We start from the raw sequence: 60,948 nt of genomic DNA, 5'->3' as shown, positions 1-60,948 counted from the left end.
TAGGTTGCTCACAAACGGGATAGGCAGAAGTTCCAGTACGTTCTTTTAGTTCCCTACCGAGCAAGTTTCTTTTGAGGGGGTAAAGAAGGTATAAAGCAAAAGAAACTTGGAGCTGAAACTTTGGAACTGAATTTCTTTTGATGCTGCACTCGGAAGGATATCCGTCAGAGAAGGCGGTACGGGACACCTGGATTCTAATCCCAGGTCTGCCACTGGCTTGCTGTGGGACCCAAGAGAAGTCACTTAACCTCTCTGGGCTTACTTTGCCTGTAAAATGGGGACAACCTACCTGCTCTCCCCACCTCTTAGACTGAGAGCTCCATGTAGGTCGGGAACTGCATCCAAATCTGATCCACCCCATTGCTTAGTGCAATGCCTGGCGTACAGTAAGCATTTAATACCGTGATTACGGGTCCATCTTGGGAGGGTAGGAGAAGAAACTGCTTGCCAAGAGGCGGGTCCCAAGAACCCTAACATATAAACAGGATGGCATGAGTTCGTCAAGACGTACCTTAGAACGAGAGCAGCCCTCCTCCGTGGAAGAGTTTGCATTTTTAAAATCCTTACTATTTCCTTGTTGCCTTTGCTGAGGATAGAAAGTTTAAGAGGGAAGACCTCATCTGGTAAACACTGACTTTTAGACATGGCCCATGTTGGGAATTTTCCACACCCCTCCCTGTTCAAACAAACGCTTGAAGGGAAGGGGAACCCTCAGCCGACGGCTTTAAGACACTTCGCTACCAAGCGCCTGTGTAATTCAACGGAACGGAAAGCTCTAGCTACAAAAAAATCTCTATTTTGGCCCGCAGGAGGCCAGATCTGCATCCATCCAAATTCTTTCCCGGTCCTCTCGGACCGCCGCCCGTTTCACAGGACGGCCACGCCTCCCTCACAGCGGCTGGTGATCATGTTGCCGATCTCAGTCCACGTGTCGGAATGAGGGTTGTAAACTTCCACCGAGTCCAGGGTCACCGGAGCCAGGAAATCGTGGCTGGAAGCTCGCCCTCCGGAAACGTAGAGCAGTCCATTGACGGCCACGACGCACACGCCTGCTCTTGGTACTTTCATCGAAGCCACTTCGACCCATTTTTCCTACGGAGACCAGCCGAGAAGCATCGTCACATTGAAATATTTGAAATATTCATTCGGTCGTGCTTATTTTGTGCAGAGCACCGTATTAAGTTCTTGGGAGAGTACACTACAACAGTAAAAAGACACATCCCTGCCCACAATAAGCTCACCATCTAGAGAGGGGATCAGGGCAGCCTAAGAGATGCCACTTCTGGGTAATAATGATTACAGTTGTATTCATTAAGGGCTTATTATGTGCCGTGCACTGTAGTAAACGCCGGGATAGATACAAACTAATCAGGTTGGACAAAGTCTTCGTCCCATATGGGGCTCACAATATTAATCCCCATTTTACAGATGAGGGAACTGAGGCACAGAGGGAGTGAAGTGACTTGTCACAAGGCAGACAAGTACAGGAGCCAGGATTAGAACCCAGCTCCTTCTGACTTCCAGACTCATGCTCTACTAGGCCACACTGTTTCTCCGCTCAAGCTCGAGTGCCCAGCTATTTGGTTTTGTCAGCTACCTGGCTGCTCACTCTCCAGGTACTGGAGATTTTTATTCCAGCTGAAGTCATGTTGAAGAGGAGAAAGATGCAAGGTGCTGGCACTAAATCTCTCCCCCTTTAAACAAAGACCCGGCCGGGATCGCTTCCAATCCAGAAGAGGCTTGGCTGGGAATCAGCAGGGATTTGGGAGGCAGGGGTGAAGCCAGCATTCTTAAAATGGGGCAAGGGCAAAGAAAAGAAATGTTTAGGGAAAACCGCTTCTTCCCTTCTCAGCTTGAAAATAAATAGCATTTGTTAAACGTGAACTTTGTACCAGGCACTCTACTAAGCTCTGGGGTAGATACAGCTAGGCAGATTGGATGCAGTCCATGTCCCACATGGGGTTCCTGGTCTTAATCCTCATTTTACACACGAGGGAACTGGAGCTCAGAAAAGTAAAGTGACTTGCCCGCAGTCGCACAACACGCAGGAGGCAGAGCCGGGATGAGAACCCGGGTCCTGACACTCAGGCTTGGGTTCTACCCACTGGGCCACGCTGCTTTGTCTATTTGAGTCAACACTACATGAAGCCAGCTGAGGGACTCGCAGCAGATCCAAGTGTGTGTGACAAGCAGCAAAACAGGGCTATGTATTTATTAGTGCCGTCTTTTACCTCCTCAAAGGAGTATTTTTCCACTGTGCGGAGCGTATCTTGGGTCTCGTTCCATCCTCCAATCGAATAGATGCAGTCATTGAGGGCGACCACGCCGAGGTAGGCCCGCCTGGTCCCCATCGGGGGAAGGGTAGACCAGCGTTTGGAGAGGGGGTCATAAACTTCGGCTGATCGCAGCTCTACTCCTTCATTGCTGATGCCCCCGATCACGTAAATTAAACCTGGAGAGACAGAAGATTTTTTTGTGTTCCTCCCTCAGGCACTGGGGGAATTAAGGTACAAAGCCTTTCTCCTCTGGACTGTAAGCTCGTTGTGGGCAGGGAATGTGACTGTTTATTGGTGTAGTGTACTCTCCCAAGCGCTTGGTACAGAGCTCTGCACACAGTAAGCACACAATACGGTTGAATGAATACATTCTGGGTTGGGGAAAAGTGTTTGGGAAAGTACAGTGCAACAATAAATAGTTCCCACTCTATATCCCAGTCCTTGGTACCTCTTAGGGATGTAGAGTGGGAACTGTTCTGGGGAGGGAATGTCACTATTGTCATATTGTACTTTCCCAAACAGGACAGTGCTCTGCACACAGTAAGTGCTCAATAAGTGCGATTAAACGAATATTAAAATATAGTATAGCCTGTAAAGCATGGAGAGTCAACATCCTTTTTCAAAACCTCTGCCACAGAGTAATTGCGTTCTGTGTTAACTCATAAAGGAACAGTATCAAGCAGGGAAAAATCATATCCATCACCAGAAACAAAGGCTGGGGGGAGTACTGTTTTGATGCACATCTTATTTACTAGCAGCAAGAAGAAAATTAGCACAGGGTCATGAGACTGTATGGTGGAGGGAAAGACAATCTTGGTTGTTACTTCAAGTGCCTTTTCTTTTTAGCCAACCTCACTGCTCCTTTTAAATTCCTCACTTCAGATGTAATTCTTTAGGCGATAGGCACACTGGTTGAAACCACCTCCATTCATTGATTCACTCATTCGTCATTTATTGAGCACTTTCCGTGTGCAAAGCACTGTAGTAAGCAATTGGGAGAGTGTAATATAACAGACACATTCCCTGCCCACAATGAAGTTGTAATAATTACTAAAAAAGAGAAAAATCAAGAGGAAAAAAAACAAGGAATCCTAAAAAGCTTTTGAAAAAAGATGGATAAAAAAAATTAAAATAAGCTTCAGCAGAGAGAATCCATTTGGGGATCACGTTTGTTGGTTAAAAATGCATTAGAAAGTAATAATGAATGAATTTATGAAGCACTTCTGTGTCAACCACTGGGCTAAGTGCTGGGGTGTGTGTAAATATGATAACCAGACCAGACCAGACCCAGTCCCTGATCCACCCAGGGCTCACAGCCTGGTGAGAAGGTGGGGAGAGGAGATACTTACCTTGCATCTCACAACACCCAAAATAGTAACGAGGCACAACCATGTTGCCTACAACTTCCCAGGTGTTTTCTTCGGGATCAAATCGCTCGATAGTGGTCCCTATCTCCGCTCCGACCCAGCCACCTGCCGCCGGAAGGAAACGTACGGTATTTGTAACTTCCAGAGGGAAGAGGAATTTTGCTTTCATTTGTTAAGTGGGGAATAAATGCTTTCCAACACTGACTTTTAGCTCAGCTCAGTGGTAGTCTGAGAGGGCATTCACTTGGGCCTCAGTAAACGATGTGCTAAGTTACAAGTGACTATGGCTAGAAAAAGGATAAGTGATGTGATCATGGTCATTTAAATCAGCTTTGGCGTCACCATCAAAACTCTATGTCTCTAGAAATGCAGGACTCATAATAATGATGATGATGGTGTTTGTTAAGCACATATGTGTTAAGCGTGGGGGTAGATAGAAGCTAATCGGGTTGGACACAGTCCCTGTCCCACGTGGGGCTCACAGGCTTAATCCCCATTTTACAGATAAGTTAAGCGACCTGCCCAAGGACCCAGCAGACAGGTGGCAGAGCCGAGAGTAGAACCCAGGTCCTTCTGATTCCCAGGCCCTTGCTCTATCCACTAGGCTCCACCTGACTATCTGACATGACCAAGGATTTTCGGAGGCCAGTAAACAGAATCGAATCAGAATGCAATCTGAGATGATCTGGAAGACACGATCGTAATTAAAGCTCTTTTTAACTTGATGGCTTAGGCTGGCGGAACATCTGACGGGAAAGGTAACATTTTTATTTTCTAAAGAGCTCTAATTTCCGGGAACTTCTAATTCAAGTCCTTGGCTGCATGATGAAATAAGAATCCAAACTGTGACGCGCTCGCAACACGTATGAAGCCAGCCCTGCGATAGCCCAGTGGCTTAGACTTCTTAAACTAGTTTCCGCAAGTCATCAGTAGTGCATTGGTCATCGGCAGTTCATTCATTCATTCATCCAACTGTATTTATTGAGTGCTCACTGTGTGCAGAGCACTGTACTAAGCACTTGTGTTCCTGGCCCAGAGTTCTCCAGAAAACAACTTGAAACAAACAGGGCTGCTTTATAAAGGGCCAACGCGAAGACCCCAAATTTCTCTTTGTCTAACTCTAATCCTAGATGGTACTGAGATTTTGTGGAAATGTTAACAGTAATCTTACAAACTGTTCTGGACTTGTCAAAGCATTGGCTTGTAATGTAAGTCAGGGAGTGCCACTTCTTTAATATGCAGACACTGAAACTGCCATTTAATGTTGAGTGGGGGAGAGATCCCAACATCTGACTTCTCTTTCTGTGCTTTTTTAAAAAGGAAAACTTTAGAATAATTACAACGTAATTCAAGGAGAGCAGTTTTTTCCCTAAAACACTTTGAAATCTATGTAAGTGTCTCGAGGCTCCTGGGTCACTCGAAACACTCCGTCGGCCTGAACTCATGTCCCCGGGTGAGTTCCCTAGAGCTGATAAAACTTTAATATTGTAGCTTGACAAAAAAGCTGCAATTTCCGGGTCAGAAAAATTTTGAAAAAGGCAAGTTTCCATGAGCACAGTTACCCAGAGCGTAGATAGCACTGTAACACACACACACGCCTAATCCGCATCTAGGATGGTTCATCGAAGCCACCGTGGTCCACTGCTTAGTTACGGGATCGTAGCACTCCGTGCAGTCAAAGATCATCGAATCCTTCTCCCCTGGGTTCAATAAGAGAAATAATCCATCGGAATTTACATTCATTAAGCACTTTCAATGCCTGAAGTGCTGAGCCTATCATCAGGTAGGCTACCTGTGTAGGGGGTTTGCGGTTAAATCAGTGGTATTTATCGAGAATTTATGGAGTGCAGAGCACTGTACTAAACACTTGGGAGAGTACAGTGTAAAAGACTTGGTAGACACGTTCCCTACCCGCAAAGAGCTCAGTCTAGACGGGGTAGACAGACGTTAGTATAAGTTCCAGATATGTACATAAGTGCTGTGGGGCTGAAGGTAGGGTGAATAATCTAAATTACAGTAGGTCACGCACACTGGGAAGAGCCACACGGAGCTGACTGTTGCCCTGTTCGCTCGATAAATTCCATAAAGATGCCGTGGAAATGTGATTTGGGATTTCCCAACTTCACTGGACCACTAGGCCTCGCGGCTGCTGATTACTAACAGGGCGAATGTCAGCGTGGGGGCGTGAAGGGACAACCCGGCGGGGAGGGAAGGAGGGAACAAGGGGGAAGATCCCTTCCCGCCCCTGTCGCGGTTGGCCTGCCACGAAATGGGTCTGGGTTTGGCCATCTTGCCAGGTGAAATGTCCCGCTCCCCGGAGCGGAGAACTGAAGGCAAAGTGTGTTCTCGGCGTCGCCCCGACTTCTCCGGAGGCCTGGTTTGGCCCTCCCCAGTCTAAGGTGTCTAACATTTCCCGGGTCTTTACCTCCGATGGCGTAGACCATCCCTCCCACTACCGCCACGCCCAGCCCGCTGCGAGCCTGGTGCAGGGAAGACACGGTGGTCCAGTACTGACTGAAAGTGTCGAAGCGCTCTACGCAGCTCAGGGCTCTGCTGTCACTCCAGCGGCCGCCTTGCAACCGCGTGTATCCACCTGGCCAGAGGGAAGGAAGCAGAAACACACCATTAGTCAATTCCTCATCTCCTCATAACACAGTAGCAGCGCCGGGCAATAATCTGGCCCTTTGGGTTTGCGTTCCGTCTGACACGGACATGTACTGGATGCCAAGAGCCCACCTTTTGGGGTCCTGAGCCGACGTTTCCTGGAAAACTGCTCCGTATAAACACTGGCTTCCCAAAATGATGATAATTGTGGTATTTATTAAGCGTTTACTATGGGCCAGGCACTGTACTAAGCGCTGGGGTAGATACAAGCAAGTTGGGTTGGACACAGTCCCTTCCCAGGTGGGGCTCACAGTCTCCAACCCCATTTTACAGATGAGGCGACTGAGGCCCAGAGAAGCAAAGTGACTTGCCCAAGGAAACACTGCAGGTAAGTGCAAAGCGGGATTAGAACCCATGACCTTATGACCCCCAGGCCCGTGCTCTATCTGCTATGCCATGCAGCCTCTCAAAACAAGTGATGCCTGTGCTTTATTGAGTCAGTCATTTTTACTGAGCACTTACTATGTGCAGAGGACTGTACTAAGCGATTGGGAGAGTACAAGGGAATTAACAGACGTGTTCCCTGTCCATAACAAGTTTACAGTCTAGAAGAACTACAGTGGAAGATGTTATGGCTCCACCATTTGTCTGCCATATGACCTTGGGCCAGTCACTTCACTTCTCTGGGCCTCGGTTCCCTCATCTGGAAATTGGGGATCGAGACCGTGAGCCCCACGTGGGACAGAGACTGCGTCCAACCCGATTTGCTTGCATCCACCCCAGCGCTTAGTACAGTGCCTGGTACAGGGTAACGGCTTAACAAATACCTCAATTACTATTATTTTTATGGGAGCTCAAGGGTTGGCCCATGACTAAGTTCTTAGTTCAGGCCCTCGATACTTCAGATAAAGATTCCTTAGTAACCACAGAGGCAGTTGAGATCACCCAGGCCACTGCCGGTTTCTAGCCCTGACTTCCGTACTTATCTATCAATCAATCAATTGTATTTTATTGAGCGCTTAAAGTTTTCAAGGCAGGGCACTGTTTGTCTAAGGAACAAACCTGTCCAAACCAAAGAGAAGGTGGGGGGGATCCCGAAGTCCAACTTTTCTGGCTCTTAAGGCACAGGATTTTCAGGCTTTCAATTAAGTAATCATATTGGGATGACTCAGAAATTCAGATCGCGAAAAGTTTAATTTTTTGGTATACGGGAAAAAAATAGACATATTAAATTGCAATCAAGTTGTGAAGTTCAGCATGCCCACTCAACTGCTAGCCTTATTATATACCAATCAGTCACGTATTTATTGAGCACTTAGTGTGTGCAGAGCTTGGGAGAGTACAACAGAGTGGGTAGACACATTCCCTGCCCTTGAGTTGACAATCCTTACACATCACACCTTCATAATGGCCGAGCAAAACTACATTTTTTGACAGCTTTCCCACAGTAAGAGGTAGAGAAGTGTTGACATTAAATTCAGTTCATCCTTTTTTAACGCAAATATTCAGATGCACAAATTCTCACCTACGGCATACAGGTACTTTCTTGCTTTCTTGCGGGGTCGAACCTTAGACGTCTGAAGAAAATTGCAGAATTTGTTCTCCTTGGGAAATTTGCAGACTTCACAGTATTCTTTTAACAGGGTTTGCAATGCCACCCGAAGATTGAAATCAGAAACGCCTTAGGGAAAAAAAGATAAGAGAAATAGTAAAACTACCTAGGAGGGAAAGAATTTGATATAGCCCAATTATGCTTTGACTTCCAATAACTATAATTATCTTCACTATTTTCTTGGGTTAATGCAGAATTTTGCATGGTTTGTGTAGCCACCAAATATCATTACTTCATATGGCTTAATTTTAAAATATGCCTATTAAAACATTCTAACAGTTTAAACCTCCAGGCAATTTGTAACTTTCAACAAGGTAATCCGAAACTTAATATCAACCAGTGGAATTTATTGAGCCCTTACTGTGTACTGAACCCTGTACTAGGCACTTGGGAGAGTACGATATAGTTCGGACGACACACATCTCTTGGCCACAAGGAACTCATCAGTATTTATTGCATGCCTCTTATGTGCAGAACACTGTACAAACTGCTTGGGAATTTTAAATAGAAATAAAATATATTGGCTCTACTCTGGAGCAAGAACAGCACTCCTTTCATTCAATCTTATTTTTTGAACACTTCAGTGTGCAGAACATTCTTTCCCTGAAGAGATAAGCCCCACTGACCCCTGGTCTGAGTTACCCAAGCAAATTTCTTACGGAACAGAAAGAAGTGAAATGCCCCAGGGGAAAAAAAAATCCATATTCTACTTATATCATGTTTTCATGTTAGCCATTTAACTTCTGGTGCCTCAATTTATGCACTTAGACCATGCAGTTATAATATCCACTGTATGGAATTGCTCCGAGAGCTGATTAATGCTGTCAGAAGATGATTCCTAAAATTGGCACCTGGCACTCTCTAATTAGATATAAATTAGATACCAACTTAGAAGTTAAGATATTAAATTCCACATAAATCCCATACTCGGGGATGAGAAGGGGAGTAATGTTTCTGGGGTAACTTTCACTTTGGAATTTTTATATATTTTTATTACCCTATTTTGTTAATGAGGTGTACATCCCCTTGATTCTATTTATTGCTATTGTTTTTGTCTGTCTCCCGGATTAGACTGTAAGCCCGTCAATGGGCAGGGATTGTCTCTATCTGTTGCCGAACTGTACATTCCAAGCGCTTAGTACAGTGCTCAGTATATAGTAAGCACTCAATAAATATTGAATGAATGAATGAACTGTTCAGTTGACTAATATTTTGATTTCTTCTCCTTGAAACCGTAGGTACTGATCAGTATTAAAGGCCAATGCCATGCACAAACAATCTCACCTGATAAACAAGATCTCATTTAATTGGCTAAGCCACCATCCGAGCAGCACAATTGAAAATAGCGGTCTTGCACTTGACGGTGGTGCTGAAAATTTATCTTGAAATGTACTACTGAGCTCCGATGTGTAAGTGAAAATAATGATTGCTTTTCTAGTAGGTTGATTATGTGTGCTGCAGGCATTATTTATTACACTATTTCCAAAAAGAAAACTGTGCTTCCCTGCTATTCTTGGTTGCCAAGTCAGCTGATGTGACACTATGCACCCGTCGGTTAATGTTAAGTAGACATTCTCTTTCTCAACGAAAGAGTCTGCCCAGAGCAAGTATACATTCTGAAGAAGGTTGCTCAAGAGAAAAAAAAAAATGCATCAACTCTAAGTAGACGTTCTCCAAGATCCAGCTGAAGACATTTTCCAAGATCCTGGCTCTGCCACTTGTCTGCTGTGTGACCTTGGGCAAGTCACTTAACTTTTCTGTGCCTCAGCTCCCTCACTGTAAAATGGGGATTAAGACTGTGAGCCCCAGGTGGGACAGGGACTGTGTCCAACCTGATTAGCTTGTATCTACCCCAGTGCTTAGAACAGCGCCGGCAAACAGCGCTTGCAAATACCAAATTATTATATGTCAAGAGTTTACTGAGCAGTAAGCACTCAATAAATCCCACTGATGGATTGGTTTGAGCGCTTATCGTGTGCAGAGCACTGTATTGAGGGCCTGGGAGGTACCATGTAACCGAGGTGGTGGACGTGTTCCCTGCCCACAGTGAGCTTATAGTCTAGAGTCAAACAAATCACCTATTGATCGACCCCTTGCAGCATGGCTTAGTGGAAAGAGCACGGGCTTGGAAGTAAGAGGACGTGGGTTCTAACCCCAGGCTCTGCCACTTGTCTGCTCTGTGACCTTGGGCAAGCCACTTCACTTCTCTGTGCCTCAGTTACCTCATCTGTAAAATGGGGATTAAGACTGTGAGCCTCACCTGAGACAACCTGATTACCCTGTATCTACCCCAGCACTTTGAGCAGTGCTTGGCACATAGTAAGCACTTAACAAATATCCCAACTGTTATGATGATGATGATTATTATGAGATATCTAAAAGGACACAATCTGTGGGCTAAATCAGCATGCTGTTACCATTTCATATCATCTTTCAGCCTAGCAGCCTGAATTGGAAAAGAATGAACCTCTGGCAGTTCCACTATGATTCACAGTACATCAAGTTTACACCAAGACAGGCTGACGCCGAGAAATGTTTCAAACCCGCCACTGCGTCTGCCTCGTACAGACGACCCCGACGCCTTTCTTCCAGTTACCTTCTAGATACTTTAAAAGCCTCTGCGGCGGTAACAGAGGGAAGCGAACTGGATCTAGCACTTCCACCACATGCTTTCTTCTTTGTCCCAGGTCCTTCAGGATCCATTGCATCGCCGCCAAGAAAACCTGGTACTCATCCTCAATGCTGAGCTCCTCGCTCCGTAAGATTTTAATCAGCTGGTCCTTCGTGAGCCCCAAGAACTCCTCCCCGCGGTGGACCTCCAGGAAATGGACATGGATGTAGTTCTCGGTGAATTCCAGGAGATCGTGGCAGGCAATCTGCTCGCAGAACTGAAAGATCCCGATGCAGTTCGAGGGGTCGACTTGCCCTTTCAGAAACTCGCAGCAGAGGTCCACCACTTCGGACAGCTGGAGCATGTCGGCTGCAACTATCAGCTCCTGAACGTTGTTCACCCCTATGTCCACCACACCTGGTGGGTTAGGAAAAAAAAATCCAGCAATCAGTGGTATTTACTGAGCACTAGGTGCAGAATGCTGTTCTAGTTGCTTGGGAGAGTGCAATACAACAGAATTGGCAGGCACTGCCCCCTCCCCATAATGAGCTTAGAGTCTAGAGGAAAAGAATCCATATACTTGGCTTTAGGATCGGTGAGAAAAAGGTTTTTTTCTATCATCTGTAATTCTCTCCCACCTAGGTTTTTGGAAAACTACTTAATTTTTCCAGTGGTCCCATGGACTAGTATTATTTTAGAGGGAAGCTGGAAAGTACGCTGGTGAAGCGGTTTTTCCCATGGGACTCCCAAATTGCTCATTCCTAATTCTAAGCTGATGCCACTAAGCAGTGCTGCACCCCTAACTGTAGCAAAAAGACCATCCCGGCTTTCAAATAACTTTTGGGTCCCACATTCAAAACAGAGCAAAGTCTTGGCAGTATTATAATGGCCAATTCACTGCCTGCCTGTAACTCCTTAAGGGGTTAGGTGAATTGGCCTGGAAAGCAAAACACCTTACTTTGTCCCTGGCTTCATTCGAGCACCGTACAAATATTCAAACTTCCACCTCCCTCCCTGACAAGTGCAAACCGGGATATATTTTAGAAAACCAGCTCTGTCGTACACACTCTTTGGAAGCAAATGATGAAACCTTCCAGTTTGTTGGAAAGTCCGCACATTTCCTTACAGGAGAAAAGGTATCAGAATGCTTTCTGACAAGACCACTGTTCTGGCCATTGTGAGGCATTCCATTCCCCGCTCTCGAGGACCCAGATGCATATGGAAATAAAAGCGTGTAACCTGTGTAAATGAAATCCAGAAGCATCTGGAAAATGCCTGCTTCAATTCCCAGAATCTGCACGACATCCTTGGAAGATTCTTTCATTCCCCCAGTGAACAGAGCTGAAAAGTAGGGGCTGCTAGCAGCCAGAACCAGTCTATGAACTCTGAATGTTTCTTCTCCCACTTGGAGTCGCACGTCACAGAAATCCTGAACATTTCTCATCTGGTTGATTTGGGCCAGGATGAGCTGAGCATGCTTGTCTGATGAGAAGGGAGTGTCACGGGCTTTTGGACCAGCCTCACAGGCCATGGTAGCAACAGATCAGACAGAGGAAGCCAAGGCCATAATATGCTCCTTACCTAGAAAAGAGAAGGAACAGCAGTGAGCACAGAAGAATCAGATATTTGCCAGCTATAGATTTACTGATTAAATCCAATTATCATAACTAGCATATAGCCTGGCTGACTGAGGCTAACCAGATGCTGCAGAACAATGGAACTCGTTACCAAACTGCATAAAACCAAGGATTAATGAGGCTCTATAAAATGGCTAACTATAGTTGCTTTGACCTAGAAATATACTTTAAGAAGTCCTGGCTGACGGCTATTTTCCGCATCAGATTTCCCTGGTCTTGAATGTGACTCTTGACTTCTTTCACCCGACACCCCATGTTGAAGCTGGGGGCTGATGGAGATGGGATAAAAGTATGTCTTGCTTCTGTGGGAGAACCCTTTGGAGCTGCAGACACAAAACAGAGAAAAGCTGGAAGCAGTGTGGCCTAGTGGAAAGAGCACGGGTCTGGTAGAGGACCCGATCCCAGCTCCACCACTTGCCTGCTGTGTGACCTTGGGCAAGCCACTTAACTTCTTTCTGCCTCGGTTACCTCATCAGTAAAGTAGGGATTAATGTTGCTATTTGTTAAGCGCTTACTATGTGCCGAGCACTGTTCTAAGCGCTGGGGTAGACACAGGGGAATCAGTTTGTCCCACGTGGGGCTCCCAGTCTTAATCCCCATTTTCCAGATGAGGTAACTGAGGCACCAAGAAGTGAAGTGACTTGCCCAAAGGCACACAGCTGACAAGTGGCCGAGCTGGGATTCGAACCCACGACCTCTGACTCCAAAGCCCAGGCTCTTGCCACTGAGCCACGCTGCTTCTCTAATTAATTAATTAATAATAATAATAATGTTGGTATTTGTTAAGCGTTTACTATGTGCAGAGCACTGTTCTAAGCGCTGGGGTAGACACAGGGGAATCAGGTTGTCCCATGTGGGGCTCACAGTTTTAATCCCCATTTTCCAGATGAGGGAACTGAGGCACAGCGAAGTTAAGTGACTTGCCCACAGTCACCCAGCTGACAAGTGGCAGAGCCGGGATTCGAACTCATTACCTCTGACTCCCAAGCCCAGGCTCTTTCCACTGAGCCACGCTGCTTCTCTGAGAGTCCCATGTGGGACTTGGACTGTGTCCAACCTGATTGCCTTGTATTTACCCCGGCGCTTAATACGGTGCCTGGCATATAGTAAGCACTTAACAAATACCAAAAAAAATTTTTCTGGGCCTCAGTTTCCTCAACTGTAAATTGGGGTGAAATACCTGTTCTTCATATTTAGACTTGTGATCCCCTTGTAGGATAGACACTATATCCCCACTCTAAACTGTCAGCCCATTGTGGGCAGGGGATGTTCATTTATTCAATCGTATTTGAGTGCTTACTGTGTGCAAAGCACTGTACTAAGCACTTGGGCCAGTACAATATAATAACAAACACATTCCTGCCCACAACAAGCTCACAGTCTAGAGGGAGAGACAGAATTGATATAAACAAATAAATTACAGATATATACATATGTGTTGCGGGGATAGGAGGGAGGATGAATGAAGGAGCAAGCAAACAAGCGAGAAGCTGCATGGCTTAGTGGAAAGAGCCTGGGTTTGGGATTCTGAGGTCATGGGTTCTAATCACTGCTCTGCCCCTTGTCAGCTGTGTGACCTTGGGCAAGTCACTTAACTTTTTGGTGCCTCAGTAACCTCCTCTGTAAAATGGGGATGAAAAGTATGAACCCCATGTGGGACAATGTGATTACCTTTTATCTCCCCCAGCGCTTAGAACAGTGCTTGGCACCGAGTAAGCGCTTAAATACCATTATTATTATTATTTAGAGTGGCCACAGAAGGAAGGGGGAGGGAGGAGAGGAGGACTTAGTCAGGGCATCTTGGAATGTGACTGTTTATTCCTGGATTGTACTCTCTGCCCCTTGTCAGCTGTGTGACTGTGGGCAAGTCACTTCACTTCTCTGGGCCTCAGTTCCCTCATCTGTAAAATGGGGATCAACTGTGAGCCTCACGTGGGACAACCTCATTCCCCTGTATCTCCCCCAGCACTTAGAACAGTGCTCTGCATGTAGTAAGCGCTTAACAAATACCAACATTATTATTACTGGAGTGCTCTGCACACAGTAAGCACTCAATGAATATGATAGGATGAATGAATGCAACCCAGGTCCTTCTGACACTAAGCTACCCTTAGCCTACAGGAGGATCCCACCCACTAGGGATGGTCGGATGACTTCCGGCCACCTAAGAGGACCGGACAATGGAGGCAAGGGAAAGCAGGCAGGGGCACTGGGCAGGAGGAGATGGACCCTGCAGGAAGGGGAAGGTCAGGGATGGAGGTTCCTTCGTGCCAGGTTACTTCTAGCCATGTTAATGGAGGGCCTGCGAGGGCCCCGGGGGTCAGAGGGCACGTCTGAGGGAAGATGGCAGCTCTGTCAGAGAGGCCAACCTTACGTCAACGTCACCCCCCCCCCCCCCCTTCGTCCCGCTCCCTCTTACCGGCCACTTCCGCCAGCTGCCCCGCTCCACACCTGCGCGCGCACACATCGCGCGCCAAAGAAGGGCGGGGAAGAGTCACCGGCGCGTGCGCGCTGTCGGGGGCCCGCCGGGTGGCCCCTGAGCATGCGCAGAACGCCCCTCCTCCGGCCTCCCCGCCGCGGGAATGAGCCCCGCGCATGCGCCGCGCTTCAAGGCCGGGGTGGCGCTCGTCCCCTCAGACGGGAGGCCTGGGCCTATGGCGTCGGATTGGGATAATGATGTTGGGGTTTGTTAAGCGCTTACGACGCGCAGAGCACTGTTCTAAGCGCTGGGGGAGATGGAGGGTCATCAGGTGGGCCCACGTGAGGCTCCCAGTCTTCATCCCCATTTTCCAGATGAGGGAACTGAGGCACAGAGAAGTGAAGTGACTTGCCCAGGGTCACCCAGCTGGCAAGGGGCAGAGCCAGGGGAAGCAGCGTGGCTCAGTGGAAAGAGCCCGGGCTGGGGAGTCTGAGGTCATGGGTTCGAATCCTGGCTCTGCCCCTTGTCAGCTGGGTGACTGTGGGCAAGTCACTTCACTTCTCTGTGACTCAGGGACCTCATCTGGAAAATGGGGATGAAGACTGGGAGCCTCACATGGGACAACCTGATGACCCTGTATCTCCCCCAGCGCTTAGAACAGTGCTCTTCACATGGTAAGAGCTTAACAAATACCAACATTATTATGTTTGAGATTTTCCTCGGGGTTAATCCCGATATCCCCTTTTTCCTTTTAATGCCGTGATGTTTCAGTGGAGCACAGTTTTTTGGGGGGGAAGGAAATGGGTGGAAGTTGAGGCTAAATCGTTTTTACTGTAGTTTTTTTTTTCATTCATTCAATAGTATTTATTGAGCACTTACTGTGTGCAGAGTACTCTATTAATAATAATAATGTTGGTATTTGTTAAGCGCTTACTATGTGCCAAGCACTGTTCTAAGCGCTGGGGTAGACATAGGGGAATCAGGTTGTCCCACGTGGGGCTCACAGTCTTAATCCCCATTTTACAGATGAGGGAACTAAGGCACGGAGAAGTTAAGTGACTTGCCCACAGTCACACAGCCGACAAGTGGCAGAGCTGGGATTCGAACTCATGAGCCCTGACTCCAAAGCCCGTGCTCTTTCCACTGAGCCACGCTGCTTCACGCTGCTGTATTAAGCACTTGGAAGGTACAGTTTGGCCACAGGTAGAGATAATCCCTGCCCAACAATGGGCTCACAGTCTAAATGGGGGAGACAGACAGCAAAACAAGTAGACAGGCATCAATGCCATCAAAATAGATAAATAGAATCATAGGTCTATGCACATCATTAATAAAATAGAGTAATTAATATATACAAATATTCACAAGTGCTGTGGGGAGGGCAGGAGGGGCAGAGGGAAAGGGAGGGCTAAATTGGGGAGCTCTCAGAAGGGCTTTTTCTCAGTTTTCATGCTCTACCCCCTTCCTCTCTCCACAGAACTTGTATATATTTGTACATATTTTTAGCTTTATTTTATTAATGATAATAATGATGGTTTTTAAGTGCTTACTATGTGCCAAGCACTGTTCTAAGTGCTAGGGCGATGCAAGGTGATCAGGTTGTCCCATGTGGGGCTCACAGTCTTAATTCCCCTTTTACAGAAGAGGGAACTGTGGCACAGAGAAGTGAAGTGACTTGCCCAAAGTCACACGGCTGACAAGTGCCGGAGCGGGGATTAGAACCCATGACCTCTGACTCCCAAGTCCGGGCTCTTTCCACTGAGCCACGCTGCTTATTTATGGTTCTGTTTATTTTGGTGGTATTGATGCCTGTGTACTCGTTTTGTTGTCTGTCTCCCCCATTCTAGACTGTGAGCCTGTTGTTGGTTACGGATTGCCTCTATCTGTTGCTGAATTGTACTTTCCAAGCGCTTAGTACAGTGCTGTGCACACAGTAAGTGCTCAATAAATGCGATTGAATTCATTTGTATTTATTGAGTGCTTACTCTGTGCACAGCACTGTGGCTCCTTAGGATGGAAAGGGAGGGATTGAGTCAGTCGGTTTTGAGCCCTTATTGTAGTAAGCATTTGGGAGAGTACAATATAACAATAAACAGACATATTCCCTGCACACAGGGAAATGTATAAGGTGACTGAGATTTAATATAGGGAGACCTGTATCCCAAAATGTTCTAGAAAGATTAAATGATAGTGGGGTTCTTCATTAAATGCTTACTAGGTGTCAAGCACTGTAGTAAGCCCTGGGGAAAATAAAAGTTAATGAGGTCACATTCACTCCTTATCCTCTATGGAGCTCCCAATTAACACATGGCATGAGGCTCTTAGTGTCAAGTAGGGTCACTGTAGTGAGTTGCGTCCTGGCAGATTTTCATTTTTTGATACTGTTTTGGAAAACTCATTAAGTTGGAACCTATAAATTTGTAATTTGTATTCGTTGAGAGTGGAGGTGCAATGTTAAAAACACTTTATGCACCCCGGGCCAAGCTAATCAATCAGTGGAATTAATTGAGTGCCTCTCACTTCCTTCTTCAGCTTTGGTGGGTTGTCCCATAATTTAGCAGCAATCGTGGTGGTGACCGAGAACTCTTCTGCCTGGGCCAGGCTACAACGATGAAGGTATTTGCTTTCTCTGGGGAATGTGTGGGTGGTTGAAGAAACATGTTTGCGTGCCTGGGGGTGCCTGGGTTGAGTGAGGGTCTGTGTTTGAGAGTGATGGGTGTTTCTGTTTCATATCCCTGCCTCTTTGTGATTTGGTCTTCTGCGTCTGTCTCTTTCTAATACCGGGCAAAACACTGGTATTTTTTCAGATATAAATAGAGCAAGTGTGAAGAGATGAGTCTGAAGGTCCAGAGCTTTAATGTAAGAACGACATTCTGTGGTGTGTATTTTGACATTTCCCTTTGCAGACTGGCCTCTACCTCCCTCTTCCTGACCTAATACTGTGCAAGTGTAAGACCTATGAGCAGTTTGCTTTGTTTTCTCGGTTTGTAAGGCATGTAACAGTAATAATAGGTATTTTCGTAGATAATTCAGTAGATATGGGCATGCAGAGGGGAAAGTAAGCGCAAACCACAAGCTTGTAAAGGAGACACAAAACAATTACTCCGACGCAGAGGACAGAGACATTTAGTGAAACAGATTTTCAAAAAACAAAACAAAACTGAGACAGCCTAGAGCTAAGACCTAGACCATTAAGAATCACAGAGCAAAACAGCCAGATGAAGAACCCTCCCCCCTTGACAAAAAAAGGTAATACTAAATAGAAACCCTGAAATAGAGTAGAAAAACAAAGAATGATTGCAACCAACTAAAAAGAAAGAAGGCAGAGACCAAGGTCATGCATTCAGAGAGACACAAGGAGTTGAAAAGTGATCAAAGTGTGGGGTTGGTGGGGTTGGTGTGTGTGGCAGAAACAAGATGACTGGATAAGTGGAGGTTGGGGTGTGTGGTAGAATAGGAAAAAGCAGGTGCTTTAATTCCAGAACTATCGAATATTTCAGGGTTTCTTTTCATACTCTACTGTAATGGTGTTGGTGGTTTTAAATTCATGTAGTTATTCTCACCCTAAGGGCCCAAAGTGCTTTACTCATTAATTCTAATGATATCTCTGCAAGAAAGAGAACGGCAAGGCAAACATTTTACAATCGGAGAAGCTACAGCATGAAGGAAGTCAAGCAACTTGACTAATTTTGCAAAGAGAGAGCTGGGATTGTAACTAAAATCCAGCTCCCTCCATTCCTTCTCAAACCGGTCTTTGTCCATAGAAGGAATTTGACCCTCACCCTCGTGCTGATGCAAGTTGACACATGTTTTAAACTGGCTTAGTTTGAAATGTGTTGTTGACAAATTTTTTTCATTAATCACCAGACTCTTTCAATAAAGGACTTGGAAATGACCCGTGATCAATCACAGTTGTTAACTTCAGCTGCCACTTCCTGGAAATCAAACTTACTGCCCTAAGGCAGTCAAGTGTTGAGAATAAACCCCTTAAAATAGCCAAGCCACCTCCAGGAGAGGGCACTGTATGAATAGCGTTGGCCTTTCTGATAATACAAAATAAAAACTTTTGGGTCATTTGGCATTCCCTAGGATACCAGGTTTCATTTCATTAGGTGAAATTTCAGGTGTACAGGAAAGGGGGGATGGTTAAGGAAAGGATTGCTCCCCTGATCCTCAACCTCAGTAATGTAGTAGGTTAGGAAAAAAAAAATCTTGTTTTCCTGATCCCTGATTCTTTACGTAACTATCTTGGTCATGAGTTCTAAACTAGGTTCTGCTACTTGTCTGCTGTGTCACCTTGGGCAAATCACTTTGCTTCTCTGGGCCTCAAACACCTCATCTGTAAAATGGGGATTGAGTCTGTGAGCCCCATATGGGACTGTGTCCAACCCGATTTGCTTATATCCACCCCAGCACTTAGTATGGTGCCTGGCATATAGTAAGCGTTTAATAAATACCACAATTATTGTTATTATTTTTTATGCTAGCGCACCCTGACTACATGGCAGAACTCTTTCCCTCTTCACATCATATAATTATGGTCTTCTGGGGGCCTGGGTCGTTACCTAATTCTTACTAGGGAAGTTTTTCCTAGTACTCAGTACAGTGCTTTGCAAACAGTATGTGTTTTTAGTATGATTACTTCTAATTATAGGCATTCTCCTACTACATACTGTGGAAGAGAGGTTGGCTCCCTTCGGTATGTGCATTAAGTTAATAAAATTGTAAAGAGGCCATTAAGATTGCTGTGGTAGTCATCTGTTTTGGTTGCCATATGGCACCCACAATGCCCTATGGAAAAGCACCTCTGCTCAAAAGCAACTTTGGGGCCCTCCCTCTTTCCCTCTTATCGTTGCTGTCCCTTTTGCTTTAATCCCCCTCCACCCAGGAGTTGGAATGCAGTCAAGAGGTCTGGTGAGTGGGGAGGCCAGGAGGGCCAGCAGGGCCTAGTCTGTAGAACCTGGTCCTGGGAGTCAGAAGGACCTGGGTTCTAATCCCAGCTCCGCCACTTGTCCACTCTCTGGCCTTGGGCAAATTACTTAACTTCTCTGTGCCTCAGTTCCCTCATCTGCAAAATGGGGATTAAAACTGGGACAGACTGTATCCAAACTGATTAGCTTGTTTCTCTCCCAGTGCTTGCTTTTGAACTCTGAAGTTCCATTAGTTTGAAAGTTAAAGGAAATGACAGCTCTGCCACTTGTCAGCTGTGTGACTGTGGGCAAGTCACTTACCTTCTCTGTGCCTCAGTTACCTCATCTGTAAAATGGAGAATAAGACTGTGAGCCTCACGTGGGATAACCTGATTACCCTGTATCTACCCCAGCGCTTAGAACAGTGCTCTGCACATAGTAAGCGCTTAACAAATACCACCGTTATGACAGGCTCAACATTCAGGATCAGATGAAATACCCCTCCTCTCACCTGGCATATTCTATGTCCTTTTCTTTGTGGCAGGTGACTAGGCTGATATAGGTAGTACAAGCCACACTTCATGGACCCGGTTGACTTTTGGCCCGATAGTCACTTCTGAGCTGATTTGGAAGTAGAAATTGTCCATCAACAGTTATTTTTTGAAAATCCCAGCTCTGCCATATATGTAGCTTCTCCGAAACAAAAGCCAGTTGCAGTGTTTTGTAATTGTTTTTGTTGTTGGATTTTTCCACAACAGAATTTTGTCATGAAAACTGAAATCTTGAAGAATAAAGATAGTTGACCCCTGGGTGAAGATCAAATATTACTGAATGCTGCTCAGACACTGAATTCCTGACTTGGCGGGGAGGCCAGAAAGAATATCATTCAACAGAAAAACAGTGTCCAAATTATAATTAAATTTTTTTGAATTAACTTTTTAGTATTTCTAGAAGAGTAAGCCATGCGGGAGTGAAGGAAGACATCATGAGTTAAATTTTCCTGTGGTGCTTCAGCTCAAACCTAAGCTAATGTTTCACAGGCAGAAAGGGTATCTGACCGTAATCTGATAAACAGTCATCGTGACCTAGTTTCAATGTCTCACGTCTAAGAAGAGGAAAAGCAAATAAACAGCAATTGAACAGGGAAGACTCTCAGTGAAAAACTGAGAGTTCGGTGTTCATGGGCTAATCTGTGAGGATTTTCTGATAGAAAAAACACGGTTTTCAGGTTAATGAACATGTTTTACAAGGCATTCCCAGTTTTTCAAGACTGAGAAATTAGCAGTGGCAATGGACACCTGCAGCGAAGTTCAAATGAGCTGTTGCCTCATCTTCAAAAGTGTTCAAAGCCAGGTCATTTCGGTCACGATGTACTGGAACCTGTGTAGGTGAGACAAGTTCAGATTCATGGGTTACTGAATAATATTTATCATGCTAATCCACTTCAAAGGTTAGCCTAAATTAAGCCTTTTTAGTAGTTCTTGAACTTTCTCAAAGGAAATAGCAATTTTCTCAGCAGATTATTGGGGGATTTACTTTCTATTATTACTGTGGAGAGTAGCCTGTATCCATGTGATCCCATTGGGCAGAAAGCCCAAATTGACTTTTTCTGCACTCTTTTAAAATCCCCATAAAATAAATATGCAGCACCTTATAAAAAAACCCCTTGTGCTTTGTTTTTAGAGCTTCAAGGAAGTATTATTTCTTCTCCCCTTGCCTTTTCCTTCTCTCCTTCTCTCCCTAATTTCCCCCTTTTCTCACCAAGCTGGCAAGCGGAAACTCCTTTATATAGAGAGGCAGGAGAGCAGTCAGTCAACTCATATTTACTGAGCGCTTACTGTGTACAGAGCATAGCACTAAGTGCTAGGAGAGTACAATGTAACAATAAAACAGACCCATTCCCTGCCCACAAGGAGCTTACAGTCTAGAGGGTTCTAGACCAGAAGCAGGACGTTTTTGTCAGATGTGTTTGTGGTTGAGTGAGATTTAGGACTTTGTGTATCCTGGAGCCTCTTCCTATTAGGGCTACAAGTAGGACTTGTGTTGGGTCTTCTGGATCCTTTTCTGTCACCTGGGTTTCAAGTCTCCACTAACTCTGTTATATCGTATTCTCCCAAGCGCTTAGTACGGTGATGTGCACACCGTAAGCGCTCGATAAATACCACCAACTGAACAAAGGGCAGTTTCGGGGCAAATTACTTCTACCTGCTTTGTTCTCCAATTTTCCTCTGAGGGAAAATGGGGGCACTGATTCCTTTCTCTTGTTTGCTTAAAGGGGAGAATTAATCATTTCCTAGATGTGAAGTATTTTGAAAAGAAAATATTTCATAGTTTGGTGATAATGGTTATATTTGGGGGAAGAAGGCAACTTAGTGTGGAAAATGATAGAAATGCCTTTTGCGATTTGAACTATAATTTTAGGGAAGCAATGTGGAAAAAGGAAAGAGCATGGGTTGGGAATCAGAGGACCTGGGTTCAAATCATGATTTTGTCACTTAATGATTATGGTATTAAGCACATACTATGGGCCAAGCATTGTACTAACCCCTGGGATAAATACAAGATAATCACGCCCCACATGGGGCTCACAGTCTAAATAGTGGGGAGAACAGGTATTGAATCCTCATTTTGCAGATGAGGAAACTGAGGCTTAGAGAGATGAAGTGATTTGCCCAAGGACATACAGCAGGCAAGTGGCAGAGGCAGGATTAGAAACCAGGTCTTCTGACTCCCAGGCCCAGGCTGTTTTCACTAGGCAACCTGAGCTCTCACATGCACATTGAGTATAAAGGAAGTCAGGCCTCTATAGAGCGGCCAGTGCCAAAAATAACTACTTTGGGAGATTGGGCCTCCTCCAGAACCACTGTCATTCTCTCTCTGTATTGCTTTTTAATATTCTTTTTTTTAAGCATTTACTATGTGCCAGGCACTGTATTAAGCACTGGGATAGATATGAGCATATCAGCTTGGACACAGCCCCTTTCCCACAGTCTTAACCTCCATTCTACAGATGAGGGAACCAAGGCCCAGAGAAGTGAAGTGACTTGCCCAAAGTCACCCAGAAGCTGAGTGGTGGAGCTGGAATTAGAACCCACATCCTCCTGACTCACAGGCCCGGCCTCCATCCACTAGGTCATGCTGCCTCTCTTCTGGTTTTGCCTCTTCCCTAATTGCTTTTGGACCGCAGGCATCCAGAGATAAAGGGCTGGAAAATAATCTCCTTGCACCATTGGTCCCTGTGCCCCTGAAAGTCAAGGGCCTCTTCGAATTCAACCCCCCAGCACTCACTCTATCTCTTCCTCCTCCTTTATCGGCTGTCTCCTCAGCTGCAGCCTCCTCCGCCTGTGGCGACAGGCCCGCTCCTCACTGCTCCCACTACTGTTCTCGCTGCTGCTCTGGCTGGAGCTCTCCTCGGAGCTCTCATCCGTGATGTATTTCAGGAGCTTTTCGTCCCTCCCGTCCATCTCCAGGCAGCGGCAGGAGCGACTTATTGCCCTGAAGGATTGGCCCCACATGCTCTCACACAGGTCCGTCCCGTTCTTGTAAACCTACCCGTTGAGGAACAAAACGGAGGAGATTGGAATAAGCAAGACATCATCCTAGTCTGTTCAGTCAACGGTTCCAGAGGTTGGCCGGCTAGTCTGACACGTGGCTGCAGTCAGGGTGGTTGGGCGTTTTTGGTTCTTCTTATTTTTGAACCAAGGTCATCGGCCTGGGCTTAACAGAGAAGGATTGCCCCACCTAAAAGATCTCATCCCCTCCCTCTCTCCCAGCTCCTGTTGAGAATGGTCATTCTACTTTTCCTACCAATCCTAAAGTGTGTTTCCAAAGCACCCTCTCAGTCCCAGGCAGATGTGGACTATTCACTGATTCAGTTGAGTTTACTGAGCGCATACTGTGCGCAGAGTACTGGGCTAAGTGCTTGGGAGAGTACAACAGTAAACAGACACATTCCCTTCCCACGACAGTCAAGAGTGGGGGAGACAGGCATTAATATAAATAAATAACTGACAGATAATGTACATTAAGTGCTATGGGGCTGGGAGGAGGAATGAACAAAGTGAGCATTTCGGGGTGACAAAGGAATGAGAGAAGAGGAAAGAGGGGTTTAGTCAGGAAAGGCCTCTTGGAGGAGATGTGTCTTCACTAAAGCCTTTGAAGAATTCATAAATAGAAGCAGCGTGGCTCAGTGGAAAGAGCACGGGCTTTGGAGTCAGGGCTCATGAGTTCGAATCCCGGCTCTGCCACTTGTCGGCTGTGTGACTGTGGGCAAGTCACTTAACTTCTCTGTGCCTCAGTTCCCTCATCTGTAAAATGGGGATGAAGACTGTGAGCCCCACGTGGGACAACCTGATTCCCCTATGTCTACCCCAGCGCTTAGAACAGTGCTCGGCACATAGTAAGCGCTTAACAAATAACATTTTTTTTTTTTTTAAATATATTTGTATTCTCCCTCCTACTTAGACCGAAAGCCCCATGTGGGATGGAGACTGTGTCCTACCTGATTAACTTGTATCTATCCCAGCTCTTAGAATAGTGCTTGACATATAGTAAGTTCTAAAATACCATAATCAGCATCACCGTAATTATTCAAGGCACTAGATTACTGATTTATATTCAACTTGTGACCTTTGCCTGCTGAATATTCAGACTCTGGTCTGAATAATGTTAGCTATGGAAGGACTCTTTCTTGGCTTATTCGTATAATTATTCATGTCATACATATTATTATTCATGTCAGAGTCCTTATATTTCACTCTGTGTATATACATATACATAAATATATACACACATACCGAATTAAACATAAAGACTCTGACATGAATAATATATATGTGCCAGGAAGGAGTCCTCTTATAACTAACATTATTCAGACCCTCGTGGATGATCACATCCTATTTGGGTGATTCTGTTTAAAGAAAATGGAGATCAGAAATGAAGCTTCAAAATCGATTAAATGGATCCTAAGGAGAGAGCTTTAGTGATTTAGGGAATTAACGAACTGGGACTGTTAAAAGCGAGTGAAAGCGTTTCTTAATAATAATGATGGTATTTGTTAAGCGCTTATGTGCCAAGCACTGTTCTAAGCGCTGGAATAATTGTCTTCAAGTAGATGAAGAGCTCTTCTCCACGTTCACCGAGTTCCAAAGAAGAAGAAATGAATTTGTTTAGGTAAAAAAGAACTTCTTGATTGTCAGGATGATTAAAATACTGGAACTGGAACAAAGGGATGCCATGGAGTCTCTCCACTGGAAGCTTTTACAAGAGAATAGGCCGCCATCTGTCTAGGATCATTTAGGCGTTTATCTGCCCTGAGGGGTCCAGACAAAATGATCTCTCAAGGACCCCTCCAACTCTTTAATTCTATGAGGTTGCCATGTTGTCTGGCCTTATTCCTGCTCCTACCCTCTTTATTTAAATCAGGGCTAAGGCCAACGGTCAGCCAAAGTTGTGGGGGTAACCCACAGCGATGGGCAGAAGCCAGATTAGGCCTACCAAGATCAGTTGGCAACAGGACCCCCTGTCGCAGGCCAGGGGGAGTGGGTGGGTGGTGTGTGTGTATGTGTGTGGGCCGGGGACGGGACACAGCAAGTGGGAGGTTAAGATGCAAACCAGTAAGGTTCTCACTTCCTGTTGAGAGTAGCCATGACTACCAGCAAGAGGGGAAAATAAGACGTGGTTGATAGATGAATAGGCAAGATGGTGTAGGAAAATAGCAATATTTCATGCACGGTCACTGAAGATTTAGAAGATGAGGCCGTAATGCAATTGAACTAATCTTTAAAATGAAGCAGTCCCAGCGTCCGACTGCTCCAGAGGAAATTTGAACGTTTGCCTGGTGGTCTGTGAAATAAAATATATTTTTGTTGCCCTTTTCCAGCATATGGGAGAGGGAGTGAGTGGTAGAATCTCTTCTCTTTATCTCAGTCTCTCTTTCTCTCCCTCCCTCACTTCTAGATTTCGCACTGAATGTCACCAGTCCTCGGAAGCCTAGTCCCTGGAAGTTCTTCCCAGTGGCCCAACTCATTGGAAATTTGCCTGGCCAGCTGAGTGAAGAGATTATGGATCTGGATAGGCTATATTATCAAGCTCATTGTGGTTATAGTGCTTGGCACACAGTAAGTGCTTAACAAGTATCGTAATTATTATTAAGTATCATAATTATTTGTTCTCTTGGCACAGAATACTCAATGGCAAGGTATCAGAGGGAATGAAAATGTATTCAGTTCACCATCAATGAAAATACCATACATTCAGAGTTATAGCCCATTTACTTGTTTTGATGTCTGCCTTCCCCCTTCTAGACGGTAAGCCCTGTGTTGGCAGGGATTGTCTCTCTTTATTGCTGAATTGCGCTTTCCAAGCACACTGTAAACGCTCAATAAATATGATTGAATGAATGAATTCCAGTGCCCTAAATTTAATTGGATGAATTATCTTTAAAGTATCATCTTTTCTTTAAGTGATATTTAAGTGCTCATTTTGTGCCAGACACTGTGTTATGCATTGGAGTAGTTATAGCGTGGCTTAGTGGAAAGAGCATGAGTTTGGGAGTCAGAGGTCGTGGGTTCTAATCCTGACTCTGCCTCTTATCAGCTGTGTGACTTTGGGCAAGTGACTTGACTTGTTTGTGCCTCAGTTCCCTCATCTGTAAAATGGGGATGAAGACCTTGAGCCCCACATGGGACAACCTGATTGCCTTGTATCTACCCCAGCGCTTAGAACAGTGCTTGGCACATAGTAAGTGCTTAACAAATACCATTATCATTCGGGTTAATCAGGTTGGACAGTACCTGTCCCACATGGGTCTCACTCACAGCCTTAATGCCCATTTTACAGATGAAGTAACTGAAGCACAGAGAAGTGAAGTGATTTGTCCAAGGTCACCCAGCAGACAACTGACAGAGCTGGGATTAGAACCCAGGCCCTTGTGACTTCCAGACCCCTGCTCCATTCACTAGGCCATGCAACTGCTCATTTATTAGGCTACACTGCTTCTTGTCATAGTCTTTGGTCCTCTGAAATTCAGAATTTGGCTTTTAATATAAAAATTGCATTGCCTTGGAAAAATGCCATCCAGAAATAATGGCAACGTGGAATGCAGTTAACCTAAAGGGAGTGTACTTTTTTGAACAAAGGTATCAAAGAAACCTGAATCTCTGAAAACCAATTGCTTAGAGCAGCTGCAGACACACACAGTTGAAATGAGGAACTGTCATTTGTTAAGGGCTTAACAAATACCACAGTAATATTATTATTATTATTTCAATCTTTGGGCTAAAACTCGGTTTATTCTGCACTGAAACCATAGATTTGGCCTTTCGATTGAGCAGCCAATGAACGATTCTTGCCAAACTGAAACTTCTAGCCTAGAGCCTCATAACCTCAACAGGGTTGCACAACATCATGGGATGTTTCATATTCTACACTGCAACGCTCCAGAGTAAAAACAGGTTTGGTAATTGATAACAGTTGGCTCTGGAAAGTTGTTTTGTCTCCAAATATATGAGTGTTCTGCCTGGTCATTTTCAGCCAGTTGTGTCTTTCATAAGCTTTCGGGGTGAAATTACATTGTAATTCAAGCTAATTCAAGCTCTGGTTAAAATCGTATGACCCTGAGCCAGCTGGCTACGAGAGGAATTTGAGCCTCACCTGAAAACAAATGAGAAATGAGAAACCAAGGAAGCATGAAGAAGAGAACCAAATCAGTTGGCTTTCACCCTTTCTTTGCCGCTTCTTGTTTTGTACATATTTGCTTTTTATAAGATGAAAATATCCCCTCTCTCCAACACTTACTATGCCACTCTGACAAGTACATTTGACTGCCCTAAACTTTTCTTTTTTAGCCCCCAAAGGCGAGATTGGCTCCATCATTTTTATTTTCTTCTTGCTTCCTCCCCTTCTAGACTTTAAGTTGGTTGGGGGCTGGGAACATGTCTACCAACTTGACCTCCCCAAAGCACTTAGTACACTGCTCTGCTCACAGTATAGCACTCGGTAAATACCACTGATTGATTGAATCTAGGTTCAGGCAGAGGCAAGCAGCGGGGACTGTTGCCATTGCCATTTAATTGAGCAAGTAATAGTAATAATGATGATGCCTTCCAAAGTGAGAACTTCCATTCATTCACTCGAATGTACTGAGCACTTACTGTGTGCAGAGCACTGTACTAAGATCGTGGGAAAGTACAATATAACAAAAAAGTGACACATTCCCTGCCCACAATGAGCTTACAGGCTGGGGGGAAGACAGTAATATAAATTAGCTAATTACAGATATGGACATAAATGCTATGGGGCTGGTAGGGGGGATGAATAAAAGGAGCAAGCCAGGGTGATGCAGAAAGGAGCGAGAGAAGAGGAAAGGAGGGTTTAGTCCGGGAAGGCCTCTCGGAGGTGATGGGCCTTCAATTAAGCTTTGAAGTAGGGAAGAGGAGTTGTTTGTCAGGACCTTCTCTGAACTGTATTCCTGCTTTATTCCCACTCTATTCCCACTCAGGCTGTCCAGGATGACTAGTGACAGAACACAGATCTTCTCCTGCCTCCCATCCCAGTTCTCCTGAGCGAGAAAGATTTGACGCATGGTAGGAAATGGTGTGCTTGACTGAATCTAATTCTCCCCTTTGCCCAAGCCTCTTCTGAGACTCATTTCCCCTGGTCATGCCACCCAGGGAGTAAACCCAATCACTTGAGGAAAAGTCGAAATTCCGCGTCCACGTACCTCACTGTACGGCAGGCACTGGGACTGACATATTTTTTTTCCTTTTTCATCCACGGCCCAGTCGGTGAGCCAGTCGCGGGAACAAGTGTGGTCAAGTTTACATGCTTCAAACCTGTGGAGAGTTACAGCAAGCCGAGACCGCATCACTTTCCCATCTTGGGGCTCCAATAAAACCCTCAAGAAGACCCCGATCCAATGATATCACTCCCACCTTTGGGGTGAAATTAGGAGGAAAAATGCCAACTGCTGATTGCACAGTTATTAATAATAAAAATGGTATTTACTTATGAGTCAGGCACTGTTCTAAGCACTGGGGTAGATACAAGCTAATCAGGTTGGAGTCAGTCCCTGTCCCACCTGGGGCTCACAGTCTTACAGTTTACAGTTGAGATAACTGAGGCACAGAGAAATAATAATAATAATAATAATGTTGGTATTTGTTAAGCGCTTACTATGTGCCGAGCACTGTTCTAAGCGCTGGGGTAGACATAGGGGAATCAGGTTGTCCCACGTGGGGCTCACAGTCTTAATCCCCATTTTACAGATGAGGGAACTGAGGCACGGAGAAGTTAAGTGACTTGCCCACAGTCACACAGCCATGACTTGCCCCAAATCACCCAGCATACAAGTGGCTGAGTCTTGGCTTGTATCTACTCCAGTGCTTAGAATAGTGCCTGACACGTAGTAAGTGCTAAACAACTATCACAGTTATTTTATTATTATTATTATTATTTTAAAAAGCTCACCATTTAGAGGCATTTGCCAGAGAAGCTTTCTGATCATTACAACTACTAAATTCTGGGGCACCGTTCCTGACAGTAGTTAAAACAAGAAACGATACCATAAGGAATTTTATTAAGGTCTCCCTCTTCTGCTCCCTCTGGGAGGTAGATCGAGAAAGGGAATCCTTCTAAGATTGGATTAAAAAGCAAAGGTGAAAAAAGCATGGACCTGGGTTCTAATCTTGGCTCCGCCACTTGTCTGCTGTGTGACCTTGGGCAAACCACATCATTTCCTTGTGTCTCAGTTACCTCATCTGTAAAATGGGGATTAAGCCTGTGAGCCCTCTGTGGGACAGAGAATGGGTCCAACCCAATTATCTTTTAACTATCCCAGTGCTGGGTTCTGAGTAAGTGCTTAATAAATGCCATTTAATAAAAAAAAAAGGAAAAAAAGAGCACTAGCAAAAATATGGTCAGAGACTTTCTTCCTGAAGGGAAAATCCTCCAGTGTCAGTGTAAGAGTCTCCAGGGTGCAGAAAATTCCTCCCTATACATTCTTTTTCTCTCTCTCTCCCCTCTCCTATCCCTCCCAAGGGGCAGATGCTTATTGCCTTATGGATAAGCGCAACGTTGTCCTTCACTCTAGTTGAGGAAACTCCCGATAGCAATGCAGTGGAAGGAAAGTAGACATGAGTTCAGCGTGGGACCTACCAGTCATCACAGAAATTCTGACACAGCGGAACAAATTTCATCCCCAGGTTGTTTTTTGGGTCTTTCCAGTGAGCAGCAGCAGGAGAACACTGGTAAAAACACTCCAGTTTTTTCATGTATTCCTCACACCTGAGTTAGTAAAACAAGTTAAAAAATGAATATGCTGAGTATAGTGAGTTGAGAGGGGAAAGATATTCTTTATATTGGCTCATATTATTAATATAATTATTCATAAAATGTTTCCTTTTTAAAAAGAATCTCTTAATCTTCCAAAGTCTAGTGACTTGTCTTTTCCCTCCCATCACCTAACAATGCCTTGAAGCATCTAAGTAGTTTTTTCTCCTTCCACACTACTTCTTGGTTGTGGCTGCATAGGTTAAAGTTACAGTTTACCTGCAGGCAAGGTTAAAGTTACAGTTATATGGTTATTAGTGTCATTATTAGTAAAAATGTTAATAATAAACACTCACACTATTCCAAGCATTGTTCTAGGTGCTGGGAAAATTATATGGAAATGAATTAAGACTTTGTCCCTGGTCCCTAATAGGCTAAAAATCTAAGTAGAGGAGGACAGATACATATACTGTAAGCTTGTTGTGGGCAAGGGAACGTGTCTACCAACTCTGTTATATTGTTCCCTCCCAAGCGCTTAGTACAGTGCTCTGCACACAGTAAACCCTCAAATATGATAGATATAACCCAGTGAAGAATAGAACAGGCTAAAATTGAATGATTAAATGTCTCAGCTGAAAATAACCTAAGTTCCAGGAGGTAACTTGTTGAATTTTGTATTTGACTTCCCCTATTGATTTGATATCTCTCTATTTACTTGGTATTTCAGAGCACCCAAGTTCCAGCTACATTAACCCAAGAGAAAGATGCCACTCACAGAAAGAGATTAAAACATTACAGCTCCTTGACTCAAACTCTCTTTGCCAGGCAAGTTGAATCAACCTTGAAGTTGTGCTTAGAAAAGAGTCAAGGTTAGAGGGATTTTAACCATTTAACCTCTCTGTGTCTCAGTTTCCTCATCTGTAAAATGGGGAAAGGATACCAGCTTTTCCTACATGGTATATATAGTGAGTCCCATGTGGGACAGAGACTGTCTCTGATCGGATTATCTTGTATCTATCTCCTCGGTTCTTAGAACAGTGCTTGGCTTTTATTTGTACCCTAATAGTGAAAATTGTTATGATTACTTTTTAATGGCATTTATTAAGGACTTACTGTGTGCCAGACACTCTACTACGTGCTGAGGTAGATACAAGCTAATCAGGTGGGATACAGTTCAATGCTCCATATGGGCTGACAGTGTTAGTCCCCATTTTACAGATGGGATGACTGAGGCACAGAGGAAGCAAAGTGAGTTGCTCAGAGTCACGCAGCAAAGTGGCAGAGCCGGGATTGGAGTCCAGGTCCTTTTCTTCTCAGGTCCAGGCTCTATCCAGCAGGCCAGTTACTTCCTCATTACTTTTAATTGCCTTTGCTTTCTGGCCTATTTGGTGCTCTTAATGTTTGCTGGAAAGTGAAGCCATTTATCGCTCATCGACATTTATTCAACACACCCATTGTACACAGAGCAGATATAGGGGATCCAGAGGGATGTTCAAGAAAGTGGGAGGTATTATTCTTGCCCTCAACATACTTATAATATACTGGCAAGATGTCGAAAGGAACAAAGAAGCACAAATGTTAGAAAACGTGCATTCGTAATCAGTCGTAACTCTGCAGACACATCCCCAAGTCCTGTGGGTGCTGTTATGGGAGTTGAGAGGGAGTGAAGTCTCATAGAAAGTCTAGAAAGGTTTTGTGAAACAGCGTGTCTCGATTGGAGGGATATGACTTGTTGGAGAGAAAAGAATTCTGTGAAGGTGAGAAATGGCATGTGTGACAGCTCAAAAGTAGGAAAGGTGTGTGAGGCAGAAACAGTTCCATGGAATTTTAATCGATCAATGGTATTTGAGTGCTTGCTGTGTGCAGAGTACTGGATTAAGCGCTTGGGAGAGTTCAGTATAACAGAATTGATAGACACTCCCTACCCTCAACAAGCTTACAGTCTAGTGATCTGGCTTCATGATCTGGTTTCTCAGTGTTTGGGCAGAAGGTTGGATATCCACCTTCCAAAGGACAATTTTAGCAAGTCACAGATGTATTGTTTTATTAAATCTTGTAATATAGTGGTATAATTTTGTAATATAGCTGTGGGAGCATTGCTCTGTATTAAGCACTTGTAGTACTCTCCTTTGTCCATGACTTGAAACTGTACTTAGATTACCTTTCCGGAGTCCTCCTCACCTACCAGGGCCTGATAAATTACCCAGATTCTTTGACTCTAATCCTCTTGCATCATGACTGTATGTGGGATCTGAAGAAGAACAAACCTCTCAGTATATGTTGCTCACTTAGTGGAGTATCTGAAAATTTGGGTTCTCTGTTTCTGAAATTGATCCGAATGTTTTTAGTTTAGAGCTCAGTCTGGGATGCTTTTTTTTTCTTTAGTGGTATTTGTTAAGCGCTTACTATGTACCAGACACTGTACTAAGCACTGGGGTTGATACAAGCTAATCAGGTTGGACACAGTCCCTGTCCCACATGGGACTCACAGTCTGAATCTTCATTTTACAGATGAGGCACAGAGAAGTGAACTGTCTTGCCCAAGGTCACACAGCAGACAAGTGGCAGAGCCAGGATTAGAACTCGGGCCCTTCCGACTCCCAGGCCTGTGCTCTATCCACTAGGCCACGTTGCTTCTAATGAGAACACTAATGAGAAAGTTCTCCCTCAAGAGATTCCTGGTTCTTTCTGGCCAAGCCAAATTGGCAAAACCAGAACCCGGGATTCAGAAAGGGAAGGACTCTAATAGCCTGTGTCTCTGCTTGCTTGCCGACCCTTGTAAGTAGAACAGAAGCAGAAATGGTTCCCATCTCAGGAATTAGATCAGTAAATTTGACATGTGGCAGCGAAGCTTGTGAAACTTCAGAACAGGGACCAGTGTGGGAGGGAGGGAGAGAGGGAAGAAGGGAAAGAGAAGGCGAGATGGAAACCATACAGAATGAGGCAGAAGGAGAGGGAAAAAGATCAAAAAGAGGGACGGAACATTCAAGAATGAAGAGAGAATGGTTGAGAGTCACTGCAGGAAGGGAGAAAGATTAATAAGAGAAGAAATGTCGCTTCAGGGAAGGAAATGGAGAAAGGAAAAAAAAAGAAGTCAGTACTGGGAACAGGAAAGAGGAGGTGCAGAAAGGAACTTGTCCTTTCCCCTTATTTGGGGAGTTTAGAATGAGCATTCTGGGCAGTTGCCACTTTAACTGTGTTTTATCTTTCACTGGCCATTGGCCAAAACACAAGAGATTAGTGGTTTCCTAACTTTTCCTGCCCATGCCTGGCATCTGTCTCAATTTGAAGAGCCTCTTTCAAAATGACTCCAGTTTTCCCTTCCCCTCATGCCCCAGCACCAGGGAATTCTTGGAGGCTCAATACCTTAGACTCATTCCTTCAGTGAATCCAGAATTTCCCCTACAAAGTCTCCGGCATCTTGGGGGCAACCCAAGACTTGTTAGATCTTGGAGAAGCAGCATGACCTAGTGGAGAGAGCCTGAGCCTGGGAGTCAAAATGACCTGGGTTCAAATACCAGCTCCACCACTTGTCTGCTGAGTGACCTTGGGTAAGTCACTTAACTTCTCTGTGCCTCAGTTACTTCATCTTAAAATGAGGATTTGGACTTTGAACCCTACTTGGGACTGGGACTGTGTCCAATTCGATTTGCTTGATTCCACCCCAGCGCTTAGTACAGTGTCTGGCACATTGTAAGTGCTTAGCAAATATAAAACAATTATTATTATTATGTTTGGTGCAGTTGTAACAGTATTTATCGAGTGCTTACTGTGTGTAGAGCACTGTCCTGAGCAAGGATCGATCAGATAGGATGGGTCACATTTTGGGGAGCCAGTCAGAACTGGAGTGGCTTCAGTCCCCTCCCCCCAACCTGGCATTCTGGGAGAAGGGAGAGAGAGACCAGTCCTGGTTCAGTCTGGACCCCCCATAAGACCCTTACCCTCTCCCCCAGCCCCCCAAAACACACACAAACACACATCCCACCGGAACCCTGGTGGCCAGGCCTGAGCTGGATTGGATCCTCTCAGAAACCCTCGCCTCCTGGACTAGGGTCTTGAGGCTGGGACACCTCCCAAGCCGAGATGATAATAATGATAACGAAGGTATTTGTTAAGCGCTTACTACATGCCAAGCGCTGTTCTAAGCATTGAGAGCTCCGGATGCCAGTCGGGGAAACTGAGCCCATCAGAAACCTATGTCAGCAGGCGAGCTTGAGGGGAATGCTGAATGAGGAAATCGACATGCTTCCCATTTTACCCGTCCTCCCTCTCCCATCCCCAAAAGTGTTTTCCGGGGCCCGAATCCACAGCCCCAGCGATTCGACCCCTTCCTAGGGAATCGTCCCGTGAAAGAATCAGCAGCCTCTGAGCCGAGGTGTCGTACTTCTTACTGAGCGTGCCACATCTGTTCCAGTAGGTGTCACTGACTCCGATGACTGGAGACTGAGCCAGAAGCTCCGTGAAGTTGGCGGGGCAACAGGAATCTGCGGGAATCAAGCAGAGAAGGGAAGAGTTGAACAGTGAGGTAAGAGTTAACCTTCACAGTCAATCAATCCATCAGTTGTATTCATTGAGCCCTTACTACGTGCAGGGCACTGTGCTACACAGCAGACAAGTAGTAAGCGCTTGGGAAAGTACAATACAACAATAAACAGACACATTCCCTGCCGGAAATGAATTAACGTTGTAGAGGGGAGAGACAGATGTTCATATGAATCTGTTTTGCTTTGCTGTCTCCCCTGTTTAGACTGTGAGCCCATCATCGGGCAGGGATTGTCTCTATCTGTTGCCGAATTGTACATTCCAAGCGCTTAATACAGTGCTCTGCACATAGTAAGTGCTCAATAAATACTATTGAATGAATGAATGAATGAATAAATAAATAAATTACAGATATGTTCATAAGTGCTGTGGGGCTGGGAGTGAGGATGAATAAAGGGTGCAAATCAGGGCAGTGCAGAAGGGAGTGGGAAAAGAGGAAATGAGGGCTTAGCACCCCAGTGCTTAGTAGAGTGCCTGGCACATAGTAAACCCTAGTATTACAACTAAGCACTTAGTATGGTGTTCTGCCCACTCTAACCACTCAATTAAAACCATTGATTGGATGACATCAGGGTATGTAAGCAGCTGATTGAAGTGCGATGACCATGAACACCGAGGACTGAAGGAAAAATATTGTTACCGTAGATCACGATTCAGTGCAAAACAGGTGTGGACTACTGGATGGCCCCACCTGGTCATCAGTGAGCTGGGACTTTTAGAGGTTTACCCCATTTAATGTGACTTCTGCCCCATGAGTCATTTCTTTAAATTTCAGTCCCTCAAGTTGAATTCTGTTCAGGTTTTCATAAGATTTACACTCCCAAAATGGATTTACCAGTTTTCAAATCCCACCAAATTCTGATATTTTCAATGGAAGTTGATTTTGCATGAGTAGTGATTTGCCAATAGCTCTTCTGTCGCTCCGTTAAATGTTATACCAATTTTTTTTTTTTTCTGAGGGATTTCCCTTCTACCTACATTGAAAAGAGTCCAGAGTTTCCTAGGGCAACTGGCTCCCATGATTGTTTTTGTACTCATTGCTTGAATGAGTGTCGTCATTTTTCTCACCCCAGTGTAGCGCTGCCCTTTTCAAGTGAGGATTTAGGCATTGTTCAGTTTTAGATTGATCCTGGAGACTGATTCCCTGAATTAAGCGTGGCTGCCTTAATGGAGTCTCCAACCACGAACCTTGGACAGAGCCTCTGTCCTAAAATTTCAGGTCCAAGAACCCATGTGCTGTACCACTTTTATTCTCTTGTTCCTGTCAGGGGAAAGAGTGCAACAGTTCATTAGACTGCCTTAACCCGGCTTGTGATGAACACAGATAGCTGTGATGAACGTTCGTTTATCCATTTGTATCCTTCACAAATGCCGGAAAGGAGTATCCTTCTGAAGAAACACTGTGCAACTGTTGTATGTAAAAATAAAAGCTAAAAAACCCCTACATTTTTTACTATTTAAACCCGATTTTCGCCTACATTAAAAAAAAAGCCAAAACCTGACAATTACCCACCAAATTGCAGGGTGGTGGTTCTTGTTTTTTTAACCCCAGACTTCATAGGCTAATTATGGAGCAGCTGGAAATGGAGCGTCACATTTGGAACGGAGGTTTCCCGAAGGTTCGAAAACGAATCAGCATCAGGGGCTACTGCCCCTAGCAGAGGCGAGGCTGATCACGTGTCAAGGGTGGATTGCTCCGTTGCTTTTCAGTCACGTGCACACGCGGGTACTGAGGCCACTCATGCATTTGCGTACACATCTCCTCATTGCCTCCTTCCCTCCATCCACACACCCAACATATTAAGTCCAGTATTTCCAGGGACCGTGTATGGATCAGAAAGCTACCGTGAAAAAACAGGCTAGAAAGAACATCGATTCTTTTGAAATGTGGTGTTGGAGAAGGCTTTTGCGAATACCGACGACTGCCCGAAAGACAACTGAATGGATTTTAGAGCAAATTAAACCAAGGTGGTCTTTGGAAGGCCAAATGACTCGACTTAGACTAACATATTTTGGACACTTAATCAGGAGGATTAATTCTCTGGAGAAGACACTAATGCTGGGAAGAGTCCAGGGAAAACGTAGAAGAAGCAGACTGGCAGCTAGATGGATAGAGACCATAACAACGATAACAGAAGAACCATTAGAAAAGTTGTGGATTATGGCAGAGGACAGGACGTTCTGGAGAAAGTATATCCACGGAGTCGCCATTAATCGGAAACGACTCGACGGCACTCAATAATAATAATAATGATGATAATAATGATAAGTCATGGTACATGGTGGAAACCGCACAGCACTTACTTTTCAAATAGAGAGTACATGCCTTCATGTTAGGTTCTGGGCCTGGGCTAGGCTTGTGGTATTTCCCCGGCAGGCAAGTGTCTATTTTGCAGTCTGAATGTGACAGGACGGTAAAAAGCACCAGCAGAGGGAACAAGAACATTTTCCTGGGTGCTATCCCTGTACATAAAGGATGCCATACAGTCAGAGAACTGGAAAACATCATTTCTGATACAGGAGTCCTCAGTTAAGCCCAATTTTCCTCAGCTCCCTCTATCTTCTGTGTCATCTGTGACCTTTGGGTATTTGATCTTCACCCAACCCTCAACCCCACAGCGCTTATGTTTATATCTTTAAATTATATATTACACACTGCATTAATGTCTGTCTCCCCTTCTAGACTGTAAGCTCGTTGAGGGTAGGGAATGTGTCTGCTAGCTCTTCCAAGCGCTTAGTACAGTGCTCTGACCATAGTAAGAGCTAAATAAATATCATGCATTGAAAGATTTTTTTTTCCTAAACACCATAGAAGAATTAAACTCCAAGTCATGAGCCTCAGAAGCATTTGTGGAGTGTAATTTCTTTCTGTTGGCATTCAACTCCAACATTTGCATTAAGCAGTAGACTCCTTAAAGAAAAAGTATAGATAAAGGAACTGCTTTCTGAAACCAATTCCCTGATTCCTACAGGCAACCCGAAAAGAATCTCTGTCTCTTGTCTGACATTTATCGAGAGCCAGTGGGTGGATGGCAGAACAGAGCTCAGAAGGTTTATTCTTTTTTTCCCCAATGCCATTTCCTAGGAACAGTTGAAAAGTCCAGGCCGGGTCTACTCTCCTCATCTGAACGACCTTCCCCAAAGTGGTAAGTCAATGGTATTTTTTTAATGGGTATTTGTTAAGCTCTGACTATGTGTCAAACACTGTTCTAAACGCTGGGGTAGGTACAAGTACCCTCTAGGCTGTAAGCTCGTTGTGGGCAGGAAATGTGTCTATTGTTGTATTGTACTCTCCCAGGTACTTAATACAGTGCTCTGCACAAGGTAAGTGCTCAGTAAATACAATTGAATGAATACAAGTTAATTAGGTTGACCCAATCCCTTTCTTCAAGGGGCTTAGAGTCTAAATATGGAGTGCTTACTATGTGCAGAGCACTGTACTAAGCACTAGGGAGAGTATACTACAGCAGAGCTGTTAGACACATTCCGTGCCCACAACGGAGCTTCCGGTCATAGATGGGGAGAGAGTTTTTCAAATCATTACGGAGCATCCCTTCTGTAATGGGGCACAACCCTGGAGTCAATGCTCCCACAGGGTTCTGCGTGATTTCTGAGATTTCAGCAGCAAACGATAAGAAAATAAATCTAAGTTTAAAAGTCTCCCCCACCCAATTCCCCATGCTAGCCCCAGAGTGCTTATTTTAGGGAAACAGGCACCGAATCAAATCACCTGTACTCTTCGGAGGAGAGAGGGCCCGGGTCCTGATGAAAAATGCGCCTGTGCAGAAGAAAGGACGGATCGGCTCCAGTCTCCACTGGTCAGTGTGATCTCTCCAGTGGCTGGATCCTAATGCCTAAGGGGAATGCCAGGTGGCTCGGAAAGCAATGTCCCCCTTGGTCTCAGAACATGTTACAGATGAAGGACTTTGAGCTATTAGGAAGCCAGATCTGGCCGTATCCAGGGGCAGGTGCGATAGAGCTGAGTAATCCGTCCTGATGTTTAGTTACCGGCTGCCGTCTCTTTGGAAGACTGCTCTGTGTCCCCTCTGCAAGGAAGCACAGTAGTAATAGTAATTGTGATATCTGTGATATCTGTGATATCTGTTAAGTGCTTACTAAGTAATAATAATAATAATGTGGGTATTTGTTAAGTGCTTCCTAAGTGCAGAGCACTGTTCTAAACACTGGGGTAGATACAGGGTAATCAAATAGTCCCACGTGAGGTTCACAGTCTTAATCCCCATTTTACAGATGAGGTAGCTGAGGCACCTAGAAGTGAAGTGATTTGCCCAAAGTCATACAGCTGACAGGTGGCGGCGCCGGGATTAGAACCCATGACCCCTGACTCCAAAGTCTGTGCTCTTTCCATTGAGTCACGCTGCTTCTCTAAGTGCCAGGTCCTGTATTAAGCACTGGGGTAGATACATGCTAATCAGTTTGGACCCAGTCCCTGCCCCACGTGGGACTCGCGGTCTTAATCCCCATTTTGCAGATGGGGTACCTGAGGCCCAGAGAAGTAAAGTGACTTGCCCACGGTCACCCAGCAGATGAGTGGCGGAGTCGGGATTAGAACCCAGGTCCTTCTGACTCCCAGGCTTGCGCTCTATCCACTAGGCTACTCTGCTTCTCAGTAGCTGCACAACCCCGATTTGAAATCCCTGGGAATGTTGCCATCCTAAAGAGTAGTGGATTGGGTTTAAACAAACAGAGCGCAAGTGATCAGGGTAGATGGCATTTTAAAAGAACAGGAAATGATTTCTCTGCTGGGCCTCTGAGCGGGGCACTGGGAGAAAATGGACCCGCTGCCCCAAAATAAAATTAAAATGTTGCTTTTCCACACGTAGTACCCTCCTCCTCTGAGGAACTTTTGAGATGTGGGGAATCTGTGGGAATTCCGATGGCAGGTAGTGGCTGCCACTTCTGGATTGCCCATGAGAGGGATGAACCTTTTCTTCAGCAAACATAGAGTTCGTTTTCTGTTAAACTCGTATATAATCTAGCCCCTTAATCTAGGTTATCAATGGACAATTGTACACAGATTGGGTAAATGAGGCCAAAAGGAACACACTTGTTATAAGAGAGAAGCAGAAAAAAATGGTTAACGTGAACAAGTCACCAAGTGGATTCTTTTTTTTTTTAATGGTTTTTTTTAAGTGCTTACTAGGTGCCAGGCACTGTTCTAACCTCTGGGGTAGACACAGGCTAATCAGATTGGACACAGTCCTTGTCCACATGAGGCTCACAGTCTTAATTCCCATTTTACAGATGAGGCAACTGAGGCCCAGAGAAATGAAGTGACTTGTCCCAAGTCACACAGCAGACAAGTGGTGGAACTGGGGTTAAAACCCAGGTCCTTCTGACTCCCAAGCCTGCACTCTACCCACTACGCAGCACTGCTTCCCACACCACGATGATTTCTAAAGTGTAAGCTCGTTGTGGACAGGGTATGTGTCTTCCAACTCTGTTGTATCGTATTCTCCCAAGCACCGTGTGCCCTGCACGTTGTAGGTACTCAATAAATACCATAGGTCGATCGACTGGCCCTGGGCCGTCGTGTTCTCGCGGGCAAGAGCAGCAATTTACAGATGCAAAAACAGGCACAGGGAGGGTAAGTGACTTACCCAGGATCACACAGTAGGCTATTGGCAGAGCCGAGACTAGAACCCAGGTCTTCTGATTCCCAGCTTGATGCTCTGTACCCTAGACCAAACTGTCTCCTCTTTTTTCAATTGATATTTGAGCGCTTACTATGTGCCAGGCATTGTTCTAAGCACTGGGGTAGATACAAGGTAATTGGGTTGGACCCCAGCCATGTCCCACATGGGGCTCACACACTTCATTTTTCAGATGAGGTAAGGTTCGATTGATTTCCGCTCCATTCCACTAATAATAATAATGTTGGTATTTAAGTGCTTACTATGTGCAAAGCACTGTTCTAAGCACTGGGGGATACAACAGTGCTTTGCACATAGTGAGTGCTGGGGGGATACAAGGTGATCAGTTTGTCCCTCACAGGGCTCACAGTCTTCATCCTCATTTTACAGATGAGGTCACTGAGGCCCAGAGAAGTGACGTGACTTGCCCAAAGTCACCCAGCTGACAAGTGGTGGAGCCAGGATTAGAATCCATGACCTCTGACTCTCAAGCCCGGTCTCTTTCCACTGAGCCACGCTGCTTCTCTAGACTTGGACTTCTCTAGACGTAGACTAGACTTGGAAAATGCAAGTACCTGCCTGCAACCAATACTTAATTTCCCTAAGCATAAATCTCCATGAAAAATGTGCCAAAGGGAATGGAAAATCAAGGTAGGTTTAGTAACAATGGATTTTAGGCCCATTGCTTGCTTTCTCCGGGCATTGGGCATGTGGACGTAGACTCATTAGTATAGATTGGAAATTAGGGTTTTGGTTTTTTTTTTGTGGTTGGGCTAGCATGGATTAGTCGCTCCTTTACACTGAAACGGTAACAAATTCTTCTTGCAGTTTCCAATTTGCAGGTTAATCATGTTGGATTATTTTATGAAATTGTAGTCAGAATTTTGCATGATTGGTCACTAGGGGGCCATTTAACTTTGGAGTTTTTCGGTTCCTTATTTAATAATGATGGACCTTTCACTCATTCATTCATTCGATAGTATTTATTGAGCACCTATGCATGTGCAGAGCACTTTACTAAACGCTTGAAATGTACAGTTCGGCAACAGATAGAGACAGTCCCTGCTCAGTGACGGGCTCACAGTCTAAATGGGGACCTGACTGCCCAGGCCTGGGCAGATGCTTGGATATTCATTCATTCATTATTCAATAGTATTTATTGAGTGTTTACTATGTGCAGGGTACTGTACAATTCGGCAACGGATAGAGACAATTCCTGACCAATGACAAGGTCACAGTCTAATCGGGGGAGACAGCAGAGCAAAACATAAATCAAAAACAAGACAACATTATCACGATAAATAGAATCAAGGGGAAGTACATCTCATTAACAAAATAAATAGGGTAATAAATAATATATACAAATGAGCACAGCGCTGAGGGGAAGGGGAGGAGTAGAGGGTCGGGTACAAGATCGTCATATTGGACACAGTGTTCCTCACTGGGCTCACAGTGTGAGAGGGAGAACAGGTATTTTATGCATCTATATTTGGATCTACATATACAACTGCCCTTTTCTTTGAAAGTTGATGCTATGAAGTCCTATTCATTCAATCGTATTTATTGAGCACTTACTCTATGCAAAGCACCATATTCAGCGCTTGGGAGAGTATAATAGAATTTTAAACAGACACATTCCCTGCCTACAATGAGCTTACAGTCCAGAGGGGTCCATTCCATTCCACCTTCCGGCATATAAAGATAATTTCTGGCTGCCCTGTACCGAGCCCTGCAGACAGCTTCTTGGACTCCCCTGCCCCTCTGCTCAGGTAGAGCTATCTGTCTCTTCCCAGACTAAGCCCCACTTTTCTTCATCTCCCACTCCCTTCTGCATCACCCTGACTTGCTCCCTTTGCTCTCTGCCCCCCCCACCCTACAGCACTTATGTACGTATCTGTCATTTTCTATATTTGTATTGATGTCTGTTATCGCCCCCCTCCAGACTGCAAGCTCACTGTGGGTAGGGAATGTCACATTTATTGTTGTACTGTACTTTCCCAAGTGCTTAGTTTAGTGCTCTGCACACGGTAAGTGCTCAATAAATACGATTGAATGAATTTCCATCCCCCCAGGCTCGTGTGTCTCCTGCTCTGGTCTCCCAGTGGACTGTCCTTCAACCTCCTCCAGCTTTACTCTCCTCTTTCTTCTCCCACTACATCCTGGCTTTTAGTTCTTCTCAAGTGAAACTTCTTTCTTTTAATGGTATTTAAGTGCTTACTATGAGCCAGGCACCGTACCAAGCACTGGGTACATAGTAATAACGATTTACAACTTCTCTCTGCCTCACACAGGCCCCTCCTACCCACCTCTAATTTCCTCCAGGTGGTCCTTCTTCACCATCTGCTTCAAGTCTCCCCTTTAATCCTTCTTTATGGAGTAACCACCTGAGGCAGGTGATTCAACTTTGGCCTCCTTTGTCTACTACAAAGAGATGAGAAGGCCTTGCCTATTGCTTATCCAGAGGTCCTAGTGTTGACGTAATGTGCGAAGCAGGAGCTTCCGGGATCAACCCTGCTGGCTGCCTCAGTTCAATCACCCGATGGCAGCAAGAGTCTTTTTAGCCCTTATGGGCAAAAACAGCGTCCCAAAGAGGAAAGAGAAGGCGAAGAAGACCAGAGAGAGGAACAGAGGAGAGAAGCAGGTCAGTCAATCAATCAGCGGTATTTATTGAGTCCTTATTGTGTGCAGAGCTCTGTACTAAGCATTAGAGAGAGCACAACAGAGTTGGTAGCTTCCCTGCCCCAAAACAAGCTTCCAGTCCAGAGGGGGAGTCAGGCCTTGTTATAAATAAATCAATTAAATGATGGATATGTACATACGTCCTGTGGGGCTGAGGAAGGGGTGAAGAAAGAGTAGAAATCCAAGTGCCAGGGTAATACAGAGGGAGTTGGAGAAGAGGTAGTGAGGGCTTAGGCGGGGAAGGCTTCTTGGAAGAGATGTGGCTCCATTGAGGCTTTCAGGGTGGGGAGAGTGATCTCTAAACACCTGTCCATTTCTGATTTTGAATGTGGGGGCAAACTTTGGCCCTGAGCATCGAGATAGTGATAATAATAATTGTGGCATCTGTTAAGCACTTACTATGTGCCGGGCACTGTACTAAGTGCCGGGGTGGTTACAAGCAAATCAGGTTAGACTCAGTCCCTGTCCCTCAGGGGGCTCACAGTCTTAATCCCCATTTCATGGCTGCGGGAGCTGAGGCTCAGAGAAGTTGAGCGACTTGTCCAGGTTCAGGCAGCAGCCAAGCGGCAGAGCCCAAATTAGAACCCAGGGCCTTCTGATTCCCAGGCCCGTGCTGTACCCACTAAGCCAAGTTGCTTCATTATGTGGGACACTGGGGAGGGCAAATCTTCACTGCCATCGTCAGCCCAGTTGGGTCAGCAGAGGTGGGCAGATGTAGAGAATGGCAATTTTAGGCTTGGAAGTGCGGGAGCTTGGACCCCCGCTCGGCCCCCAGCGGGTCCTCCGGATGTCTGGGTAGGGTGCCGGTGGGTGTGCGTATGACTTGTCCTCAGCAGACTCTGGAGCAGGAGCTGGGAGAGGAGCCTCTGGCTTGGCCCTCCTCTCCACCTGCTAAAAGCAGCCCATATCCTTGCCCTCTCCTACCTCACCTCGTTACTCTCCTACTACAACCCAGCCCTCACACTTTGCTCCTCTAACGCCAACCTGCTCCATCTCGTCTACCTTGCTGCTGACCTCTTGCCCACGTCCTGTCTGTGGCCTGGAACGCCCTCCTCCTCATATCCGACAGACAATCTCCCCCACTTCAAAGTCTTATTCAACGCTCATCTCCTCCAAGAGGCCTTCCCTGCCTAAGCCCTCCTTTCCTTTTCTCCCCCTCCCTTCTGCGTCGCCCTGACTCCCTTCCTTTATTCATCCCCCTTCCCAGCCCCTCAGCATTTATGTACATATCTGTTATTTATTGATTTGTATTAATGTCTGTCTCCCCATCTAGGGCGTAAGCTCCTTGTGATGATGATGTTGGTATTTGTTAAGCGCTTACTATGTGCAGAGCACTGTTCTAAGCGCTGGGGTAGACACAGGGGAATCAGGTTGTCCCCCGTGGGGCTCACAAACTTCATCCCCATTTTACAGATGAGGGAACTGAGGCACAGAGAAGTTAAGTGACTTGCCCACAGTCACACAGCTGACAAGTGGCAGAGCTGGGATTCGAACTCATGACCTGTGACTCCAAAGCCCGTGCTCTTTCCACTGAGCCACGCTGTTTCTCTTGTGGGCAGGGATTGTGTCTGTTTCTTGTTATATTGTACCCTCTCAAGCACTTAGTACAGTGCTCTGCACACAGTAGGCACTCAGTAAATATGATTGACTGAAAGAATGAATGAACTTGGTCCTGATGTGTGTCCAGGGAAGACCACAGGGGAACCCTGCGGGTGTCAGGGCTGGGTCAGGATCTGTTCGTTCATTCAGTCGTATTTATTAAGCCCTTACTGTGTGCAGAGCTCTGTACTAAGCGCTTGGAAAAGTACAATCAACAGTGACATTCCCTGCCCACAGTGAGCTCACAATCCGTTGGCAAGGAGTTAAAAGTCAAGCCAACACCTTAGCTATATTTCTGGACCCCTTCCTGCCCCCCAAGGACAGGTTAGCTTTGTCTGACTGCCTTGTCAATCCCGTGGGGCGACAAGATCCTCCACCTCTTGGAACTGGCACCTGTGGAGGAAAAGATAGGAAAGTAGGAATCACGAGAAGTAGCGTGGCTTTGTGGAAAGAGCCCGGGCCTGGGAGTCAGAGGTCCTGAGTTCTAATTCTGTCTGCTGGGCAACCTTTACTTAACTTCTCTGTGCCTGAGTTATCTCATCTATAAAATGGGTATTAGGACTGTGAGCCCTACGTGGGACAGGGACTGTGTCCAACCTGATTAACTTGTACTTACCCCAGCACCTAGATAGTACAGTGCTCTGCACATAGTAAGTGCCCAATAAATACTGTTGAATAAGTGCTCAACAAATACTACAATTATTATTATTATTATTATCATCTCAATGTCAAATCTTCCCTGATTTGAGCTCAATCATACTTGATATGGGCAGAATGTTCCCACGCGACAACCAGTTCTGAACTTCAGTACTGTAAAAACCCATCCTGATGTTCCACCCCGAGGAGCAAGAAAGCAAATCCAGTAGGAAAAAGCAGAGGCTGTTGGCAAGCTCCTTATGGGTAGGGACCGGCACTTTCATTCATTCAATCATATTTATTGAGCGCTTACTCTGTGCAAAGCACTGTACTAAGCGCTTGGGAGAGTACAGTAGAACAATAAACAGACACATTCCCTGCCCACAATGAGTTTACATTCTAGAGGGGGACGACACGTTAATATAAATTCTTCTAATTCTGCTGTATTGCCCTCTCCCAAGCACTCAGTACAGTGCCCTGCACATAGTAAGTGCTCAATAAATATCCCTGAGTGAGTGACAGTGTAGTGGAGCCTCAGCATCCCATCAGGGCAAGAGCTCAGGAAGGGAGAATGCAAGATTTGCCTGATCCCTAAAAATCTCACTGTCAGCTCTATCCCAGTTGGCCTGCGGAGAAATCCGCCCCTGGCAGGGTCATGTACCACATGTCTTATGATTCTTTCTCAACTGCAACAAAGAAGAAAAGAAATGTTTGTGGAGCTGGCTTGAAAACCCACAGAAGCGGGGAATGTGGAAGAACAAAAGCTTTCTTATTATCAGGTTAAAGGCGAGAAAAATAGATAGGTCAGCCTCTGCTTTGAGTATTAGTGGCTGCTTGGCGGGATTTCCAGCGCTCAAGTCACAAATGGCTGGTCTCGGGTGCCAGAACTGGGGCTTCCCGAGACTTCACCCTGTTCATTACGTGTAGGGTGTGTGAGGGAGACTTAGCTTTGAGGTCATGATGAATCTAGAAGCAGCGTGGTGTGGCAGAATGAGTTCTAATCCTGACCCTAGCACTTGTCTGCTGTGTGACCTCGGGCAAGTCACTTAATTTCTCTGGGCCTCAGTTATGTAAAATGGGGATTAAGACTGAGCGCCATCCGTGGGACAGGGACTGTCCAATGTGATTACCTTGTATCTATCCCAGCGCTTAGTACAGTGTCTGGCATATAGTAAGCACTTAGCAATAACAATAATTTAAAAAAAATCTAGGGAACCTTAGACTCAACCGTTTGACACAGTTGAGTCATCAGCCAGGGCTCATCAGCCGGGGCTCTCTGAGGTTAGATCCAGGTTGCAGTGTGTGTCCTTTGGCAGTGCAAGTCCTTTTGTCTCGGACAGAAATTTGGATTCTACCGGATTTAGACTGGCTCCAGGAGACTTTAGAAACCAGCCAAGATCAGGAAATCACGGGGCTGCCAGACAGATGTGATCATCGTCCTCTCTAGGTGAGGGGTCCACACTGTGGAAATCAGCGAGGTTGGTTTCTCTGAGCTCAGAGAGGATCCCGGGCGACTCTAGAGAAGCGAAAGGAGAAAAGGAGGCGGAAATGGAGGGGGCAGGGGCTGGGCGTGCAGACAAGTGGTGAGTTCATCAAATCTGCAAATGGGCATTCCAGAACGTGAAGGGAACGGGAGAAAACAAAAGACAAGCAGTACCAAAAAGTGCTTAGATCATTTCTTCCCCCCTACCCGCCTTCTCCTTTGGAACAATCTTATGTTTTGCCAGGAAAATGAGACGCAGTCTAGATTGTTCCTTGGTCTCTGAGTAAGAGGGTGGATCCATCCACTGTTTGGACTGATTTTAGCAGCTCGAGGAGACATCGTTCCCTTCACCTCCTACCTCTCCTAGTGGTATTTTGTGGCAACCAAGGGACATAGAGTCGAGAGGCAGGAGTCTGGTAAGGGCTTTGGGTTTACTTGGCATCTCTTGCTAGTCTCTGAGCTCTGCTCCGCTAATAATAATACTACTACTATGGTATTTGCTAAGTGCTTACTATGTGCCAAACACTGTTTTAAGCACTGGGTTAGTTACAGGATAATGGGGTTGGATGCAGTCCCTGTCCCACGTGGAACTCATGATCATAATCCCCATTTTACAGTGGAGGTAACTGAGGCACAGAGAAGTGAAGTGACTTGCCCAAGTGGCAGAATGGACACGAGAGCCCAGGTCCTTCTGACTCCCAGGACTGATGATCCATTAGGCCACACTGCTTCTCTAGGACGGGGACTGCTCTGGTTGACTGAGGGTCAGATCGATCTGAGGTTCCAGATGGCAGGCTGTGGCGTTGTCAGCTGCCCTCCTTCTAATTGCCCTTTAGTTGTCCCACCCAGGGTGCCCTAGAGTTGCCCACCCTGGGGGAAAGGGAGGCCCTCAAAGATGATGGCTCCCAGACTTGACTCTCTCCCTCTTCAGCAGTCTCAAAAGATTCTTCAACGCTGAGAATGAGGGCCAAGTTGCATCCTTAGTGGGTATCATTTTCATTTTGAAAAGCTGATAGATTTGTGTGAGACATATAATTCCCTCATACTCTGGCACAGAGACTGCCATATTTTGTCCTGGGCTTTTCCTCTTTGGCCCTGCAATTCAGCCGCCCCTCCGCCACCACCAAAATTTCAGGATTGTTTTCACGTTGGTTCCTATGGCAGGTAAATTTTTGAACTCCATTAGACCCTCTCTGCAAGGAGCATATCTTTTGCTCACTGAGGCCAGGGAATGTGTCCATTTGTTGTGATACTGTACCAAGCTTAGTACACTGCTTTGCGCACAGTAAGTGCCCAATAAATATGATGGAATGAATAGGTGAAGGAATTATTCTCCGGCGCCCAGGACGGTGGCCCTCCCCCAGCCGAACAACAGCTACTCAATGCGGTTTCCGGTGCACGATATCGTGCGATGAGAAACGGTTGGCCTATTGGAAAAAACCGAGGTCTAGGAGTCAAGATGACCTGGGTTCTAGTCCCGGATCCACTGTGTGACCTTAACTTCTCCGTGCCTCAGTTTTCTCATCTATAAAATGGGGTTAAAATACCCGTTCTCCCTCCCTCTTCTTTAGACTGAGCCCCAAGTGGGTCTGGGAGTGTCTACCCTGACCATCTGGCATGCCCCACCCCCACAGCACTTAGTTCAGAGCTTGGCACATAGTAAATGTTTAACAACTACCATTTTCATTATTAGTGTTATTACACCACCTTGGAGACTGTAGGCACTCAGTAGATAATGAAGAGGATCGATGGTTCCACAAAGCCTAAAAGCCAGTCTAATGAGCCCCACTAGGCGTTGGAGGAGGACTGATTAACTCTGTCGAATCTACCCATCCCACCGCCAGGAACAATGCCAGAATGAGATCGGCTTTTCACCTCCTTCTTGGCCTGATTTAAACCCTTTTGGTTCATCACCTTTAAAAAGGCCAAAAACCGAGGAATTCAGCAGAGGTTCTTGGCTCTGACCAAATGTTGGGAGCTTTAATAACAATAATAATAATTATAGTACTTGTTTAGCACTTTACTATGTGCCAAGCACTGTTCTAATCAATGAGTTAATCAGGTTGGACATAGTCCCTGTCCCTCATGGAACTTAATCCCCATTTTAGATGAGGTAACTGAGGCCCAGAGAAGAGAAGTGACTTACCCAAGGTCACTCAGCAGACACGTGGTGGAGTCAGGATTAGAACCCAGGTTCTTTTGAAGCCCAGACCCGTGCTCTGTCCACTAAACCGTGCTGCATCCTTCGGATAACTCCGATCTTAGAATGGCAGAACTCTGGCACCAAGAAGTAACTGCCTCTAGGCAGACCTTCCCCATTGCTCCTACGGTGTCTCTAACCCCATTCTCAGATTTTCCAATGAAGGAGATGACTCGGTCTCAGGTCTCAATAACTTGTTCCAGTCTTTAACTGCTCTTCTAGACAGGAAGCCCTTTCTCCTAACTTGGAGCAATAATTATATTTATTATGTCCTCACTATATTGTTACAGTGTACTCTCCCAAGCCCTTCGTACGGTGCTCTGCACACAGTAAGTGTTCGATGATTGATGACTATGTGTCCAGCATTCTGTTAGAAACAAGATGATCAGATAACCTAAATTGTTGCAACTGCAGATTAGGCCCATTTCTTTTTATTCTCTCCCACGTTGAGGGAGTGAGGTACTCAAATGAGTTTTTATGGAGAGCCTGCTGTAATGATAATAGCAATAATAATCATAATAATTGAGGTATTAAGTGCTTACTTTGTGCCAGGCACTGTACTAAGTGCTAGGATAGAGACAGGCTGATCCGGTGGGACACAGTCAAGTGTCCCCCATGGGGCTCATAGTCTTGATCCCCATTTTACAGGTGAGGTAACTGAGGCCCAGAGAAGTGAAATAATAACAATGATAGTATTTGTTAAGCCTTTCTATGTTCCAGGCACTGTACTAAACGCCGGGGTGGTTACAAGCAAACCGAGTTGAACACAGTCCCTGTCCCGCAAAGGGCTCGCAGTCTCCGTCTCCATTTTATAGATGAGGTAACTGAGGTCCAGAGAAGTGAAGTGACCTGCGCAAGGTCACCCAGCAGACAAGTGATGGAACCAGGTTTAGGTTTAGAGAAGCAGCATGGCTCAGTGGAAAGAGCACTGGCTTTGGAGTCAGAGGTCATGGGTTCACATCCTGGCTCGGCCATTTGTCAGCTGTGTGACTTTGGGCAAGTCACTTAACTTCTCGGTGCCTCAGTTACCTCATCTGTAAAATGGAGATGAAGACTGTGAGCCCCACGTGGGACAACCTGATTCCCCTGTGTCTACCCCAGCGCTTAGAAAAGTGCTCGGCACATAGTAAGCGCTTCACAAATACCAACATTATTAGAACCCAGATCCTCCTAACTTCTAGGTCCGGGTTCTATCCACTAGGTCATGCTGCTTCCCCAAGGAAGGAGCAAGTGCCTGCACTGCCGACCCTGCGGAAGGTCAGCGCGGCATCCTCGTCTCCAGCCACTCCCGATTTCGGTTTGAAGTCAGTGTGATTTCTGAATCGTTGAAGAGCCGAAGGAGCCCGAGGGAGTTCAGCCCCGGCCCCGTGACGGCCTTCCAATGCCACCTCGGTAAACACACAAAGTCTGCATTGTTTCTGGAGCAGAGTAGGGCTACCAGCAGCTGTCCGACATTAGCATTCCCCTTCCAGACCCTTCCCCGACAATATCATCAGAATTGGGTCATCCGCAGAGGGGGAACGCTGGCTTGGCGTGCGGAACAGGCGAGCCCATTTCCCCCTGGCTGAACGTGGAGAAATCCCGAGGCGGGGGAGTGTGCTCTTCATGTGAATAGAATATCAAGCGATAGGGCCAGAGAGGGATTGGTTCAGAGGCAGCAGCAGCTGTATTCTTCTCTCCTGGAAGCGGGGTGGGAGATTGGTCGGATCGGCCATTTTAAAAATTCACCTTTCGTCGTCCTCTTGAGGGAAACGGGGCTAAACTTCATCAGAGTCACGGCTGAGGTTGGCCGGACACTGAGCTTGTGCCATTTCCCTTTGTATTCCTGCTTTTGCGGAAGACTTAGCAGTCCTCCTCAGTTGCTTTCATAATAGTTTTTAGCTTTAGATTCTAGGCAGCGACGTGGCCAAGTGTCAGACAAAACCGGAACAAAAAAAACAGGTCGGATCTGTTTTTTCTGCAGAGGGCCAGACGGCAGCAGGGCGCCTCACGGGTGTTCTGGAGGCTAACTCTCTTGGCCTGTACCCCTTGGGTAGTATTTTAGAGGCGATCAGGATTTCTGGAGGTAATAAGGAGCAGGTGTGCGGGCCAAGAATTACCCGAGCAAATTAAGAGCTCCCGGCTGGAGAGCTCTGAGCTGTAATAACAGTGTACCAGAAGAAGAAGAATGGACTACAGCAAGATACCTAAGGAGATGCTCTTTAGTGAACCAAAATGGGGGCCAGTCTCAATGTATCGAGCCAGGAGTTGGTTCGAAAGACGAATAGCCACCTTCTCCCCACCCCCATCAGTTTCTCCTCTCCCCTGGAATTGTGGAAATATAAATGCAGCCCTGGCCAGAGGGAACCCCAGCTAAACCTGACAGATGGATCACTTTTTCCAAAAACAGTCGACAGCAAATCCAGCCACCTCCCAACTCCCACTTCCCGTCTGTCGCTTCTCCCTTTCCTAGGTGGAGCCCTTTGGAGCTCTTCTATTTTGGGGATAAGAAAGGCTCTGGATCCAGCTGCTCACACGAGCCATATATCAGTAGAGCACTAAGCTAAATCCAGCCGCCCAAAAGGATGATTGAAAACCCAATGAAATGAGCATTTCCTGGATCTTTTAGAAATAGGTTTTCAGGACCCATTTGAGGATTCGTGTCTAAGGGGAATGGGTTGTGTGGAGTGAATAACAATAATGATGGTCTTTGTTAAGCACTTACTGTGTGCCGAGCACTTGTCCCAGGTGGGGCTCACAGTCTTAATCCGTATTTCTACAGATGAGGTAACTGAGGCACAGGGAAGTTAAGTGACTTGCCCAAAACCACACAGCTGGCAAGTGGCGGAGCCAGGATTAGAACTCATGACCTCAGACTCCCAAGCCTGTGCTCTTTCTGCTAAGTGAATCTGTGAGAGTGTGTGTGTGTTTTTCAGTGACCCCAGTTGGGCCTTGTCAGAATTCATCTCTGGCACTTGTGGAATTGGCAGTCCATCATCTCCTTGGATAGCATTGACAGTCCCTAATCATCCTCAGTGGTATTCACGGGCACCTGACTGTGAAGCCTTGTACTGAACTTTCATTCATTCCGTCGTATTTACTGAGCACTTACTGTGTGCAGAGCACTGTATGAAGCACTTGGGAGAGGACAATTTAACAATAAAGAGACATGTTCCCTGCCCACAATGAGCTTACAGTCTAGAGGGAGCTTCCGGAAGCAAGACATACGGTTAGTAGCCTCCAGGAATTGGCAGTCTAATGTAGCGGGCATGCGGAACCAAGTTATTTACAGAGATGGGAAGCGGGAGGAAAAGCAAGTCTATGAGAATAAGCTCATATCACACTGGCAGTATTACTGCCCTGGGTAACGGAGTCATGACACCCTCCCCATCGTCCCCCATTCAAGGTCATTGCGACTTTAATGTGGTAAATTACATCTTCCTGTGAGTTCTGGCACCTATTTCATTACAGTGTCAATCCTAGCTGCCCCCATTCATTGATTCTTCAGGTAATGGCAGATGGGCTGGTGATAACCGGAAAGAAATGACTGTGGCCCAGTCCTACCTTCAGAAGCCAGATCTAATGTGGCTTCTTCTCTTCTCTGTCCAAATGGCTCATCTCCATGATCCAGGTGCTTGGCCGTATCCCGCCTTAATTCCTATATCAGCCTCCTTGTTGCTTTCCCTGCCTCCACACTCTTCCCTCTCCAAATCAAACGGCCCAGATCATCTTTCTCCAACGTCATTCTGTACCCATCTCCTCAATCTTCAAACACCTCCAGTCTTTGCCCATTTTATCCCAGCCTTAAATAAATCCATGGGACCAAAAAACATTGCCCTGCCAAAGACCTGTGGACCCTTGGTGACCAGAGGGACGGCTTTTAGAGGCACAAAGACCGAAAAAGAAATGGAATGGAATCATCTGGACCTGCCTCTGATCTGTGCTAGCCACTGATTGTGGCACCTTCTTCTCCTGACATACACCCTTTTAGGGGACGAGAGCTAGAAGCAGAGCACACGAGGGAGTCTAGGTGAGCCTGCTCTCTGGTCTTGATTCTCTGCCTCTGGAGGTCGTGCCTGGTTTTACAAAAGTGTTTTAAGTTTTAGCAGCTTTCTATGGGTAGAGAAGACATTTTCCCCCTTTGACAGATGTGGTTGGCTTTTTTTTTCCCAGTAGAAAGCTACCTCAGATTCGTACAAGTCCTTGTCTTTCATTTTTCATTTATCCTCCATGAGAGAGAAACATGGCAACTATGAAACTGAGAAACTGAGGGGGTTTTCACAGATCACTTAGCTTAGTCACTGTGGGGAGAGGTGGTTCTGACTAGATTTCAGGTCTCTCTCTCTTTTTTTTTTTTTTGGTACTTGTTAAGTGCCCCAATATGTGTCAGAAAGTGTTCTCAACACTGGGTAGAGGTTAATTGGGTTGGACACAGTCCCTGTCCCACTTGGGTCTTAAGTGGAGGGAGAACAGGTATGGAATCCCCATTTTACAGTTGAAGAAACGGAGGCACAGAGAAGTTAAATGACTTGCCTAAGGTCATACAGCAAGCACTTGGCAGAGATGGAATCAGAACCCAGGTCCTCTGACTCCTTGGGTCCGTGCTCTTTCCATTAGGTCATGCTGCTTCTCTTGACAATTTTTCCATTAGACTGTAAACTCCTCTAGGGTAAGGGGCGGTCTACATTTTTTGTCCTCTCCAAATCTAGAGAATGGCTGGGCTTGTTATCCCCATTTTAGGGATGAGGCAAACCAAAGGCAGAAAATGACCTCAGCAGAACATAACCTGCAGCGGAATCCAAGTGCTCTATTACTAATGCCCCAGTTGTATACATTAAAATAGACTGATGGGCTATTCTCTCCCTTTCATATTCTAACTCTTTTTTCCTGGGTACCTCGCTCACCTAAAAGTGATTCCAGGAAAGGTAGTCAAACCATTCTTTATTCCCAAGTCTCTTAGTTTCAGAAGTTGATCCTGTTTGTATCTTCAGCTATTGCAAAGGTCTGTTAGGATTTTGGTCCAGACATTCAGTTTTTAGCCTTTTCTTTCCATTCCTCTTTTTAGGGACCTAGGGATGTATGGTGGGACTTTAATGTAGTAAAATCGGGACAATCATCCCCCATTTCGTAGGGTCTGGTGCTCAGAAGCCAACAGGCACTTTCATCAGAAAAAGGCAGGGTCGTAATTTCCACTAATAAGAAGCTGGAGTGAGGATGATGCTTCAGCAGTCAGGCCCGATTCACAGAGCCCAGGGACCCGTCAGCGAGCGTGACTCAATCCTTTGAGCGGCCACGAACCAGGTGTTTTGGCAGCCAGAGAAAAATGTGACCCTCCCCAGGGAGCTAAACCTCTCTCCTTTCCCCTTTTCTTCTTTTCTTCCAGCATTGAAGGAAATGTATGGATGGGGGCCTGTTTTATCACAGCTCCGTTCCTTGCGAGGGAAGCAGCAGGGTCTAACGGAAAGAGCGTAGGCCTGGGAGTCAGAGGACATGGGTTCTTTCCCAGCTCTGCCACACGTCTGCTGTATGATCTTGGGCAAGTCACTTCGTTTCTCTGTGCCGCAGTGAACTCATCTGTAAAATGGGGATTAAGACTCTGAGCCCCGTGTGCGACAGATCCGGTGTCCAACCTGATTAGCTGGTCTCTACCCCCGCGCTTGGAACAGCACTTGGCACATAGTAAGCGCTTAACAAAAACCGCAATTGCTTGGGGTTTAAGGCTGCTGTGGACACGCGGACTTCTCGAAGCTCCTGGGGATATGCGATCCCGGCAGAGCCGGACACTGTCCCGAATGGCCTTTTTAAGCTGTCAACTAGGCTGATTCCTCCTCGGTCCATCTCTCTGGTTCTGTCCCAGAGCTGCCTGGGAATTGCATTACGAGAGGGAATTACTCATGCCAAAAGAACACGTGCAAAGTCTCTGGCTCGCTCTGCAGCAGGAGGAAGTGGTGCACACACCCTGGTGTTTTTAAAAATAGGTATTTTGATGGTAATTTTCGGATGCCCCCTTCTCATGGGCTGCAGACATCTGTGTTTCAGATCACACTGTGCGGAGAGAATAAATCCTCAGTAATGGTCTCACCCTTCTGTAACCATCCTGAAGAGTTCCCAGAGGTCTTTCCAAGTCACTTCTCCTCCCGTCCCTCTTCCTCGTCGTCTTCTCCCCTTCTCCTTCTCTCCCCACCTTTGTTTTCCAGGCCAGAGTGAGGTGGGATGTGCTTCTCTCCTCCACAACCCCCAACCCAGTCATTAAGATCCTGACAGCACCACGTTGAGGACAAGAGCAATGGGAAGCAGCATGGCCTGGTGGAAAGAGCCTGGACATCAAGAGGACCTGGGTTCTCCACCCGGCTCCGCCACTTGTCTGCTTTGAGACCTTGGGCAAGTCACTTCACTTCTCAGTGCCTGTAAAATCTGTAAAATAAGGATTAAGCCTGGGAGCCCCATGTGGGACATGGACCGTGACGAACCTGATTAGCTTGTATCTACCCCAGCGCTTAGTAGAGTGCTTTGCACGTACTAAGCACTTAAATACAGTTAAAAAAAAAGATGAACTGGCAAGGATTGCGGCAAGCAATATTATTTGAAGTCCTGCACCTTGAGGCTAAGAGGTGTTCCTAAACTCATCCCTCTAGACTGTAAGTTCTTTGCGGGCAGGAAATGTCTGTTTATTGCTATATCGTACTCTCCCAAATGCTTAGTGCAGTGCTCCGCACACATTACGTGCTCAATTAAATAAGTGGATGAACAGGCTCTGCCCTTCTATTCTGTGAGGTCTTGGACTGGAGAGATGGGGAGCGAGAGATGTTGGAAGAATTCAGCTTTATAAAAACCCCTTTTTGCTCTTTAGGAGAAAGGAGGGGTCTACAGCTTGATAGCTAAAATGTTCCTGATTGATTCAGGACTGTGATTTGCTTTATAATAATAATGTTGGTATTTGTTAAGCGCTTACTATGTGCCGAGCACTGTTCTAAGCGCTGGGGTAGACATAGGGGAATCAGGTTGTCCCACGTGGGGCTCACAGTCTTAATCCCCATTTTACAGATGAGGGAACTGAGGCACAGAGAAGTTAAGTGACTTGCCCAAAGTCACACAGCCGACAAGTGGCAGAGCTGGGATTCGAACTCATGAGCCCTGACTCCAAAGCCCATGCTCTTTCCACTGAGCCACGCTGCTTCTCCATTGCTGCTTGCTTTATTTATCTAAGGTGCTGTTAGGAGAACTTGGAATCCAAGTGGGGATTTCCAGGCCAGAGATTGGAACTGCTGCTGTTGGAATGGGTTCTCTACACCCTGGATAATCATGGTAACTGTGCCGAACCACCCTACTGATATGAATGCAGAACGAATAGCTTCTCTACTGCTTCATCTCTGTTAAGGGATTGATTAAAAAAAACCAACACTTTACACATAGTAAGCACGTAACAAATACCACAAAAGGAAACAACAACAGAGAAAAACCACTGATTAATTTGGAGCCACACAATAAGAGGGTCTCTAAAAGAGGAAATGCAGACTTCACAGTAAGCCTGACAACCTATTTAACCAAATGATGTGGCATTTTGACAGAGATAATGATTGAAAGCTCCTAACTTGCCTACCAACTCTGTTTTATCGTACTCTCCCAAGCACTTAGTAAAAATAACTGTGTTATTTAAGTGCTTACTATGTGCTAGGCACTGTACTAAGTGTCGGGGTGAATACAAGCAAATCAGATTGGGTAGAGTCCCTATCCCACACGGGGCTCACAGTCTTAATTCCCGTTTTACAGATGAGGAAACTGAAGCATGGAGAAGTGAAGTGACTTGTCCAAGGTCACACAGCAGACAAGAGGCGGAGCCGGGAATAGAACCCTTGACCTTCTGACTCCCAGGCCTGTGCGCTGTCCACTATGCCATGCTGCTTAATACAGCAGGATGTAGTGCTTAATACAGTGTTCTGCACACAGGTTCTGCCACGTCTCTCATCTAGCCGTCCCAAACTCTTCCCTGTGCCCCGTGATCCAACCTCTCTTAACATCCCCTAGCTTTCCATTCATTCATTCAGTCGCCTTTTTTGAGAACTTACTGTATGCAGAGCATTGTATAAGCGTTGAGGAGAGTATAATGCAACCATAAACAGACACATTCCCTGCCCACAGCGAGCTTACAGTCTAGATCACCCCTAACAGCACCCCAGCCCCATCTGAGACTCAAACCATACCTTTCCTCTGGTAGATTTCCCAGTGGGCTAATTAAGCACTAGACTAGAGCAGCAGATTTTGGAGGTGGGGGAAGGAGGGAGGAATAGAAAGACTTTTCTCTGAAAAATGCGAGGGACCTGTACAGATGGCTTTTTTCGGTCACAGTTTGCAGCCTTCGAACCGTAGGAGTGTGTTACGGTAACTGATGCCGTGTGTTTTGTTATGTGATCACAGTGGCCCAGGAATGAGTGCGCTTCAGAAGCAGCCTGTGGCGTGAATGAAAGAATGCTAGCAGAAAAAAATGAGCCAGTGCAATAGGAAATGTTGACTGGAGCTCAGCTACGGGTCGGTCTTTCACTATAAACAGTTGCCTCTGACCCCAGGAGAACTGTATGGATGGATGTATTTTGAGGCCATTTGGGGGATTCTCCAACATTTGATTTAAACACACAGATAAAAGGTAATAGAAGCCAATAACAACAAAACCACTTTCCCCCCCCTGAGGTATTTAAACAACCACAGATCAATAGGCAATCAGCTTTTCCCTGATGTAACATGAGCTCCAAAAGACCCAGGATTTTATCTCCCCTGGTTATAAATTGATCAGAGGAAGGATCAACGAGTTTTCTTCCCCGGAGGCCTATAAGCAGAGCACGATCCAAGAGATAGGATTTTCTAGAGAATCAGCTTTAAATCAATTCTTAATTTACAGGACTTGGAAGGGATGGCTTTGTCTTCTGGGCCCATGATTCTGACACACCAGTCATTCTAAAATAGCCAGTTTGCATGTTTTCACATAATCGCTTTTCACCCCTCGAGCTGTTTGGGCAGTGATCAATTAATTGAATTTATCGAGCTTCTTCTGGGTGTAGGGAACTGTATTAAGTGCTTGGAAGAGAAAAATAGAGTTAGTGAACATGATCTCTGCCCTCCCATCTTTCAATCTAGGGAGGAAGACAGACCGAAGTAATTGACGGAGAAGAGAAAGAAGCGGGAAATGGACTTGTGCACTGGGCACAGTTGGGCTAAAGTGGAGGTTATAATGGTATTAAACCCTTTCTATGTGCCAGCCACTGTTCTAAGCGCTGGGGTAGATGCAGAGCCTGCGTTAGAACCCAGGTCCTTCTGATTCCCGAGCCAGTGCTTTCTAAACCTGAGAGAGGAACAAGGATAATCAGGTATCATAACCACCCTTTTCCTTGGAATTAATGTGATCTTTGTAGTTCAGTGGTATTTATTGAGCGCTCACTGTGCACGGAGCACTGTACTGAGCGTTTGGAAAGGTACAATACAACAGTAAACAGACACATTCCCTGCCCACAACAAATTTACAGTCGATCCCTTTGTGGGATCTGCTGGCCTTATTTAGTCTGTGAGCTTCCGGAGCAAGGAGCACGTCAGGAGCCCCATCATCTACCTGACTGACTCGTCCATGAATATCAGCGGGAGCCAGAGCACCTGGGTTTTAATCCCGGCTCTGCCATTTCTCTGCTGTGTGCCTTTGGGCAAGTCACTTCACTTCTCTGTGCCTCTTTCCTCAACTGTGAAATGGAGATTAAATCCCATTCCCTTCTACTTAGACTGTGAGCCCCACATTATGATATTAATAATAATGGTATTTATGTGCTTACTGCGTGCCAGGCTGAGGTGGATACAAGTAAATCAGGTTGGACACAGGTCCTTGTCCTACACTGGACTCACAGTCTCAATCCCCATTTTACAGACAAGGTACCTGAGGCACAGAAGGGTGAAGTGACTTGCCCAAGGTCACACAGCGGACACGTAGGGGAGCTGGGATTAGAACCCATGACCTTTTGACTTCCAGGCCTATGCTCTACACCCTTATGCCAGGCCGGCCTTCATGGGACAGGGACTGTGTCTGACCTTGTTATCTTATATCTGCGTCTGACCTGATTATCTTGTAGTATGATCTTGTGTCTACCCCGGTGCTTAGTACAGGGCTTGGCACAAAATAGGCACTTAAGTACCATTAAAAAAAGAAATTTTAAAGTTTCATTAATAGAAGTGCTACATGATCTTTCCTAAGATGATAGGCTGGAAACAGACCCATCAACTGATTAATGGTATTTATTGAGTGCTTACTGTGTGCAGGGCACCGTACTAAGGGTTTAGGAGAGTGAGACTTAAAAGAGTTGGTGGATACATTCCCTGCCCCTAGGGAGCTTACAGTCTAGACATATATTGAAACACCAGATCTAGTTGAGACTGTAGAAATAACTCGGCTGAAATAAACCACTTTAAATTCCTCTGTTACTTGCTTAATATGGAAATTCTCTCAAGGGTCCTTTTGGGGTTTTCTACTACAGCCAAAAAGATATTTTCCATCTTCCACATGTGACACAGATGGTTAATTCTGCGACATATTTTAAAGATTTACTCTGGGAGATGCTGGGAGGAGGCCCGGGCGCTGACAGAGAGATCATATGATTGCAGTAAGAATCAAGGTCAGTTGAGTCCTCAGACGGCCCCCGAATCCCCCCGGAATGTAATGGATTGCTCGGCTTTACACTGAATTCCCAAGGCCGAGCCCTCTGTCACGAGTCAAGAGCTAATGTGCGCCCTCTGATTGGATCGGCAAAGCCGTTTTACACCCAACTTTCCCTTCACCCTAAGGGCTACAGACCTTTTTGTGAAGCAGTCGATCAATCAACCTGTCGTATTTACTGAGCGCTTGCTGTGTATCGAGCGCTTGGGAGAGTACGATGTAACAGAGTAGGTGGACACGTTCCCATCCCATGATGAGCTTCCAGTCTACAGGTGGGGAGAACAGACATTAATAGAAAGAAATAAATGACAGATCTGGACAGAAGTGCTTTGGGGCTGAGGGAGCTACTCTAGACTGGAAGCTCACTGTAGGCAGGGAATGTTACTGTTCTGCCAAGCACTTAGTACAATGCTCTGCACATAGGAGGCTCTCAAATATGATTGATTAGAGGGGGGCAGTAGGTGTGGTCTGGGGCTGGGACCCCTTAGCAGGCCCAGACTTCCCTGCTTCGGGAAGTGCTCAGCATTGGGCAGTAGCCTTCCCAGCGTCCAGCCTGGTGTTAAAGGAGAAAATCCACCTCCCGGAAGGGAAAAGGCTGAGCCTTGACCCTCAGACTCCTGCTTCCAAGACTGGGGGAGGAATTGCACTGAACTCCCAGACAGCAGAAGCCCCGTGTCATCTAATAAGTAATAATAATTGTGATAACTGTTAAGAGCTATGCGCAAGGCACTGTTCTAAGCTCTGGGTTAGCAAATAGAGTTGGACTCAGTCCCTGTCCCACATGGGGCTCACAATCTTCATCTCCATTTTACAGATGGGGGAACTGAGGCCCAGAGAAATGAATTGACTTTCCCAAGGTGTCACAGCAGACAAGTGGTAGAGTGGGATGAGAAGCCAGAGCCTTCTGACGCCCAGGCCTATGCTCTAACCCCTGGGCCATGCTGCTTTTTTAGCACAGAAACATTCCCTGGCTCCATCTGGCAGCAAAGAACAGAGCAGAGAAAGACAACAGGTAGACAGTTGATTATTATTATTAAGGGCCGTCGAGTTGGGTTCTTGAAATGGAGGCACACCAGCATGGCAGGAGATGTATGGGTGTGTGTGTATGTGTGGAAGAGAGAAAAATCACCCTGGATTCACTTTTAAGGAACAATCTCTGAGCTTGAAGCACACTAGGGGAAATCCCCAAAGGGTCGGAGCAAGCTGCACAGCCACTGGAGTCAGGATACGAATGTGCCAGATGAGATCAAAGGAAATGGAGAATTAATGAGGAATGGCTTGGTGACTTCCCGAGGGAGGATGAATCACCAAGTTATTGAATTTTCCCAGGACTGAATTGGTGGGCCCCCGTTTTCATTTTCGATCACTTCGTGACCGACCACAGAGAGATAGCACAGCGATGACATTTGGTTGGATGATCGTCAGCAGAGCTCTAACATTTCGCCATGACTTCTTGCTGTTTCAGCCTTCGGAAAATGCTCTGCTGGGTTTTTTTTCTCCCTCTCTCTCTCTCTCTCTCTCTCTCTCTCTCTCAAGTACTAGTTTGGTGGGAAAATTGGTGAGGAACAGAAAAGCAGATGTGGGGAGTAGGTGAATTGGGCTTGAAAAAAATGCAGAATTAGTAAGAAAGGAAGTTAAAAATGTGGAGCAATCTTTCTGACCTTTAGGTAACGATGGCCTGCTTGACTTTAGCCCCGGAGAAACTTCCCTACAGGCTTTGACCCTAGTCTGGATTGCTATTGCGCAGCAACGGAGGGGAGGAGTAGAGACATGGCAACATGTTC

At 45.8% G+C, this 60,948-nt stretch overlaps 2 protein-coding genes and 1 long non-coding RNA gene across 5 annotated transcripts; 1 reads left to right on the top strand and 2 right to left on the bottom strand.

Annotated features, from left to right (window-relative positions):
* Positions 1 to 774: 774 nt before the first annotated feature.
* LOC100077440 (intracisternal A particle-promoted polypeptide) lies at positions 775 to 14,618 on the bottom strand. 2 transcript variants are annotated; one of them, XM_039914726.1, is made up of 9 exons: positions 14,527 to 14,618; positions 11,710 to 12,051; positions 10,456 to 10,887; positions 7,773 to 7,928; positions 6,069 to 6,236; positions 5,206 to 5,343; positions 3,626 to 3,748; positions 2,232 to 2,452; positions 775 to 1,092 (listed from the first exon to the last, which is right to left on the bottom strand). In XM_039914726.1, exons 2-9 carry the CDS (start codon positions 11,999 to 12,001, stop codon positions 868 to 870), a joined length of 1,755 nt encoding a protein of 584 aa, XP_039770660.1. In that variant the 5' UTR covers positions 12,002 to 12,051; positions 14,527 to 14,618; the 3' UTR covers positions 775 to 867. The 2 variants fall into 2 exon arrangements, with proteins under 2 accessions (XP_039770660.1, XP_007664546.1); XM_007666356.4 differs by having other exon boundaries at positions 6,159 to 6,236.
* Positions 14,619 to 16,525: 1,907 nt separating this feature from the next.
* On the top strand, positions 16,526 to 28,014 carry LOC114805498. Of its 2 annotated transcripts, XR_005661075.1 has the most exons (4): positions 16,526 to 17,142; positions 17,334 to 17,385; positions 25,395 to 25,555; positions 27,937 to 28,014. It is a non-coding gene; the product is annotated as an uncharacterized LOC114805498 (long non-coding RNA). The 2 variants fall into 2 exon arrangements; XR_003753475.2 differs by lacking the exon at positions 27,937 to 28,014 and having other exon boundaries at positions 25,395 to 25,755.
* Positions 20,333 to 38,150, bottom strand: LOC100077475 (riboflavin-binding protein-like). Its single transcript, XM_001508646.6, has 7 exons — positions 37,978 to 38,150; positions 36,552 to 36,710; positions 34,090 to 34,189; positions 29,592 to 29,720; positions 28,159 to 28,270; positions 22,725 to 22,984; positions 20,333 to 20,816 (listed from the first exon to the last, which is right to left on the bottom strand). Exons 2-7 carry the CDS (start codon positions 36,691 to 36,693, stop codon positions 20,780 to 20,782), a joined length of 780 nt encoding a protein of 259 aa, XP_001508696.3. The 5' UTR covers positions 36,694 to 36,710; positions 37,978 to 38,150; the 3' UTR covers positions 20,333 to 20,779.
* Between the last annotated feature and the right edge of the window lie 22,798 nt (positions 38,151 to 60,948).

Source organism: Ornithorhynchus anatinus, chromosome 18, assembly GCF_004115215.2.
Source record: "Ornithorhynchus anatinus isolate Pmale09 chromosome 18, mOrnAna1.pri.v4, whole genome shotgun sequence".
NCBI lineage: Eukaryota > Metazoa > Chordata > Mammalia > Monotremata > Ornithorhynchidae > Ornithorhynchus > Ornithorhynchus anatinus.
The sequence above is the reverse complement of the archived record's forward strand: the minus strand, read 5'-3'. Positions and strand labels throughout refer to the sequence as shown.

Coding starts and splice junctions, on each gene's coding strand:
- LOC100077475 (XM_001508646.6), bottom strand. CDS start 36,693: ATGTTCTTGTTCCCTCTGCTGGTGCTTTTTACCGTCCTGTCACATTCA. Junction 34,190..36,551: donor ATGTACTCTCTATTTGAAAA/GTAAGTGCTGTG, acceptor TGATTCCCGCAG/ATTCCTGTTGCCCCGCCAAC. Junction 22,985..28,158: donor AGTGCCTGCCGTACAGTGAG/GTACGTGGACGC, acceptor CTCAACGGGTAG/GTTTACAAGAACGGGACGGA.
- LOC100077440 (XM_039914726.1), bottom strand. CDS start 12,001: ATGGCCTGTGAGGCTGGTCCAAAAGCCCGTGACACTCCCTTCTCATCA. Junction 3,749..5,205: donor CAGTGCTATCTACGCTCTGG/GTAACTGTGCTC, acceptor TTCCGGCGGCAG/GTGGCTGGGTCGGAGCGGAG. Junction 1,093..2,231: donor AAAAATACTCCTTTGAGGAG/GTAAAAGACGGC, acceptor TGGTCTCCGTAG/GAAAAATGGGTCGAAGTGGC.